The sequence below is a fragment of the Rhinoderma darwinii genome, chromosome 11, assembly GCF_050947455.1.
Source record: "Rhinoderma darwinii isolate aRhiDar2 chromosome 11, aRhiDar2.hap1, whole genome shotgun sequence".
Lineage (NCBI taxonomy): Eukaryota > Metazoa > Chordata > Amphibia > Anura > Rhinodermatidae > Rhinoderma > Rhinoderma darwinii.
The window spans coordinates 88506139-88578227 of NC_134697.1; the positions used below are offsets into that span (position 1 = coordinate 88506139).

General features: G+C 42.0%; 3 protein-coding genes and 1 long non-coding RNA gene across 4 annotated transcripts in view; all 4 read right to left on the reverse strand.

Moving 5' to 3' along the window:
• Nucleotides 1-3676: 3676 nt before the first annotated feature.
• LOC142663727 (uncharacterized) lies at nucleotides 3677-21211 on the reverse strand. The gene is made up of 7 exons (XM_075842533.1): nucleotides 21127-21211; nucleotides 19617-19771; nucleotides 11055-11216; nucleotides 10073-10196; nucleotides 9885-9982; nucleotides 9654-9765; nucleotides 3677-4700 (listed from the first exon to the last, which is right to left on the reverse strand). Exons 2-7 carry the CDS (start codon nucleotides 19722-19724, stop codon nucleotides 3949-3951), a joined length of 1356 nt encoding a protein of 451 aa, XP_075698648.1. The 5' UTR covers nucleotides 19725-19771; nucleotides 21127-21211; the 3' UTR covers nucleotides 3677-3948.
• A 2562-nt stretch (nucleotides 21212-23773) lies between these two features.
• LOC142663753 (uncharacterized) lies at nucleotides 23774-29457 on the reverse strand. The gene is made up of 3 exons (XM_075842578.1): nucleotides 29391-29457; nucleotides 27852-28265; nucleotides 23774-24352 (listed from the first exon to the last, which is right to left on the reverse strand). The coding sequence occupies exons 1-3, from the start codon at nucleotides 29425-29427 to the stop codon at nucleotides 24147-24149; spliced, it is 657 nt and encodes a 218-aa protein (XP_075698693.1). The 5' UTR covers nucleotides 29428-29457; the 3' UTR covers nucleotides 23774-24146.
• A 3968-nt stretch (nucleotides 29458-33425) lies between these two features.
• On the reverse strand, nucleotides 33426-41585 carry LOC142663814 (uncharacterized). Its single transcript, XR_012851145.1, has 3 exons — nucleotides 41433-41585; nucleotides 37209-37361; nucleotides 33426-34973 (listed from the first exon to the last, which is right to left on the reverse strand). It is a non-coding gene; the product is annotated as an uncharacterized LOC142663814 (long non-coding RNA).
• A 28069-nt stretch (nucleotides 41586-69654) lies between these two features.
• LOC142663740 (uncharacterized) overlaps nucleotides 69655-72089 on the reverse strand; it is a 13338-nt gene continuing 10903 nt past the window's right edge. Inside the window, exon 5 of the mRNA XM_075842562.1 lies at nucleotides 69655-70336. Coding sequence (XP_075698677.1) covers nucleotides 70131-70336 — 206 coding nt within the window. The 3' untranslated portion in view covers nucleotides 69655-70130. The remainder of the gene's footprint in view (nucleotides 70337-72089) is intronic.

Consider the following 72089-nt stretch of genomic DNA (forward strand, 5'->3'; position numbering starts at 1 on the left):
TTTTTATTAAACATCTGTGTTTTTAAAAGATACCAATACAGTACAATGATAACAAAAAGGTTTTGCCCTCAGATGAAAAAGTACAAAAACAGTATAGATCATTTTCTATTAAAGCAAGTTGACAAGTTCCACAAATACTGACAAACAAATAACCTGCTAGGAAAAGTAGAAGAGGTGGGAGGAAAATAAAAAGGAAATAAACTGTGTGGTTACCCGGCAGCAGGAGAACGTATAAAAATGGATCACATGGGGGGTCATGCCATAGTATAACTAATCGACGACCCGGTCAACCATAGAGCACATATATATTATCCTCATCATATCCTCCTCTAAAGAGTTTAAGGCTTCCACCCACATCAGCCGAGGCATAGGAGATTTCCGTAGTCTAGGAATTATCTGTTGCATAGCCAAAATGAAGTGGCAAAGAAGTCTGTTTTTAGGTTTAGAGATGCAACCTGGAAACATGGATTAGAGAGCAATCTCTGGAGAAATCTGGATAGACGTCTGACTTAAAGCATTATACAAGGCAGTCACAAGCACTGGATATGTAACATCGTGCCACAGAGAGGCTATTGAAGAGCATTACAACCGGATATTTAACATCGTGCCTATGGTTGACCAACATCTCCAACATAGGTAGGAGACCAGAGGATACATTTTGTGGAATTTGGTAGGGGTTCTAAGCCAGTTAGATAAAAATAAAATTATAGTCGACAGGAGACCGAGAGCTTATGATTCAAAGGATGGATATACTCCATTATTCCCCCGAGAAACTAGGTCCTAGTTCCCGTTCCTGGATTAAACCAGGAGATAAGTCCTCCTCCTTACCTGACAGTAACACACCGTAGATCAGAGAGATCGAATGTGTAGGTGCAAGAGAAGAAAAACAGCTTTTCAAAGTCTCTGAGCTGAGCAGTGAGTTTAGAAATAGGTTCCAGAGAGTTCATATAACTCCATAGTTGATGGTATTGTAGCCAATTCCCCGTAGACGTACCAGAGTTCACTAGAATGTCTGACAGAGGCCGCACCCCAGTAGCAGACACCAAATCCCTTATACTTGGTATATTGTTGCTCGGTAGACAAAGGTTAAGACTTTTTTTTCATTTTTTTTATCAGTACCCAGAGGAAGACCGAGCACCCTGACTTTGTGATGTTGGGGGAGAACGGGGTGTCATTACTGTAAGTGGTACACTCAGAAGGTGCTGGGCAGTCCATCTGATCTAATAGTATGGGCATAACCAATAAGCAGTAAGCCAGCATGTTGCACTGCACGTAACCATGTGACTGGCACCGTATAGAAGCCTTATCTGTGTGCATTTGTAATCGTAAGCAGCCACCCCCCTCATAAATGATAGGTATGGTAGTGGCTGTTCATCAGTATTTTACACCTGTGCAATCTCCCTCTATGTAGAATTGTACTTGTCTGCATCCTGCTGGGAACTGGTGTTTGAAACTGCCCCTGTATCAGTAAGTGTGGCCTTTGTCTGTAAATTTTAAGTCAATTTAATTCAATTTTCAGTGCATTATTTTTAGAATTGGAATTATATTTTTAATAAATTCTATTATCTACTATATCTGGATTTAATTAATTTGTGGCACCATTTGGGTACCGCAGAAGTTTGGTATATTCTTCTACGAAAATTCTTTCTACATGACTCCCAGCTTGGACTTTTTCAAGGAGCCGATTCCCAGCACTTGCAGCACTCGGGCCATAATATATACACGCTTCATAGCTGTTGAGAAGGTGAGAACTCTTGTACTTTTAATTTACTCTCACACAATTGTCCAAGGAAACGCCTGCTCTTTTTTGGTTACAGATTTGCTATGTGCATTTGATCGCCCTGAAACTGCCTTTAGGCCCCATGGTCTCTTTTTTTCCCCCGATTCGTTCAGTTATGCTAAGCCATCAATAATCGAGCTCGTAATACTTTCTAATTAGTGTCTTTATTTCCTAAGGCCCCTGTAGTTTTATATTGGCAAGATATGCATACCTCCTTAACACCATCCTGTCACTTAATCCTTTAAGAAAATGCCAACATCATAGTTTTTAATAAATTAATAATTTACTCGAAATAAAAAATGGCACAATTGTAACCTCATATTATTGAAGATCATTTTCTCCCATTCCCATTTTAATACATTCAAAATTATATTTGTGCTAAAAACGTCTTAAACGTACACAATTTCCACAGATCATGTGTTTTAACAGTTGTGTACACTGTTTTCCTCATAAAGACACACACTACTCTTGAATAAATGCCACCAAACTAAATTTACTAGTAAATAGAAAAAATAACTTGGCCACCGAGCTGGTCCCCGCCACTGCTGTATGCTTACCACCTCATTGCGTCTCCTGGTCGGCACCGCGTCCCTCTCTGCTTGCAGCCTCCATCACTGCCGCTCTCCTGCACTTCCTAGTGCGCGCACTGACCCTTTCAGTCTTAAAGGACCAGCGTGCGCTAAATCCGCTACCTAGCTTTCCCTGGGTATAAAGGGACCGCCCTATTCTGGAAACATTGCCTGTGCAATTTGGTTCATCTTAACTAGTCTAGTCATTTCCTATGTTATAGTATGTTAGATTTTTGTGATTAATCTACTTATAACTTTGACTAGCCTGCCGCCTTTCCTGACCACTTGCCTGTGACCCGTGACGATCCTCAGCTGCTTGTCCTGACCTTTTGCTCTACCAGCCTTATGTACCCATCTGCGACCTAGCCTGACTTTTGCTACACCTGACCTTGCACTCTGTCTGATTTTGTACTACGGCTGTTCATGTTGTCCATTGCCAAGGGAGACTACTCTGGGAGTAACGATCTGGGTTCCCCAGCAGCGAAGTCGAGATCCCGGTATAGGGGTTAAAGGGTGAATACGTGGGGACCCCTTAGATTCTGCTCCCTGGTTTAACCCCACGTAAAATCCCTTGGTGACACCGTGAGTTCACACCATCCTCTGCAAGCCCTGTGACTAACAATTTCCCACAGGCCTCGTGACCGAATTTTCTATTGCTTGCAGAGCCCTAGAAATTACAAAACAATATTTCATTGGTGCAAGGTTCCCACCATTATCCAAAAGATGGTCCTTCCACCTCTGATTCCTTGTAATGCTAAGGCACTTCCGGAGGAGCCTCCACTCTCCGTTCCATGCTCGGCTGTTCTGGGAAATGCTTATTTGAATATTTCAGCAGTCGACAAAAATTTCCATGCCACAGTATGTATATCTTTCAAAACTTGGATGTTACAAATTGCATTCTTCCTAAATCGGTGCTGGTGCTTCCTTTCGGGGCTGGTGAAAAATTGTCTTTAAAATTGAGGCTTCACCATGGAAAAGTTTTAGCTGCCTTCGGAGTACTTTATTCCTCACATGACTATTTTTCTCTTAGCTCTTATTACCCTGGACGGCAAGTATGATTTTGATCAATGATCTACTTTGAAATATAGGGACTATTTTCCAACATGAAAACAAGGCTTCTTCTGATAATCTCTAAAACCTATTTCCGGCAAAATGGGAGTATAGCTAGAATCCCAATGATCACCATACCAGGTACTCTAACTATATAACTTTTCTTCTGTATATATGTCAAGCAGCCCCATTATAAGCTCTTGTGACAACGGAGGCATACCTGTCAGTGCTTCAGGGAAGTTTCAAATTGAAAGAAAGGAACATGGAGAATTACAACTGGGATTAATAATTTAATATTAAATTTGGTCAGTAAAATGGCATTTGCACAGCACATCATTAAGAAAGGATGATTTCTATGTAAAATGTTTTCTGCAATCTTGACGTTAGAATGGTTTCTTCTCTGTGTGAATTATTTAATGTCCAAGACTTATGGGTGAAATATTTAACTCATTTGGATTTTGAAAAGAACCTTGGATGTTCAACCTGATGTGATTTCCTGGCAAAGTATTTTCCCCTTGTGAGTTCTTTGATGTTTAAGAAGAAGAGATTTCAGGGTAAAACATTTCCCACATTCTGGACATGAAATAGTTTCTCTCCTGTGTGAGTTTTCCGATGTTCCACAAGATGTGCTTTCTGGGCAAAATATTTCACACATTCGGAACAAGAAAATGGTTTCTCTCCTGTGTGAATTCTTTGATGTTTAATAAGATTTGATTTCTGGGCAAAATCTTTCCCACATTCCGAGCATAAAAATGGTTTCTCCCCTGTGTGAACTCTCTTGTGTTTAACAAGATCTGATTTGTGTCTAAAATATTTCCCACATTCTGAACATGAATATGGCTTCTCTCCTGTGTGAATTTTCTGATGTCTAACAAGATCCGATTTCTGGGTTAAATATTTTCCACATTCTGAACATGAATATGGTTTCTCCCCTGTGTGAATTCTCTGATGTCTAACAAGATCTGATTTCTGGGTTAAATATTTTCCACATTCTGAACATGAAAAATTTCCTTTATTCCTGTGAATTCTGTTGTGTGTAGAGAAATGCAGTATCGTTGTAAATTCTTTCTCACCCTCTGAACATATTTTACCTTCTCTACAATTTGCATTTTGTTTAGCATTCTGTAACTGATCAGATGAAGGATCCTTGGGATTATTAGGATCAGTAGACAGAAGTCTGCTGTGAAGGATTGAAGTTAACCTTGAGGTAATGGAGTCTTCTTGTTCTGAGATATTGTTATATTTTACTTCATAATCTGGAGATAAAAGGAGATGTTCTTCCAAATTTATGGTGCAGTCATCTGTTGGAAAAATAAACAGATTTCAGTGTTTCCTTGTGTTATGAAGCACATTAGATTAGATATTATATACCGTAATATTTTTGTAGCTTCCTATAAAAAAAAAAGTCAGCCAGTTAAGCATTGTTAAAAATGCATTTGCTCAAAAACCTTAAAAGGGTTATGTGGGGGCCAAAAACTATTGCCAGTGTATTCACCGGAGTATGTGAGTACAGTCGCTAATTAACTAGTAATTTCCATTCCCCCGTCACGCTAATTCTTAGATTTTCATTGATTTTTATAGCGCTACCGGGGGACCGGAAGTCTAGTTGCACAGTCTTCTTTGATGACGATACGACTCTTCATCACGTGACAGACCCCGCTGTATTTAATGTGCTCGCTGTACTACTGCTTGTATATAGAGTACAGCAGGGTCGGCCACATAACGAAGAGTCGTATCATCATCAAAGAAGGCTGTGCGACTTGACTTCCAGTCCCCGGAAGCGCTATAAAAATCTATGAAAATCTCAGAATCAGTGGGGCGGGGGACAGGAATGTATATCAGCAAGTGTACACCCATACTGCAGAAAATACACTCATCATCTTTGGTCCCTTTAATAAACATAACATTTTAGTTACTGCAAGAAGATCTGTCACTAGATTATACAATACAAACTGCATACATTATTAACCCTTTTAGGAAATTAATTTTCAGGTAGCTCTTACAACTGGGAATGTTAAAAGCAAGTCCGTTGTTCCGTGGCACTGAATTCCAAAGAATGGGTGCCGCACGGGGGAGAAGTCCTGTAGACAGGAATGACCGGATGTAATAAGGGAGAATGAGAGTAGGATTGTGTAGAAAGAAAACAAAAGGGGCTCAAAACTGAACCATGGGAAACCTAGACAGAGAGAGGAAATGCAGTGGAAGTAGAAACCGCAAAAGACACACAATGCAGTCATGGTAGCGGTGTGGTGGGAAGTCACAAAAATCAACTCTACAAACAGCGCTGTTCCCTTTTAAAAGGATGTGAAATTGGTTCCTTGGTACCGCATGGCAAGAAAGCAAACAATATAATAACTTGAAAGTTCTTTAATGATATGGATGGATACAGGCGATGCGTTTCGGACCCGGACCGGCTCCTTTCTCAGGCAGTATCACAGAGATCTCTGATTTTTGGGACTTCCCACCACACTGCTACCATTTCTGGAAACCGGACAAAGAACTTTGAATCCGGCACAACCCGTGGCCTGCAGTTCCCAGGATAATCCATATATCAAAGACCCAATCTACAGGGGTGTCGTGCTCCTAGCACCACACCACCAGGTGAGCATATCACTACAACACTTTCCATTCCACATTGCTTGTGGGTAATGCCCTGTGCTTGCGCCATTTTTTTCCTTTCAGCTCCACTGTAAATACAGTCAGAGAGATAGAAGGAAGAGCAGAGTAGTGAGGAGTGCAAAGGAGTATAGGTGATCGATAGTGTCAAATACAGCAGATAATCCTTCTCGATCTAAGGTCAGTATTGACTATTGGACTTGGCCAACAAAAGATCATTAGATACTTTGGTTAATGCAGTTTCAGTTGAATGAAAAGAACAGAAGCGAGATTGTGAGGGGTCCAATAAAGAGTTCGTAGAAAGGCAATTGACTAAACTCCGCAACACCAGAGGTTCTAGAGGTTTAGAAGCAAATGGAAGTTTAGAGACAAGGTGAAAGTTGGAAACTACCGATCAGATATTACAACAATCACAATTGCGTCATTGTTTTGATGAAGCCTTTTTTGCTAGAAAATGTATGGTGAAAAATGGATTCCAACTATGCGGATGAGCAGAGGGAAAATACTTACATTTAAGGGAAACTGTGGACCTCGGGTATACAAGTACTGCATATGGTAGAGGAAGAACTTGCTATGTTTAGGGGTTAATTTAGGGGGAAAGTGGTTGGAGAAGAATGTTTTTTTTCCTTGTGTAATTTGTCTTTGTATTATCAGTACAATTTTCTAATATACTGTATCATAACAATAATTGAAATTGTAAACTATTGGATATGGTAATATTTATCTTTTCAGAATTATTTTAATAAATATATGAAATGTTATAAACCAGGCGAAAATTTGCAGGGGATGAGGGGTCAAGAGTGAGCATCTTAAGAATTATGCCAGTTGCACACGACAGATGTGCCACTCGGGCCGTTTTTAACGGCATCCGAGTGGCGCCCGATAGTCTTCATGGAACCATTCACTTTAGCGGGTGAATAGGGTCCGTGAAAACTGACCCGATTCTCCAATCCATGGAAAGATAGAACATGTCCTATCTTTCCAAGGATCACTGATGAGACTCGGCCGGCAAACACTGTAGTGACATGAGGCATTAAGGTGACGAAAGTATGACTAAAAGGAAAAATTTCAGAAAGAGGTTGAACATTTTGGTCAAGTGAGGAATGACAGCTGGTGGCATAGCACAGACAAGATGTGAGGGGAGAGGATCAAGAGCTTAAAGTGGTTTTCCAGCTTCTGACAACTGATGACCTATCCACCGGATAGCTCATCAGTACATGATCTGTGGGGGTGCGACACCCAGGCCCCGCACAGATCAGCTGGTCCGGTGCCTTTGTGCACCGTACGTACAAGCCGGAAGCAAATGGCTCCGGCCACGGAATAGCGGCCGAGATGCAGTTCTGTTCAAGTGAATAGGAGCGGACCTGCAGTTGTGCAGCACGGCCGCTATGCTATGTACGGAGCCAACTGTTCCCGGGCTCCGTACATAGCATTATGTGCCACAACATCTGGTGCCCGCAGGCCACCGGAGTTGCTTATCGGTGCGGGGTACGGGTGTCGGACCTGCACCGATGACATACTATCCGTTGGATAGGTCATCAGTTGTCAGAAGGTGGACAACTCCTTTAAGGAAGTGAAATAGATTTAGCATAGAGGAGGGCAAGACTGTAGGATTGCAGCACAAATTTGTAGTGAAGGAAGTCGGCATATGGGCGAGACTTTTTTCACTGGAGCTCAGCAGACCTAGAGCATGTTTGCAAGTAGCAGGTTTGAGTTGTGTACCAAGTTTCCGTCTACAGTGCCTGGAGGTGTGGACAGTAGGGGGGTGCAACACGATTCAATGCACATTTTATTCTATGATCATAGTGGACTGTGGCCTGGTTTGGGCAGAAGAGGTCTTCCTCGTCCAGTTTCAAATTTTTAGAATTCCACCATAGACCAAGGGAGAATAGCCAGGGGTGCATTGAGGAGTGCACAGGAACCTCATCTACTAAAAAAATCAACACATCGCCTGTGTTACAGTTCTGTCTGGGAAGTGGATCCTTAAACCACAATTGGTTTGACACTGGCTAAACTGAGTCTAAGTAATCACCCCTTTTTTTTTTTTACCCCAGAAGGGGGATATGGGGGTCTCTTGGTCCGATTTTCAGGTTGTGGTCACCAATTGGCCATGAGTGAGATGTAGGAGCAATACACAGTTTGAGTCAAAAGAGGAGCCAGGGGTCGTCACCCGACAAAAAAAGTATGCTTGAGAGATTGCAAACCAAAAAGAGAAGGCCCAAAAAGTCTTACCAAAAAAATCTTGCCTTTTAAGATTATGTTCTGTGGAAATTTTTAGATTACATCTAGAATTTCACAATAAATTTTTTTACAGAAAAACTTCTTGATTGGAAAATAAGTCTTCTGTCCCAATTCTTTGACATTTCACATCCTAAAGGGTATGTGCACACGTAGTGACCAAAAACGTCTGAAAATCCAGAGCTGTTTTCAAGGGAAAACAGACCCTGCTTTTCAGACGTTTTTTGACCAACTCGCATTTTTCGCGGTGTTTTTCGCAGCGTTTTTTACGTCCGTTTTTTTAGCTGTTTTCATTGGAGTCTATGAGAAAACGGCTCCAAAAACGTCCAAAGAAGTGTCCTGCACTTCTTTTGACGAGGCTGTATTTTTACGCGTCGTCGTTTGACAGCTGTCAAACGACGATGCGTAAATAACAGGTCGTCTGCACAGTACGTCGGCAGACCCATTCAAATGAATGGGCAGATGTTTGCCGACGTATTGTAGCCCTGTTTTCAAACGTAAAACGAGGCATAATACGCCTCGTTTACGTCTGAAAATAGGTCGTGTGAACCCAGCCTTACTTTGCTAGTGTCTTTATTACTTGTCACCTTTCACCTTGTACTATATTTTTTCGCACGTCAGTTGATATCCTCGCGTATAACTGCTGCCTCTATCCTTGAACAATTTCTTGGGTACAATAAATACTTACTACAATATCTACTTTTGAATTAAGAAAAAACATCCAGAATCTGTAGATATGAAATTCTCCATATCCCGTTTTCTAAAGAAAATATTAGCAATTTTTCAAACATACAGACTTGTCGGCTCGTGCCGGCCTTCGAGCACAAGTGTATTAAGTCTAGAGGAACAACTGCTTGTGCTTTTATCAGTCAGAACTTTCTAATATCTGTTATTTCTATATTTTGTGCAGCTGACATCAAAGGGGTGGTACAGGCACGGACAACTGATGACTTATCCAAAGGATAGGTCATCCGTATATGATCGGTGGGGGTCCGACATCCAGACCCCACATCGATCAGCTGCTCCGGCTGCCTCTGGGCACAGGATGTTATGCAGAGTATGTAGTATTTGAAGTACTGCAGCTCGGTCGCTATTCTGTGACTGAAGCGATCTGCTTCCTTCGGCATGGATATCCGGTGCCGGAGGTAGCCAGAGTAGATGTGGAGATACTTTGCCACTATAAATTCTGCTCTCTTATAGAAAATTTTAAAGACGGATCTCCAAATCATTTATCCGAATCGGACAAATTTTAGCCCACTACAGACAATTTTGCTTTTACCATGATCCCAGCTGCTTCTTTCATTCTCTGTCAACAATTTTTCTTCACTCCTTTTATACCCCCTAGCTAGATCAGAGCATTCTGCCGTTTAGATTGAACTATTACAGTGGTTATTATTTACCTGGGTTGATATTTGTAGGAATTTCCTCTTCCTTAAATTGCCCTTTGACCACCACATCCATCTCTCTATCTCCGATTAAAGCTTCTTCTTTAATATAAGTCAGACGTTCAGCCTAAGAAATTTAGGAGAGGTTTTAAGTAACATTGTATAGCAACCGAAAACATTTGTAGCCATTGTGATAAAAGGATGAGACTAAAAACGATCATATATAGCATTTTGTGCTTCCTCTACCTGATGATCCTGAAGGACATTGGGATTTTTCTCTGGAGAATTTTGGGTGAGAAGAGGAGTGGAAAGTCCTTTTGTTATGTTCTTCATACTGGATCCTTCTGTAGAAGACATAAACAGGGTAGTCTTTTGGTGATGGATATTTCTCAGTGATCTAAACCACTCTCTCCTGTACAGTCAATGAAAGTTACCTAGTGATGTGAGGGGCCGGTGGTCCTCCATCACAATGTCCTTATATAGGTGCTTATGTCCTTCGAAATACTCCCATTCCTCCATGGAGAAATAGACCGTGACATCCTGATACCTTATAGGAACCTAGCCCAGACAAAAAAACAGAATCAGCGAAAAATACAGACTTTTTGGACTAAAACAAAAACTACCTATGCATTTCACTGAAAGTGCAAGATAATAAGGACCGGTTCACACCTGGATTGGAGACTCCATAGGGGCCGCTGTAGCATATTTGGCAGAGATTACCGGAAACAATAGTGCAGCATGCTGCGCTATTGGTTTTGGTAAAACCACGGATACCCCAACTGAAGCCATTAAAGTCACTGGGTTCCGTCGGTCGCCGGTGTAGTCCGTGGTGCAACAGAACCACCGCTTTTGGTTATTCCCTTGTTCTGCTCCTCTGAAGGGGCAGAACAACGGGATGACTAGCGCAGGTGTGAACATAGCCTAAACGACAAACCCATAATGACAGGAATTGCAAATATTTCTCTGCCCTTTTGATTATTAAATTAGAAAACATAAGATCTGCAGAAGAGGAAACCACCAATAGTAATGCTGACTACCATTAAGTGGACATGTGATCGATCAAGTAAATTATTCAGAATTCTTGAAATCGTCCTATTCAACACTGCTGTTCGGAGCCTCCCTCAACTGTTCCGTCACATTCACTGGCAAAAATAGCACAGAAAGCAGCACATTCTTGTCATCAAAACGACAGACACCATGGTGGATCCCTGGAGTCAGGTGCTGTTGCTATCCATTGTAAGACCGATCCGGCATAACCTTGTGGCTTCTGTTATAAACATAACATAACCTCCGAAAATACAATACATAATAATAATTCGTACAACCCCTGAAAGTATTCCACTAATATCACACAATGATACAATCATCTGTACACCGCCCATGGATGTCACTATATAATGTGTCGGTAGTCTTCACCTCTCCAGTTAGTAGATGAATGATCTTGTTGGTCAGGTCCAGGATCTTCTGCTCGTTGTTCCTCTCATTCATCCGCGAGTGAGGTGGAGACATCGTGATAGGAACCTGGTTCCTGCTCCATCCTTCACCCTCTTCAGTTCTCTTCTTCACTACTATGTAATCCTGTACATGGAGAGACATTGAGGTCACTTTATACATTCCCTTCACCTATAAGATCATATTCCCTTTTCCCAATCCCTCACATCTGCAGTCACATCCCTGTTGTCATGTGATATATTTCCCAGAAGAGTGATGTCACGTGAAATATATCCCAGAAGAGTGATGTCACGTGAAATATATCCCAGAAGAGTGATGTCACATGAAATATATCCCAGAAGAGTGATGTCACGTGATCTAATTTTGAAAATCACTTAAATTTCCATTAACTTCAATATTTTATTAAAGGGTAACTAAACTTCTGACATGTCATAGTGGCATGTCAGAATGTTGATCTGTAAGGGTCTGAGCACTGAGACATCCACCGATCTCCAAAACGAAGCGGCAAAACCGCCCAGGTGAGCGCTGAGCCGCTTAGTCTCTGATTGACTTTTCTCAGAAAGCCGATTTAAAAGTGTACGGTCCATAGACTTTCTATTGAGTCCATACACCGCTACATCGACTTTCCGAGAAAAGCCAAACAGAAGTTTTCTGAAAGTTTAGTTACCCAAAATTTTGGAATCACAACTTTTTATCATAGCACCCTCCCCCTGATAATCTACCAAACTCTAGACTCTGTAAATTTTACTCGCTTCCCTACAATCTAACATCTTGTCTGCTTCTGATCAGACGCCATCTTGATTGTTAGATTTCATCCTGCATTCTCGTTCTCTGTGCTAAGCCATCAATCCCATGATGCCAGTGCCCTCTCCCCCTCCTGACTCTACCTGAAGTGGACAGTGCAGGTAACCTTCCCTCAATAGTCTACTAAATAAGATAAGTTCATAAGTATTGAGCCAGGGAAGTTGAACTGCGATCTGTAATCCCATCTGTCTAATCATCAACAATGACTGTACCAGAAGCTTGTATTGACATAGTAACATAGCTTGTAAGGCTGAAAAAAGACAGAAGTCCATCCAGTTCAGTCTATTATTGTGCAATGTTGATCCAGTGGATAGCAAACACTCCCATAAGGCAAAAGCCAAGGAAAAAGGGAAAAAAATCCTTCCCGACTCCAATATGACAATCAGAATAAATCCTTGGATCAACGACCCATCTACAATAATCTAGAAACCATAACTTGTAATATTATTACACTCGAGAAAATCATTCAGACCCCTTTAGTGAATTCACCATAAAGACTTCCTGTTTTCGTCATGGCAATCTATGCAACTTTCGATGAACACCATGCTTTGCCAGCAGCTATCTGACACTTGTTGCTACAGTTTAGTTTAATGTCAACTAACATTCTAAGTCCTTTCCATGTCCGCTTTACAGTATGTTTTTCCATTTAGTATATAATGGTGACATGTATTTTTGACAACCTTACATTTATTAGATTTAAACCTCATATGCCAATTCTCTGCTCTAGCCTCCAACTTATCTAGATCCAGAATACTGTTCTCCTTTGTGTTAAATACTTGACACAGTTTCGTATCATCTGTAAAAACTGATCTTGTACTGTGCAATCCCTCTACAAGGTCATTAATAATATATTAAAGAGAATAGGGCCCAATACTGCCCCCTGGGGTACCACACTAGTAACGTTGACCCAATCTGAGTATGTACCATTAATATTCACCCTCTTTTTTTCTATCATTATGCTAGTTACTTACCTACTTGCACACATTGTTTTCTAGTTCAAGAATTCCCATTTTATGTACCAACCTTTTTTTTATGTGGCACAGTATCAAATGCTTAGATAAACATAAAGATATAGGACATCCACTGGCGTAGCTATAGGGGTCGCAGCGGTCGCAAATGCGACCGGGCCCCGAAGCCAGGGGGGCCCACGGCCCCCCGCACCACATCAATAAAAAGTTACTATAGTAACTCGGGCCGCGGGCCCCTGTTACTATAGTAACATACTTGACTTACCTTCCTGGTTCCGGATGGCAGCGGAGGTCCTGACGTCATGCGCTGTGCGCAGCGCATGACGTCACAGCGCTATGCGCCGCGCACAGCATCGAGACGACAGAACTCGCGCCGCGGCCGAAGAGGAAGGTAAGATAGCCCTGACTGGCGGGGTCCGACTCCCGGGATCCGCCAATCAGCTGTTTGGAAGGGGCCGCAGCACTCGTACGAGAGCTGCTCCCCTTCATTCCGGCACACTGTGAATCCATGTCGGCGATTCACAGTGTGAGCGAGTAGTGAAATGAAGGGGAAGCAGCTCTCGTACGAGTGCTGCGGCCCCTTCAAAACAGCTGATTTGCGGGTCCCGAGAGACACATCAGCTATTGATGGCCTATCCTGAGGATAGGCCATCAATGTTTAGGGCAGGGGTCTCAAGCACGCGGCCCGCGGGCCGCATGCGGCCCTTGGGGCTGTCATCTGCGGCCCGCGGGACACAGAGCCGCTAGTATCGGCTCTGCTCCGCGACTCTGGAATTCCCTGACATCGCTGTCCACATATGAACAGCGATGTCTGGGGCTTCCCCAGAGCCGGAGTCCCGAGCAGAGCGCTGGTGTCGGCTCTGCTCCGGGACTCTGTGGAGAATTCCCTGACATCGCTGTCCACATATGAACAGCGATGTCTGGGGCTTCCCCAGAGCCGGAGTCCCGGGCAGAGCGCTGGTGTCGGCTCTGCTCCGGGACTCTGTGGAACTCCCTGACATTGCTGCCCATATATGGACAGTGTGTCAGGGTCTTGCCCAGAGCGGAGCAGAGCGCTGGTGTCGGCTCTGCTCCGGGACTCCGTGGAATTCCCTGACATCGCTGTCCACATATGAACAGCGATGTCTGGGGCTTCCCCAGAGCCGGAGTCCCGGGCAGAGCGCTAGTACAGGCTCTGCTCCGGGACTCTGTGGAATTCCCTGACATCGCTGCCCATATATGGACAGTGTGTCAGGGTCTTCCCCAGAGCGGAGTCCCGGGCAGAGCGCTATTATCGGCTCTGCTCCGGGACTCTGGGGAAGCCTCTGACATCGCTGTCCATACATCGACAATGATGTCAGGGGCTTCCCCAGAGCAGGAGTCCCAGTGATGTCAGGAGCACAGCTGGAGTCCCAGGAAGAGCCTACTAGCGCTCTGCCTGGGACTCCAGCTCTGGGATTGCCCCTGACATCTCTGTCCATATATGGACAGTGATGTCAGGAGCAGAGCTGGAATCCCAGGCAGAGTGCTCCGGAAGTCCAGCTCTGGGCAAGCCCCTGACATCACTGGGGCAGCCTCTACAGAGGACACTGGGGCAGCCTCTACAGAGGGCACTGGGGCAGCCTCTACAGAGGGCACTGGGGCAGCCTCTACAGAGGGCACTGGGGCAGCCTCTACAGAGGGCACTTTGGCAGCCTCTACAGAGGGCACTGTGGCAGCCTCTACAGAGGGCACTGTGGCAGCCTCTACAGAGGGCACTGTGGCAGCCTCTACAGAGGGCACTGTGGCAGCCTCTACAGAGGGCACTGTGGCAGCCTCTACAGAGGGCACTGTGGCAGCCTCTACAGAGGGCACTGTGGCAGCCTCTACAGAGGGCACTGTGGCAGCCTCTACAGAGGGCACTGTGGCAGCCTCTACAGAGGGCACTTTGGCCTTATCTACAGAGGGCACTTTGGCCTTATCTACAGAGGGCACTGTGGCCTTATCTACAGAGGGCACTGTGGCCTTATCTACAGAGGGCACTGTGGCCTTATCTACAGAGGGCACTGTGGCCTTATCTACAGAGGGCACTGTGGCCTTATCTACAGAGCGCACTGTGGCCTTATCTACAGAGGGCACTGTGGCCTTATCTACAGAGGGCACTGTGGCCTTATCTACAGAGGGCACTATGGCCTTATCTACAGAGGGCACTGCGGCCTTATATACAGAGGGCACTATGGCCTTATCTAGGGGTGTGTTGCATTATCCACAGAGGGCACTGCGGCAGCATCCACAGAGGGCACTGCGGCACTATCTAAAAAGGGGCTGCCCAATCTTGACATGTGTGCTAACTGAGCCGCCGGACTGCATTTAGCGACACTTAAACTGGAAAGCTGGATTGTTGAAATAAGCACGTGGAGAAATATCTCAAATTTTAAACCTAGCGCTATTATTATAGTAATGTAGTATTAGTATTCTAGTAATATAGTGTTATAGTAGATCAAATAACTAATTGATTAACAATAACTTTGTATTGTATCAAATTTGAAAGTAATGCGGCCCGTCAACTTCCCATTTTTTCTATATGCGGCCCACTTACCCGGCCGAGTTTGAGACCCCTGGTTTAGGGACTGTACAACCCCTAAGCCTACGATGTAGCAGGCTTAGGGGGCCCGTGAGACAGGATCACAGATTGTGTGATCCTGTCTGCTGGGCCCTGTATCTAAGCCAATCACATGGTAGGCTTAGATACATGGCCCATGCGTGATCCTGTCTGCTGGGCCCTGTATCTAAGCCAATCACATGGTAGGCTTTGATACATGGCCCATGCGTGATCCTGTCTGCTGGGCCCTGTATCTAAGCCAATCCGATGGTAGGCTTAGATACATGGCCCATGTGTGATCCTGTCTGATGGGCCCTGTATATAAGCCAATCACATGGTAGGCTTAGATACATGGCCCATGCGTGATCCTGTCTGCTGGGCCCTGTATCTAAGCCTACCACACTGTAGGTTTAGATACAGGGCCCCAGCACACAGTTATCTTATACTGTATAACATTACTGTCTGCTGGACCCTGTATCTAAGCCTACGTTGTGGTAGGCTTAGATACAGGGTCCCGCAGACAGTATCACACATGGGCCCTGTATCTAAGCCTAACACATGTGTTACTAATCATTTTTTGTGTTTTTTCTTACAGGTTCGGTCGTTGGACTACGTTGGATTCCAGGACTACTTCGATGACAGCTTTTTTTTTTATTATCAATAAAATGGTTAATCAGGGTTGTGTGGGTTTTTTTTTTATTTCAATAAAATATTTTTTCTATGTCTTTGTGTTTTTTTTAAACTATATTACTACCGCCTTAGTAATGGCCGCCGGCTGATTGACAGCATTCATTGCTAAGGCGGGGCTTAGTGTTAGCCGGTGCAGAGGCTAACACTAACCCCCTTTATTACCCCGGTACCCACCGCCACCAGGGGTGCTGGGAAGAGCCGGGTACGATCCAGTACCTGACCATCTGTAGTGATGGTCGGCCACTGGGGTGGCCGCAGGCTGGTATTATCAGGAGGGGAAAGGCCAAAAACAGTGGCCCTTCCTACCCTGGTGATGCTAGGCTGCTGCTGCTTTATTGTATCTGGCTGGTTATGAAAAATGGGGGGGCCCCCACGTCATTTAAAAATAAAAAAATAATTGGAAAGAACGATGTGGGGTCCCCCCCAATTTTCATAACCAGCCAGATACAACACAGCAGCAGCAGGCAGCATTACAAGGGTGGGAAGGGCCACTGTTTTTGGCCTTCCCCAGCCTAATACTTCCAGCCTGCGGCCACCCCGGTGCCTGCCCGTCACTACAGATGGTCGGGTACTGGTTCGTACACGGCTCTTCCCAGTACTCCTGGTGGCGGTGGGTACCGGGGTAATAATGGGGGTTAGTGTTGGCCTCTGCACCTGCTAAAATTAAGCCTCGCCTTAGTAATGGAGGTTGTCAATCAGCCAGCGGCCATTACTAAGGCGGTGATAATAAAGTTTAAAAAAGTACAAGCACATAGAAAAAATATTTTATTGAAATAAAAAAACAACCCTCATTAACTATTTTATTGAGAATAAAAAAAACGCCGTCATTGAAGTCCTCGAATCCGAAGTCCAACAACCGAACCTGTAAAAAAAAACACAAACACACAAAAATAATCAGTAACACATAAAGAAGCAAAATTATTATTCTTACCTGTCCTGGGTCCAGCGCTGGAGCCGCAATGTCAGCGAGCTGGGCCCTGTATCTAATCCAATCATGTGTGATACTGTCTGCTGAGCTGTGTATCTAATCCAATCATGTGTGATACTGTCTGCTGGGCCCTGTATCTAATCGTATCTTGTGTGATACTGTCTGCTCAGCCACTGTATCTAATCCTATCATGTGTGATACTGTCTGCTGGGCCCTATATCTAATCCGATCATGTGTGATACTGTCTGCTGGGCCCTATATCTAATCCGATCATGTGTGATACTGTCTGCTGAGCCACTGTATCTAATCCTATCATGTGTGATACTGCCTTCTGAGCCACTGTATCTAATCCTATCATGTGTGGTACTGTCTGCTGAGCCACTGTATCTAATCCTATCATGTGTGGTACTGTCTGCTGAGCCACTGTATCTAATCCTATCATGTGTGATACTGTCTGCTGGGCCACTGTATCTAATCCGATCATGTGTGATACTGTCTGCTGAGCCACTGTATCTAATCCTATCCATAGTTGATAGGGTCGTAGTGCTATAGATATGCTATGCTGTCTCCTATACACACATTTTTTTGGGCGGACACATATGTATTGGGGCTATTTCCCCGACATTTTAGGGTATGTTCACACGAGGGCGTCCGTAACGGCTGAAATTACGGGGATGTTTCAGCCTGAAAACATCCCCGTAATTTCAGCCGTAACGGCATGTGCAGGCGTTTGAACGCCGCGTCAATTACGGCGTAATTAGCGCTGCTATTCATTGGAGTCAATGAATAACGGCTCCAATTACGGCCAAAGAAGTGACAGGTCACTTCTTTGACGCGGGCGTCCATTTACGCGCCGTCATTTGACAGCGGCGCGTAAATATACGCCTCGTGTGAACAGACAAACGTCAGCCCATTGCTTTCAATGGGCAGATGTTTGTCAGCGCTATTGAGGCGCTATTTTCAGACGTAATTCGGGGCAAAAACGCCCGAATTACGTCGGTAAATAGGCCGTGTGAACATACCCTTAAGCCCTGAGGGTATGTTCACACGGCAGCGTCTGTTACGGCTGAAATTACGGTGCTGTTTTCAGGAGAAAACAGGACCGTAATTTCAGCCGCAATGGCATGTGCAGGCGTCTTTCGCTGCGTCCATTACGGACGTAATTGGAGCTGTTTTTCTATGGAGTCCATGGAAAACGGCTCCATTTACGTCTGAAGAAGTGACAGGCACTTCTTTGACGCAGGCGTCTTTTTTACGCCGAGCCGCCTTTTGACAGCGGCGCGTAAAAAATGACCGTCGGCACAGAACATCGTAAAACCCATTCAAATGAATGGGCAGATGTTTGCCAACGCTTTTGAGCCGCATTTTCGGACGTAATTCAATGCTAAAACGCCCGAATTAAGTCCGTAAATAGGGTGTGTGAATCCAGCCTTAGTGACGCCCCGGCTGCTAGTGCTGCATTGTTGGGTCACTTAGGAGACCCAGCGATGCAGCTGAAAGCTGCGGACCGTCGGCCATGAGAAGTTTGCGGGGGGGGGGGGGGCCCAGTAAGAATTTTTGCATCGGGGCCCATGAGCCTTTAGCTACGCCCCTGAGGACATCCAATGACTCACCCCGGTGCAGTCTAGAACTTACCTCTTCATAGAAGCTGATCGGATTAGTTTGACAGGCTGGTGAAGCGGCTGCTGGCCGCCGCATCCAGGCAAAAGCCTACTGGCAAGGAGGCTGGGAATACGTAAACAGTCTACTTGGTGTAACGTCTATGGCCGGGGGTTGTCGTTTAGACTTACCCTTTGATGATCCCGGCCATTGACATCTCTCTTCACCGCGTCAGCTCCCTCCAGGGAGACGCCGGCACTGTCTTCCGGGTCCTCGGACTGATTCCCGCAGGGCGTGCACGCCCGCCCGCGCACGGCCTTAAAGGGCCAGTACATGTCCAGCTGTCACCCATCAATTATCAGCCCAAATGGCTGCTGGACTATAATAAGGGGCTCTGCCCACTGGTTCCTTGCCTGAGCGTTTTTGTATACCTAAGTTTGTCTTGCAAATTGTCTCCCAGTGTTTTCCTGTTCCCAGTGTTACCCGTTCCTGCTGCCTGTACCCTGTATCCCGTGCTATCGTATCTACAAGTGAAAGTCAAGACGTGCCTCCCGCTGCATCCGCGGTGCCACCTGCTGTGAAAGTCAAGTCGTGTCTTCCCGCTGCATCCGCGGTGTCACCTGTTGTGAAAGTCAAGTCGTGCTCCCTCTACTGTCTACATTGCCTCAGGTACGCGTTCTGATCTATAGACATTGTTTTGTACCTTGTTGGCCAGCTGCTTCTCCGCTACGCGGTACGGCCCAGTGGATCCACACCCCGCGCCATGACACTTGGTAAGCTACGCTGTTTTTGTAACTCCCATAGAAGTGATTCTCGATATAGGTGCGGTTCTTAGAGCTAGGACCCACATCTATCAGCCATTTATGGCATATCCTATAGGTATGCCATAAATGGCTGAGCTGGGAATACCCCTTTAATGGAGCACATTGGCATTGAGCGGAGTTTCACAAAATATCATAATTCCCAGAATCCCTCACCTCTCCAGTCAGCAGGTAGATGATCTCTAGGGTGGCATTTAATATCCTCTTAGCCATGTGTTTTCTGTCCTTGTCCATCCTTGGTGGGTCCGTCAGGAAGAGAGTCATTTCTAGTGAAGGAGAATTGATCTGGAAAGATCCTTCACTTCTGGAACCTGTGGGGGAAAAAATGGCGGAGGCATTCTTAAATAAAACTGAAAAGAACGTCATATATAAAGTACAGTATATATTACTCCGTGGACAAGCAAGGTTTCCTAGAAGAAGCAGACTATTATCCATACCAAAAAAAAAAAAAAGGATATGGGATGAGCATTTTTAGGGATTGTGTTTGTGGCATACGTTGGCCAACAAAATGTGGAAACCTCATCTAGATTTTGGTGCTTTCTTTTTGCCCTCTGATTTCCTACAGACGTATAGGGGAAAACCCACCAGAGACATTGATGGCAGATTACTAGGATATACCATCTAAATACCGATGCACTGAGACCCCCAACGATTGCTAAAACGAAGCGGCCGAAGCGCTCGGGTGAGCTCGGAACTGCTTTGTTTCTGTTTGGCTTTTCCCGGAAAGTCGAGGTAACGGTGTACGGACTCAATAGAAAGTCTATGAGCTCGTACACCGTTACATCGGCTTTCCGGAAAAAGCCGTTCAGAAACAATGCGGGTCAGTGATCACCTGAGCGCTTCTGCAGCTTCGTTTTAACGGTGAGGGTCTCAGTGCTCGGATCCCCGCCGAACAAAACTTCTGACATGTCACTATGATACGTCAGAGGTTTTCTGATACGTTAGTTACTCTTTAAACCCAGTTTTTGGGCCACTTCTTCAGAATGTCGTCATTCAGCAGCGGTCTTAGGCCCCATTCACGCAACCGTATATTTCATCCGTCATTACGGACCCATTAATTTCTATTTGCCACAGACACCTTTCCGTATTTTTACTGATGGGTGTCCGTGCTGAAAAAATTATAGAACCTGTCTTATTCTTCTCCGTAATTACGGCAAGGACTCTCCCATAGAAGTCTATGGGAGCTTCCGTATATACGGACAGCTACTGATGTGTATCCGTAAACCGTCCGTATTTACGGGAGCATTGCTAGGCAACATGTTGATGACATCATTTGCAACCTCCCTCTTTTTGTACGGATCCGTATATACAGATGCAATACGAACCGTATTTACGGATAGCTGAAAATACGGTCGTGTGCATGGGACCTTTTTTAACCGACAAACCCCTCCACCTTTTATTATCTTTTCTGTTCTTTCTAAATACGGTGTAGCCCTCCACATCCCCACTCTAGATATATCCTGCATATAATATACACACCTATATTACATATGTATAGATACATAGATATATATATATATATAATACTAACCTATATAATCCTGTACTATATACACACACACACACACACACACACACACACACACACACTATAGATATACACTGTATATAAGAATATATACCCAATAATCCAGGACATAGTACAATGTATACAGATCGCACATACCCTGATCACTACGTATCTGCAGACGTTACATCCTAGTGTGAACAGGACCTGTCATATGTCACGGTCACGTTATCAGTCGCATAGTTACTTCGTTGAGTGTAAAGGACCCGTGATGATGTCACAGTCATGTGATCGGTCATGGGAGGAGTCAGACAGAGTTTACTGCTGTGTGCTTTTTTTCTTAACCCCTTCACTCCACCGCCATTTTTTGGACTTTCATGTTTACTCCATACTCCCCCCACCTGACTTCTATCGTATATTTACGGAGTATGTCGGGAAGGGGTTAATTGTGTGATTAGAAACTTAATCACATCAGCAGCTAACACAAGTTTTTAACCGCCCATAGACTATAAACGTCCGGGGAGTCTGAAATTAAAGGGGTTTTACAGCCAGTAAGAATTGATCGCCTATCCTCAAGATAGGCCATCAATAGCTGATCGGTTGGGGTCCGACTCCCGGGACCCCTGTCGATCACTGTTTTGAAGGGGATGCACTGCTCGTACGAGCTTCTTCAACTTCATTTCTACTTGCTATGTTGCGTAATTTGATGCGGAAAATACGCATCAAAACTGCAGGTATACGCACTGAATACTGCAGCTAAAACCGCATCTAATGGTGCGGTTTTTGATGCGTTTTTAGGTGCGGTTTTGTTGCTGTTTTACATTTTGATGTTGAAATAGGTGTGTTTTTTGCTGCGCTTTTCTTTAAAACCAGACAGATACAATTCGCAGGCGGAAACGCAAGATAAATTGACATGCTGGGGATTTTAAATAACGCACCACAGGTCAATTTACGTGCAGAAAAAATCTGCAATGTGTAGATGATCTTTCTTGAAATCTCATTTACTTTGCTGGTACTGTATTTTGCTGCGGATTTGCCGCACGCAAATCTGCGTGGCAAAACTGCATGTAATACGCATTGTGTGCATTGATCCTGAATCTTCGAGACGCATTTAGCGGCGATTCACAGGTATTGCAGCCTTTCCGACCATTGAAGTGTGTCGAAGATTCACAGTGAGCAAGAAGAAATGAAGGGGAAGCAGCTCTCGTACGAGCAGTGCACCCTCTTCAAAATAGCTGATCAGCGGGGGTCCCGGGAGTCGGACCCCGACCCAACAGCTATTGATGGTCATTCCTGAGGATAGGCCATCAATTTTTACTGGCTGGAAAACCCTTTAACTCTGTAGAGAAGTTCCACAATGTCCTGCAGATAAACACTGTTTGTCGCTCTGCAGCGGCATTTTGTTCCGTTCCATTAGGGAACTTGAAGGTAGGAGGCCCTGATCGCAATTCTAATACACTGTATTAGAGCTGTCAGCTACTCGCTGACAGCAAGCATAGTGGGTCCTGATTTTGTCAGGCTATGAACGCCGCTTTAAGGGGTTAATCAGCGGGGACCACCGCGATCGGTCACTACTGAAGGAGTTGCGGCAACTGCTGTACGAGACAGTGGTTGTCACAGCTCCTGTATGTGCCGGGAGCTGGGCCGGAATGGCCATTCCTCCCGTCAATGTACTATTAGGTCATGGAGCGCAAAAGTTGCACTCATCATGACCTAATAGTACATCCAGGAGCAACATTGCTCTAATTGGTCCTTGAAAATTCACGGACCAATCAGAGCAATCGCCGAACCAGGACTGCTCTCCCTTGTCCCGCAGCGGCTAGCTGTGCTCCTCTACTGTCTCTGACAGAGCTGATTATAGCCCCCATTCTCCCACCGCATAATTTTAAATAGGTCATTGCTCTGGTTGGTCCGTGAAAATTCACTGACCAATCAGAGCGATCGCCGACCCGGGACTACTCTCATTGGTCCCGGGGCGTCTAGCGGTGATGGTCAGCTGTCTGTGACAGCTGTCATCATAGCTTTGTCACTATGCACTAAGACACGGTGACGTTTGATGCCATGATAAATATATTCTTCATGGAGCGTTAAGAAGTTAATCCAACTCTCCCTGCTCCCGGATTCCCTTTAAGTCGTTATAGTGGTCTTGGCCAGTTAGAAAAGGAAAGTGTACAACTCTAATCGGAGAAGACATCACCTGTGAGTCACTGTATTTAATTATTGTTTTGGATCTGTTTTCCATGTTTATTTTCCTTCTTCTGTTATTATTTTGGCTTACATATTTAACCACTTCATTACCGGAGGGTTTACCCCCTTTCATTACCGAGCCTTTTATGGCAGAATTTTTCATTGTTGCATCACCGCATTCAGAGAGACAATAAAGCCGTATGTGGTCTTGTTTTTTGCGGGATGAGCTATATTTTTAATAGAACCATTTTGGGGTAGATATACATTATTGATTAGATTTTATAATTTTTTTATACATTTTTGTCATTTTAAGAGCCTACCGCTGTGACGGTTGACCCTGCGTGGTTAAGGGAGTAGCGAGGAGAGTGACTGAGCAAAACTCATCATGCCAGAGCTGCTTTTTGATCCGCTCCCTAGATTTCTATGCTGAATTATCCTCATATTCGATTTTATGACTTTCAGCAGCATTTTTCTATACCTAATAGTCCAGAGTGTGGTATATCAATAAGTTTCAGGTTACAGTTACTATAGTAATGTGCTACTTATAAAATAACACGCTTTGTTTAGGTCTCAATCTTTTTATTGAAATATCATGACTACAATTTTTTTTCCATAAAGCTGGTATACAATTAGGAATATTCTGAGACATGGTGTAACCAGAAGCAGTCATGTACATGCCAGTCTTGAAAATTCTCCTTTCATCTTGAGATGGTTTGTAACTGCAGTCTCTTCTGTTGGTATAATGGGAATGAAGGGTATTAAATTTTTCAATCGTTGTTCTGTTGGTATTTGCCAAAAATCGGTGGCACTCTTGTCCAGGTTGGCACTGTGACTCAGCCCAGCCACAGGCCGAGACATTTATCTTTTCTTGCAAGGTATAGCGCTGTGACTCAGCCGAGCCACAGGCAGAGAAATTGTCCATGTTGTGAGATGTTTTGAGCCGTGACTCAGCCGAGTTACAGCCAGAGAAATTGTCTCTTTTTTTTCAAGGTTTAACTCTGTGACTCAGCCGAGGCATTCCTTTTTTGGAAATATGCCAGAAGATGTTCATGTAATTGCTGCCTTGGTGAGGAATAACTGGCTGTGTCTGTAGGTGTGTAGTTCTTAGAGACATTAAATCCAGCTTCTTCCTTATTCTGGCCAAGATGTTCATCAGCATTTGGAAGATGGTGAAGACGTTCTTTGTCCTCTTGGTTTTCTGTAAAACAGATGCAGTCTATAAGATTACCTGTTAATATAATGGACATATTTGACAGTGGAGTAGAAACTATTAGGAAATGGCGTAAGCAACAATTCCCTAATATATTGTCACCAACATCAGAGCGTCGACAGTTTTTTTTATCCACACAATATAAACTAGAACAACTGATGTTACTTTTTATGGTGGCAATCAGAAGATTCACACTTATTCATTTTCACCAGTAATAAGTTCTGTTTTTTTCTGGACAGTCTCATAAAACGGACATCATAAGGGGTGGGACTTATAAAAATCTGATCCGAAATTGGGCAGTTTTGTGTCTGTTTCTCGGAATGGAGGCATGGCTTAATAATGTCCCACCAATAAGGATAAAATGTTGGCGGATATGAGTAATGAGATGTGATTGGTCAGGACTATAAAGAAGATAATACACTGAAATAAATGACTGTAAGGGTATGTTCACACGGCCTATTTACGGACGTAATTCGGGCGTTTTTGCCCCGAATTACGTCTGAAAATAGCACCTCAATAGCGCTGACAAACATCTGCCCATTGAAAGCAATGGGCAGACGTTTGTCTGTTCACACGAGGCGTATATTTACGCGCCGCTGTCAAATGACGGCGCGTAAATTGACGCCCGCGTAGAAGAAGTGACCTGTCACTTCTTTGGCCGTAATTGGAGCCGCTATTCATTGACTCCAATGAATAGCAGCGCTAATTACGGCCGTAATTGACGCGGCGTTCAAGCGCCTGCACATGCCGGTACGGCTGAAATTACGGGGATGTTTTCAGGCTGAAACATCCCCGTAATTTCAGCCGTTACGGACCCCCGCCGTGTGAACATACCCTAAAACATTTCCAGAACTACTGAGAAAATAAAGGCTCGTGGTGATTATATTATACGGAGCGCTGCTGTCATCGTCACCTCTTACAGGTTTTTTTACCTGCTCAAGGCTTTTCATGAAAATGAATATGAGGTTGTCACAGCCACTCCCCTGTCCATTAACTTCCACTGAATAGAATTATACAGATGTTTCCACCTTGACAGCTGTTTTGATTCTGTTTATGACTCCAATTTCTCAGGATTTGTAACATGGGATCCTATGTCATATCTCGCCACTCGTCTCGCAATATGTCGAAAGCCAAGAGAAGAGTTAAGGGAGGATACAGATGTAGTCTGACCTGCAGTCCTGACCGCTATCTCTACCTAACGCTATGTTCATATCTGCACTGGAGGCTCCACTCTTTTTTTCAGTGAAAGCATCAGACACCTTGTCGGACAGACCCCATTGTAAGTCAAGAGGCGCTGCGTCGTGGCTTCCGGTATAAATGGAAGTCATGATGCAGATGTAAACAGACCCTAAAGGATGAACGTAAGAGCACAAAGAAGAAAGATGCTAACAAGGTCCTAGGCAGCAGCCACTGTCTTGGGGTTATGTTAGACTCAGATCTTCCCTTTACTCCTTATATTCAAACACTTGCATGGTCATGTCTTCTGCATCTAAAAAACATCTTTAGCATCTGCCCTTTTCTTACTGTGGAAACGGCTAAAACTCTTAAGCTACATTCAGATGAACGTAGCCAACCTCGGACGTGAAAGACTGCAGTTTTTTCAGGTCCGAGGTCCACCCATGCGGCATGCGTTATCACAGATCCCCAATAGACTAGAGTCTATGTAGGAATGCATGACACGCAGTAAAATAGGACACGTCCTATTTTTTCACGGACATTTCACACGCTCCAATAAAACAACGGTCGTGTAAACGGCCCCATTAAAATAGATGAGTCTGTGTGACGGCCGTTGTTTTAACAGCTGTCACACGGACGAGATACACACTCGTCTGAATGAGCCCTTATTGTTCCTCCGATTCCTTCTCGCCTTGACTCCTGTATCTCATTACTTGTCAGTTTTCCCCTCACTAAACTCTCCCCTCTACAGTCAATGCTAAATGCAGCCCCCAGGCTCATCTTCCTGACCAACCACTACACCAATGCCTCTACCCTGTGCCAGTCACTGCTCTGGACCGCTACACCAATGCCTCTACTCTGTCCCAGTCACTGCCCTGGAGACCAATGCTTCTAACCTGTGCTAGTCACTATAATGGAGCGCTACACCAATGCCTCTACTCTGTCCCAGTCACTGCCCTGGAGACCAATGCCTCTACCCTGTGCCAGTAACTATAATGGACCACTACACCAATGCCTCTACCCTGTGCCAGTCACTATAATGGACCACTACACCAATGCCTCTACTCTGTGCCAGTCACTGCCCTGGGCCACTACACCAATGCTTCTACCCTGTGCCAGTCACTGCTCTGGACTGCTACACCAATGCCTCTGCTCTGTGCCAGTCACTGCTCTGGACTGCTACACCAATGCCTCTACCCTGTGCCAGTCACTATAATGGACCACTACATCAATGCCTCTACTCTGTGCCAGTCACTGCTCTGGACCACTACACCAATGCTTCTACCCTGTGCCAGTCACTGCTCTGGACCGCTACACCAATGCCTCTGTTCTGTGCCAGTCACTGCTCTGGACTGCTACACCAATGCCTCTACCCTGTGCAAGTCATTATAATGGACCACTACACCAATGCCTCTAACCTGTGCTGGTCACTATAATGGACCACTGCACTAATGCCTCTACCCTGTGCCAGTCACTATAATGGACCACTACACCAATGCCCCTACCCTGTGCCAGTCACTACATTAGTTGCCCATTTACTTAAGAATTCAATATAATCTTATTACTCTCATTTACAAAGCGCTCCCCAGGGCTGCACCTCCATACATCTCCCTCATCTCTTTCTACCACCCTGTGTACTACCACCTCCCTCATATCTGTCTACCACCCTGTGTACTACCTCCTCCCTCATCTCTGTCTACCACCCTGTGTACTACCTCCTCCTTCATCTCTGTCTACCACCCTGTGTACTACCTCCTCCCTCATCTCTGTCTACCACCCTGTGTACTACCTCCTCCCCCATCTCTGTCTGCCACCCTGTGTACTACCTCCTCCCTCATCTCTGTCTGCCACCCTGTGTACTACCGCCTCCCTCATCTCTGTCTACCACCCTGTGTACTACCTCCTCCCTCATCTCTGTCTACCACCCTGTGTACTACCTCCTCCCCCATCTCTGTCTGCCACCCTGTGTACCACCTCCTCCCTCATCTCTGTCTGCCACCCTGTGTTCTACCCTGTTTAGTATAAAAGTCGTCTGGACTACTGTACAAAATAAGCACTTTTAACATTTTGTGTCACCCGTATTTCCTCAGATTGTGTACAAGCTCTTGCGAGCAGATTCACCCCTATAGTTTGATTTGTTAATTAGTTTGTCTCTATGTTATGTCTGATTTTGACTGTACATGAACTTATTTTGTCTGTACATGAACCATCTGATTTATAAAATGCTGCATAATATGTTGGCGCTATAGAAATACAAATTATTATTAATATTATTGGGCTAAATTTAAGAATAAAAGCTGTAAGAACTTACTGTCAGAGGAGGTGTCCACATGATCTGGGCTGATATTCATGGTCACGTGATTGGATCCAGGCATGGAGATCTGAGTGTCCTCAGTGGTGTCGCTTTTTTCAGCCAATCCTTGAGGAACATTATCGGTCATGATATCAGAGGTCTCCACGTCCTCTGGGCTGGTATTCATGGTCACATCATTGGTTTCAGACATAGAGATCTTATTGTCTTCAATGACATCACTTTTTTCAGCCAGCCCGGGAGGAGCATCATTGGTTATAATATCAGAGGTGTCCACATCTTCTGGGCTGATATTGTTGGTCACATGATCGGATCCCGGCATGGAGATCTGAGAGTCTTCAATGACATCACTTTTTTCAGCCAGCCTATGAGGGGCATCCTCGTCTATAATATTTATTTTGTCCTCGTGTTTTGCTGTAACACAGAACATTGAAATCAGTAATTATAAAATAAAATCTTCTATAAGTTTATTGTAGTTTATTAATTGAAATCCCCTAAAGACAAAGTAAATGCCAAGAATAAAAGATCACAACCCCCACAGCTGCCTCTACATCTCGGGTTCCTCACTAAATCCTTCCAAGACCCTCTGTGGACATGACTGACCCCTCCAGTCTCCTGCATAACCAAGCTCCTGAATCATCACCCGACACAATATACATTTATATAATGAACATGGCCGTGATATAGAGAAGACGATGAAATCTACAATCCTGGAGCGGTGGTTATATTGAGTGTAGTAGTGAATATTCTATAAAGTGGAGGATTTTACTGTAAGGTGGAGTTACACTTTATTACCTTTGGTGAATGTGGGAATAACTGTATTTCATGTCGTGTTATGCCACAAGAAGGCCAATAGTTACAGAGAATGGCTCCGGATGATGGGAGTAGCGGGAATACTCCATCCTCTTCAATAAGGGTATGTTCACACGATAGCAGGCATTTACGGCTGAAATGACAGACTGTTTTCAAAAGAAAACAGCTGCCTCGTTTCACCTGTAAATGCTCCTCCTCGTAATATACGAGGCGTCTGTGACGCTCGTATATCTTGAGCTGCTCTTCATTGAGTTCAATGAAGAACAGCTGAAATTACGTTGCAAAGAAGTGCCCTGCACTTCTTTGCCGAGGCAGTCAATTTACGCGTCGTCGTTTGACAGCTGTGAAACGACGACTCGTAAATTACAGGTCGTCTGCACAATACGTCGGCAAACCCATTCAAATGAATGGGCAGATGTTTGCCGACGTATTGTAGCCCTATTTTCAGACGTAAATCGAGGCATAATACGCCTCATTTACGTCTGAAAATAGGTCGTGTGAACCCAGCCTAAGAGGCAGTCATTGGGAAATACATCGAGATATAGTGCACAGTTGTGATGACTTTAGTAAAATGTGCTCATAGATTAGATTGTTTTTCTATAAATACATTTCATATAATGAAAGAGACAAAGCAGAATATTCCCAGTGTCCACGTGATATAAACCTCCTATAAATTGTTTTATGTAGATAGATATTAATATGTCACATCTGATAAACTCTATTTACCGTTTTTTTTGCCGTTTCTCTCTCTATTTTCGTCCATTGAACATTGGGTCTCAACATCTCTTGTGGATTTAGTTTTCGATTGTCTTGTAATAAGGGAAGAAATATTGTGGATTAGAGATATGACGACATTATGACTATAGACAAGTCTTTATATTCTGTACATAGAGGTGTAATGTGTCCCCATTATATTCTGTACATAGAGGTGTAATGTGTCCCCATTATATTCTGTACATAGAGGTGTATTGTGCCCCCATTATATTCTGTACATAGAGGTGTAACGTGTCCCCATTATATTCTGTACATAGAGGTGTAACGTGTCCCCATTATATTCTGTACATAGAGGTGTAATGTGTCCCCATTATATTCTGTACATAGAGGTGTAACGTGTCCCCATTATATTCTGTACATAGAGGTGTAACGTGTCCCCATTATATTCTGTACATGGAGGTGTAATGTCTCCCCATTATATTCTGTACATAGAGGTGTAACGTGTCCCCATTATATTCTGTACATAGAGGTATAATGTGTCCCATTATATTCTGTACATAGAGGTGTAACGTGCCCCCATTATATTCTGTACATAGAGGTGTAACGTGTCCCCATATTATTCTGTACATAGAGGTGTAATGTGTCCCCATTATATTATACATAGAGGTGTAATGTGCCCCCATTATATTCTGTACATAGAGATATAATGTGTCCCATTATATTCTGTACATAGAGGTGTAATGTATCCCCATTATATTCTGTACATAGTGGTGTAATGTGCCCCCATTATATTCTGTACATAGCGGTGTAATGTGTCCCCATTATATTCTGTACATAGAGGTGTAACGTGTCCCCATTATATTCTGTACATAGAGGTGTAATGTGTCCCCATTATATTATACATAGAGGTGTAATGTTTCCCCATTATATTCTGTACATAGAGATATAATGTGTCCCCATTATATTCTGTACATAGAGGTGTAATGTGTCCCCATTATATTCTGTACATAGAGGTGTAACGTGCCCCCATTATATTCTGTACATAGAGGTGTAATGTCTCCCCATTATATTCTGTACATAGAGGTGTAATGTGTCCCCATTATATTCTGTACATAGAGGTGTAATGTGTCCCCATTATATTCTGTACATAGAGGTGTAATGTGTCCCCATTATATTCTGTACATAGAGGTGTAATGTATCCCCATTATATTCTGTACATAGTGGTGTAATGTGCCCCCATTATATTCTGTACATAGAGGTGTAATGTGTCCCCATTATATTCTGTACATAGTGGTGTAATGTGCCCCCATTATATTCTGTACATAGAGGTGTAATGTGTCCCCATTATATTCTGTACATAGAGGTGTAATGTCTCCCCATTATATTCTGTACATAGTGGTGTAATGTGCCCCCATTATATTCTGTACATAGAGGTGTAATGTGTCCCCATTATATTCTGTACATAGAGGTGTAACGTGCCCTCATTATATTCTGTACATTGAGGTGTAATGTCTCCCCATTATATTCTGTACATAGAGGTGTAATGTGTCCCCATTATATTCTGTACATAGAGGTGTAACGTGCCCCCATTATATTCTGTACATAGAGGTGTAATGTGTCCCATTATATTCTGTACATAGAGGTGTAATGTGCCCCCATTATATTCTGTACATAGAGGTGTAATGTCTCCCTATTATATTCTGTACATAGAGGTGTAATGTGTCCCATTATATTCTGTACATAGAGGTGTAATGTGTCCCCATTATATTCTGTACATAGAGGTGTAACGTGCCCCCATTATATTCTGTACATAGAGGTGTAATGTCTCCCCATTATATTCTGTACATAGAGGTGTAATGTGTCCCCATTATATTCTGTACATAGAGGTGTAATGAGTCCCCATTATATTCTGTACATAGAGGTGTAATGTGCCCCCATTATATTCTGTACATAGAGGTGTAACGTGTCCCCATTATATTCTGTACATAGAGGTGTAATGTGCCCCCATTATATTCTGTACATAGAGGTGTAATGTGTCCCCATTATATTCTGTACATAGAGGTGTAACGTGTCCCCATTATATTCTGTACATAGAGGTGTAATGTGTCCCCATTATATTCTGTACATAGAGGTGTAATGTGCCCCCCATTATATTCTGTGCATAGAGGTGTAATGTGCCCCCATTATATTCTGTACATAGAGGTGTAACGTGCTCCCATTATATTCTGTACATAGAGATGTAATGTGTCCCCATTATATTCTGTACATAGAGGTGTAACGTGTCCCCATTATATTCTGTACATAGAGGTGTAATGTGCCCCCATTATATTATACATAGAGGTGTAACGTGTCCCCATTATATTCTGTACATAGAGGTGTAACGTGTCCCCATTATATTCTGTACATGGAGGTGTAATGTCTCCCCATTATATTCTGTACATAGAGGTGTAACGTGTCCCCATTATATTCTGTACATAGAGGTATAATGTGTCCCATTATATTCTGTACATAGAGGTGTAACGTGCCCCCATTATATTCTGTACATAGAGGTGTAACGTGTCCCCATATTATTCTGTACATAGAGGTGTAATGTGTCCCCATTATATTATACATAGAGGTGTAATGTGCCCCCATTATATTTTGTACATAGAGATATAATGTGTCCCATTATATTCTGTACATAGAGGTGTAATGTATCCCCATTATATTCTGTACATAGTGGTGTAATGTGCCCCCATTATATTCTGTACATAGAGGTGTAATGTGTCCCCATTATATTCTGTACATAGAGGTGTAACGTGTCCCCATTATATTCTGTACATAGAGGTGTAATGTGTCCCCATTATATTATACATAGAGGTGTAATGTTTCCCCATTATATTCTGTACATAGAGATATAATGTGTCCCCATTATATTCTGTACATAGAGGTGTAATGTACCCCCATTATATTCTGTACATAGAGGTGTAATGTGCCCCCATTATATTCTGTACATAGAGGTGTAATGTGTCCCCATTATATTCTGTACATAGAGGTGTAACGTGCTCCCATTATATTCTGTACATAGAGGTGTAATGTGTCCCCATTATATTCTGTACATAGAGGTGTAATGTACCCCCATTATATTCTGTACATAGAGGTGTAATGTGTCCCCATTATATTCTGTACATAGAGGTGTAACGTGCCCCCATTATATTCTGTACATAGAGGTGTAATATCTCCCCATTATATTCTGTACATAGAGGTGTAATGTGTCCCCATTATATTCTGTACATAGAGGTGTAATGTGCCCCCATTATATTCTGTACATAGAGGTGTAATGTGCCCCCATTATATTCTGTACATAGAGGTGTAATGTGCCCCCATTATATTCTGTACATAGAGGTGTAATGTGCCCCCATTATATTCTGTACATAGAGGTGTAACGTGCTCCCATTATATTCTGTACATAGAGGTGTAATGTGTCCCCATTATATTCTGTACATAGAGGTGTAATGTACCCCCATTATATTCTGTACATAGAGGTGTAATGTGCCCCCATTATATTCTGTACATAGAGGTGTAATGTGTCCCCATTATATTCTGTACATAGAGGTGTAATGTGCCCCCATTATATTCTGTACATAGAGGTGTAATGTGCCCCCATTATATTCTGTACATAGAGGTGTAATGTGCCCCCATTATATTCTGTACATAGAGGTGTAACGTGCTCCCATTATATTCTGTACATAGAGGTGTAATGTGTCCCCATTATATTCTGTACATAGAGGTGTAATGTGCCCCCATTATATTCTGTACATAGAGGTGTAATGTGCCCCCATTATATTCTGTACATAGAGGTGTAATGTCTCCCCATTATATTCTTTCAAAAACAATGAGAAACACGAGTCACAAGGCTACATGTAATAAAAAAGACAATTTTTATTGCATATAAATACATAAACATATCAAATATAACATATATAATGATAAAAACACAACGAGGTATCTAAAAGACGACATGTAATAGCTGGATCACGTCGCAAGATGACCAAATCGCAGGGAAAAAATGCATATAAGCACCTAGTCAAAAACATGACAAGATATATATTCCACCCATCCACAGGAATATGTATGTAGTGGACACTAAAAATGAATGGAAGATCAGGTGATCAGTGCGTATATTGCACAGATGTACGTTACACACAGTCTACTGACTAGCTCGTTACAGCAAAAGCACTGGACATGTTCCCATATATCATGAAAATCCCCCTTAGTAACTTTTAGAAAGGTTTTCCCAACAAAAAGAAGGGGGACCCCCCATATCAAGTATCACATGGGGAATATACCGTGTATGTATCCAATGGTGAACAAAAAGGGCCCGTCCGGCAAGTACCAGAGAGAGCCCCTAAGTCAGAAACTTACCCATATCAGCAATGTTGCGCCTGCGATCCACGTGATCCCCGTAACAAAAAAGGATAAATAACACCCCAACGCGCGTTTCGCTATTCTAGCTTCCTCAGGGGGTATAATCTCAACTATATCCTGTGCACCTTATATATTGTCCCTCATTATGCTGACTCGAACGTTCCGTGTATACTCACTCCTCCTTGGTCAACGGCGCATGCGCAGGGTAAAGTCAAAGATCATGTTACCTCAGTCGCCTGTCGTCACACCGCTAACGCGCACGCGTGTCCCCGGAGACTAGTCTCCATGGGGACAACAACAGCGCGCAGACGGCGTAGAGACGAGAGGAGAGAGAGGGACAGATCCGACAACCCTACAGCACGCGCTCCCCCAGAGTATCGTGAGTATCCAATAGGTGTATATATCTCTCTATCTGCTACTGTCTACTGCTGTATCACTGTAAGAATATAAACGGTATATGCCCCATAAACTGTATGTGAGAATAAGTGCTAAGAAGAAGTGCCCAAATAAGGTAACATTTATTGGCACTAATGCCAACGATTATAGATATATAGTGATGAAAATAGTGCAAAAATATGAGGAAATAATAACATGTACATGAAACTATTCCATTAATAGTGAAAAAGTGATAAATAATGAATAGTGATATAATTTATACCATACAAAAAAGTCAGAAAAGATCTATTACAATAAAGCTGTTACGTACTCCTGTTAGTTGTATTAGTAGTCAATCGTACCAAAATTTTCACTGGGACGTGAGAGAATAGATAAGTGACGAAATCAATAAGAATATTGAATAATTTACAAAATAAAGTGAAATATGACCAGTTTGGTCATGAACCACAATAAGTGAAGGACATAAAAGGTGATACTAAACATTGTACCATCTACAGTACAGCAAACAAAGGTGTACAACATGCGCAAAAAGAACGCACATACATTATCCATCATTAAAAATGAAAAAAGGGAAAAGTTATTACAATAATATTCCGACACAAGCAGCATACAGTAGATAGCCTATCATCGGTTATACATTTAAATTGTATATCAATATATCAATAGAGGGACAGAGTGTTCATAATTCTCATCTCTATGTCCGCCCATTATTGATCCAATCTTGTTTTTCAGATGTTTCCAGTAGCACAACCATCCAGAAGGACAACTCACAGTGGGAGAGTTCAACAAAGTCTAGACCAGGATACAAGAACACACAATCAATAACAGAAAAAGGTAGGACAAATGCACAAAAAATATATATATTAAAATCACCTCAAAATATTGAATAAGCAATGGACAGATCTAACGTTATTTATATGGGTATTAGGTTGTTTTCTATGATCTATAAAAAGGCAGAGAAGCTCAGTTTCTCATTCAGACCCAAGGGGGTCATGGTTCCAAGGGTGGTGATCCACCTGCACTCCTTTTGTGCTAGAATCTTATTAGCATTACCCCCTCTCACACCACAATGTACCAAGTCTATGCCCCGTGCCAGAAAGGTTTTGGGGTCACATCCATGGTATAATTTGAAATGTCTCGGGATCGTCTTCAATAGTGTAACGTCACTAATATCCTTCGCAGCCAGGATATCCCTCACATGCTCACGGACCCGGACCCTGAGTTGTCTAGATGTTAGCCCAATGTATACCTTGGGACATCCGCATGTTGCATAGTAAATAACATGGGTCGTATTGCATGAGATGTAATGCAAAATTTTAAACAGGCGTTTATCTTTCACGGAATTAAAGGAAGTTGTCCGTACTATATTTGCGCATGCTACGCAGTCCCCACAGGGATAACATCCCTGAATTGGGCCTCGTGTAGAAAATGGGTTGGATTGCAGTGGCACATAGTGGCTCTTCACCAGTATGTCTCTCAGATTTTTGTTTCTCCTCGCCGTCATTTGGGGGTAAGTTGGTAGAGCCTTAGAGAATACAGGTTCAGTGTGTAAAATCGGCCAATGTTTCTCCAGAACTGATCGCATTGTTTGCCACTGGTTGTTAAAAGTGGAGATAAATCTAATTTTGTTATCCCTCTGATCCTTCTTTTTTGCACCTGTAAGATGTAACAGGTTCTTGCGTTCTGTGTTTTTGGCACGACTATATCCCTGTTTAATACATCTTTGGCTATAGCCCCGAGCTAGAAATCTCTCTTTGAGGTCCTGTGATTGCTCCTCAAATTTTTGCTCAGAGGAGCAGATCCGCTTCATTCTAAGAAATTGACCAACTGGGACAGCTCTGGTGGTGGAGTGTGGATGTGCTGAGGTGGCATGCAGCAGGGAGTTAACCGACGTCTCTTTTCTAAAGACATCAGTCTGTAATGCTCCCTCTGCATCCGCCTCAATAGTCACATCCAAAAAATCCACTCTACGTGTATCAGAAGTGAATGTCAATTTGATGTTGAATGTATTCGTATTCAATGCCTCCATAAATTCATTCAGCAATGGCTCGCTACCCTGCCAGATGATAAATACATCATCTATGTAGCGCAGCCAGCACTGCACATGGTCAGCGGCATGGGCGCCGCCATCCTGCAAAACCTGTCTCTCCCAAAAACCGAGAAACAGGTTTGCATATGCCGGAGCGCATGCCGCACCCATCGCAGTGCCCTGCTTTTGTACATAGAAGGTGTCCTTAAACACGAACAGATTATGGGTAAGTATATATTCCAAAAGTTCAATAATCAGATCTCTCATCAGGCTGTCCCAGTTGCTCATCTCCAAGAAGAAGCGGACCGCAGTCACCCCATCGCGATGTCGAATGCTTGTATATAAAGACTCGACATCCGCCGTCACCAGCAGCATATCTGATTCCAGTACAATCCCATCCATTCTTGTAAGCAAATCCGTTGTGTCTTTTAAATAAGAGGGCAATGTTTCAACTAGCGGTTTAAGATAAAAGTCAATAAACCTACATATCGGGTCGCATAGCCCATCTATCCCCGACACTATAGGTCTCCCCGGTGGTTCCAGTGGATTTTTGTGAACTTTGGGTAACAGATAAAAAGTGGGGATTTTAGGGTATTGGACCATAAGGCCGTCAAACACTTTTTTGGGGATTATCCCTTTCTCCAGTGCCATATCAAGTATTTTACCCAGTTCTGAGGAAAAAGTACCTATGGGACTGTATGAGAGCTTCTCGTATGTTTGTTTATCCCTCAACTGACGGAAAGCCTCCCTCTCATATAGGTTGGTTGGCCAGATCACAATGTTTCCCCCCTTGTCCGCTGGTTTATACACCACATCTTTATAAGATTGTAGTTGTTTAAGTGCTATTCTTTGATTTGCCGTCAGGTTATCATAGTGTTTATTAATTGAGATCTGTTGGAAATCCTCCATCACTAGTTTGGTGAAAATTTCCACCTGTGGGCAAAGGGACATGGGGGGAAACCTTGTTGATCTGGGAAGTACCGAGGATGGAAACCCACCTTGTTGCGGGGAAATTTGTTCATGTAAAAGCTCCTCTAGAGCTGCCAGGGTTTCTCTTTCCATTTCACTATTCAAGCCCATATCGAGGTCACCCCTACTGTGCAGTTTCCTTAGGATCAGCTTCCGTGAAAACAGATGAAGATCCTTTAAAGCTGTGAAGTAATCAAATGAATTACTTGGAGAAAACGTTAGTCCCTTGTTCAAAATATAACATTGTGTGTCGGAGAGGGTATGCTTAGATAGATTAATTACCTCAAGGTTTTTTGACTTTTTACTCCTTTGATAGGGAGAAGGGGTCTTACGCTTAGCGACTTGCCTCTCTCTATTTCTCCTCGGAAAAATAGGATCTTGTTTGTTTGACGCCATTTCTCCATTCCATCTGTTCCCTGTGTGTTCATCTGAGGTTTGGGAGGATATGGACCCTGATCTAGAGCGAGAATTAGTACGTGCCCCCATTATATTCTGTACATAGAGGTGTAATGTCTCCCCATTATATTCTTTACATAGAGGTGTAATGTCTCCCCATTATATTCTGTACATAGAGGTGTAATGTGTCCCCATTATATTCTGTACATAGAGGTGTAATGTGTCCCCATTATATTCTGTACATAGAGGTGTAATGTGCCCCCATTATATTCTGTACATAGAGGTGTAATGTGCCCCCATTATATTCTGTACATAGAGGTGTAATGTGTCCCCATTATATTCTGTACATAGAGGTGTAATGTGCCCTCATTATATTCTGTACATAGAGGTGTAATGTGTCCCCATTATATTCTGTACATAGAGGTGTAATGTGTCCCCATTATATTCTGTACATAGAGGTGTAACGTGCCCTCATTATATTCTGTACATAGAGGTGTAATGTGCCCCCATTATATTATACATAGAGGTGTAACGTGTCCCCATTATATTCTGTACATAGAGGTGTAATGTACCCCCATTATATTCTGTACATAGAGGTGTAATGTGTCCCCATTATATTCTGTACATAGAGGTGTAACGTGTCCCATTATATTCTGTACAGAGAGGTGTAATGTGCACTCATTATATTCTGTACATAGAGGTGTAATGTGCCCCCATTATATTCTGTATGTACATAGAGGTGTAATGTGCCCCCATTATATTCTGTGCATAGAGGTGTAATGTGTCCCCATTATATTCTGTACATAGAGGTGTAATGTGCCCCCATTATATTCTGTACATAGAGGTGTAATGTCTCCCCATTATATTCTGTACATAGAGGTGTAATGTGTCTCCATTATATTCTGTACCTAGAGGTGTAACGTTTCCCCATTATATTCTGTACATAGAGGTGTAATGTGCCCCCATTATATTCTGTACATAGAGGTGTAATGTGTCCCCATTATATTCTGTACATAGAGGTGTAATGTGTCCCCATTATATTCTGTACATAGAGGTGTAACGTGCCCTCATTATATTCTGTACATAGAGGTGTAATGTCTCCCCATTATATTCTGTACATAGAGGTGTAATGTGTCCCCATTATATTCTATACATAGAGGTGTAATGTGTCCCCATTATATTCTGTACATAGAGGTGTAATGTGTCCCCATTATATTCTATACATAGAGGTGTAATGTGTCCCCATTATATTCTGTACATAGAGGTGTAACGTGCCCCCATTATAGTCTGTACATAGAGGTGTAATGTCTCCCCATTATATTCTGTACATAGAGGTGTAATGTGTCCCCATTATATTCTGTACATAGAGGTGTAATGTGCCCCCATTATATTCTGTACATAGAGGTGTAATGTGTCCCATTATATTCTGTACATAGAGGTGTAATGTGTCCCCATTATATTCTGTACATAGAGGTGTAACGTGCCCCCATTATATTCTGTACATAGAGGTGTAATGTCTCCCCATTATATTCTGTACATAGAGGTGTAATGTGTCCCCATTATATTCTGTACATAGAGGTGTAATGTCTCCCCATTATATTCTGTACATAGAGGTGTAACGTGCCCTCATTATATTCTGTACATAGAGGTGTAATGTGCCCCCATTATATTCTGTACATAGAGGTGTAATGTGTCCCCATTATATTCTGTGCATAGAGGTGTAATGTGCCCCCATTATATTCTGTACATAGAGGTGTAATGTCTCCCCATTATATTCTGCACATGGAGGTGTAATGTGTCCCCATTATATTCTGTACATAGAGGTGTAATGTGCTCCCATTATATTCTGTACATAGAGGTGTAATGTGTCCCCATTATATTCTGTACATAGTGGTGTAATGTGCCCCCATTATATTCTGTACATAGAGGTGTAATGTGTCCCCATTATATTCTGTACATAGAGGTGTAATGTGTCCCCATTATATTCTATACATAGAGGTGTAATGTGCCCCCATTATATTCTGTACATAGAGGTGTAATGTGCTCCCATTATATTCTGTACATAGAGGTGTAACGTGCCCCCATTATATTCTGTACATAGTGGTGTAATGTCTCCCCATTATATTCTGTACATAGAGGTGTAATGTGCCCCCATTCTATTCTGTACATAGAGGTGTAATGTGTCCCCATTATATTCTGTACATAGAGGTGTAATGTGTCCCCATTATATTCTGTACATAGAGGTGTAATGTGCCCCCCATTATATTCTGTACATAGAGGTGTAATGTGCCCCTTTTACTGGATCATGTTATACCCGGAGGGGGGGGGGGCGGGGTGCAGTATTTCCTATATAGACTCCTGTGTAGTCCATAAATACGGCACTGAGGAGTCATGTGCTGGGGGAACCCTGGAAAGGGAACACAGTTACACCCCCGCCAATATTCATAACTACAAATACATCTCAGCATCACAGGAACGTCTTGGAGCAATAAAGTGCAACCTTTCGGAAGAATCAATGATATTTTCTGAGCTGCTGGAAAGTCACTTTATTCTGCCGAAATGTTGAACCCAGTGGCGTAACTACCGCTGTAGCAGCCGGCATGGGCCCCCCTTCCCATGGCCGGAGGCTCCGCTAGCAGCTGCTATGGCTGCTACAGCACGACGCCACTGAAGGGGTTGTTCTTACAAAAGACATTCATCCCCTATCCACAGGATAGGGGATACATGTGTGATCGCTGGGACGCCCAGCGATAAGGAGAACGGGGGACCGAAAGTCCCCCGAAGATCTCCATGACAGACCTCGGACTTCCGGAGTCTGTCGGCACCTCCGTAGAAATGAATTGTGCACCGGTCGTGCTTGTGCGCATGCGTGACCAGCGATTCTTTCATTTTTATAGAACTGCGCAGACCCCGGAAGTCCGAGGTTTGTCATGGAAGAAATTTGGGGGACTTTCGGTCCCCCGGTCTACTTATCGCTGCCAGCGATCACACATGTATCCCCTATCTTGTGAATAGGGGATGCATGTCTTTTGTAGGACAAACTATAGGCCGTTTTTTTTTTGTGTGGGGTTGGGGGCTGCATGGCTTTACCTACAGGGGGGATTTAGGGCTGTATGGCGTTAACTCAAGGAGGGTGTTTGGGGCTATATGACGTTATCTACATGGGGAGGGCTGTATGGCGTTATCTACAGGGGAGGGCTGTATGGCGTTATTTACAGGGGAGGGGCTGTATGGCATTATCTACAGGGGAGGGCTGTATGATGTTATCTACAGGGGAGGGCTGTATGGCGTTATTTACAGGGGAGGGGCTGTATGGCATTATCTACAGGGGAGGGCTGTATGATGTCATCTACAGGGGGGCTGTATGACGTTATCTACAAGGGGGCTGTATGGCGTTATCTACAAGGGGGGGCTGTATGGCATTATCTACAGGGGGGCTGTATGACGTTATCTACAGGGAGAGGGCTGTATGGTGTTATCTACAGGGGGGCTGTATGGTGTTATCTAGAGGGGGAGGGCTGTATGGCTTTATCTACAGAGGAGGGCTGTATGGCGTTATCTACAGGGGGAGGGCTGTATGGTGTTATCTACAGGGGGAGGGCTGTATGGCGTTATCTACAGGGGAGGGCTGTATGATGTTATCTACAGGGGAGGGCTGTAGGGAGGCACTATGTACAAGGGGGGGTTGTGTGATACCCAGGGGAGGGAGGCCCAGTTAAAAGTTTGCTATGGGGCCCAGTCTTTCCTAGTTACGCCCCTGGTTGCACCGTCCTATGGACGGAACTGAATAATCAGCGGCTGTGCGTGAAAGTCGGAGGTAAAAGGCCGGACATGAAATCATTATCTACAATACTCACTTATATCTGATGTAACAGGCGACGCCATAAAAAGTTACAAGGAGGAAGTTGATGGCAGAAAACGCAGCAACCACAATGAACTTATTCCAAAAGTATTGTGGAGTCTCAGTACGAGTAGTAATAGGAGTAGTAGTAGTAATAGGAGTAGTAGTATGTACTGAAAAAGAAGGAGAAACCATATAAGTGTTCAGATAAACTCCATTATTATTATTATTATTATTATTATTATTATTATTATTATTATTATTATTATTCATGTAATACAAGTTTGGAATAAAGATGAATGTCCCCAAGATTGTCAGGAGTGACTGGTTATATGGGATCTAAACTGGATATCTATCCATCCATCCATCCATCCATCCATCCATCCATCCATCCAATCCATCCATCCATCCATCCATCCATCCAATCCATCCATCCAATCCATCCATCCATCCAAATCCATCCATCCAATCCATCCATCCAATCCATCCATCCATCCATCCATCCATCCATCCATCCATCCATCCATCCAATCCATCCATCCATCCAATCCATCCAATCCATCCATCCATCCATCCAAATCCATCCATCCATCCATCCATCCATCCATCCATCCAATCCATCCAATCCATCCATCCATCCAATCCATCCAATCCATCCATCCAATCCATCCATACATCCAATCCATCCAATCCATCCATCCAATCCATTTCCAGCATTTTTAAAAGTAAGTTTAAATGTGTTTTTGTTTGAGTTTTTTTGTGACCATTTAAAAAATAAAAATTCTGGCGTTTTTTAAGTGTTGATAATCGGCAGAAACAAACGCATTACCTTGAGCATGCTGTGATTTGAAAAAAATGCCACTCACCCTATAAGCGGAAAAAAAACAGCGAATAGCAAAATTCTATGTACGTTCTTATATTTTATTATAGACTTTAACGTAACATTTGTCAAAAATTGTGGGCACAAAAAAGTGCCGTATAAAACACAAGTAACTGCTGTGTATGAGTCCAGCCTTAGGCGTCCAGGTCTGATCTATATGTTACTGGACTGACCACGTGGATGAGCCCTATCAGATTAGTGACTTGTCCGCACAGCATTAACCCCTTATTCACTGTATATCTGGTGACGCACTTACCTCTACTTATCCGATTCTTCGCAAATGATCCATATTTGCGGAAATTGATAGGAGCGCCTTCCACAGACGCTAAAAGCACATTCACAATGAGAAGTAATCGCAACAGCATGATGGCCTGGAGATATAGCTCTTCTCCTCTATATATCCAGACTAATCCCCTCCACTGTAACATCGCTCAATACTCCTACAGATTCCGTGATGTCACAATAGGACACACATCACAGGGAACAGTATACAGCAGTGATGTCACAATAGTACACACATCATCGGAAGCAGTATATAATATAGCTTTATATAATGTCCTGTCACCCAGCTTTCCTATATATAATGTCCTGTCACCCAGCTTTCCAATATAATGCCATGTCACCCAGCTTTCCAATATATGTCCTGTCACCCAGCTTTCCTATATATAATGTCCTGTCACCCAGCTTTCCTATATGTAATGTCCTGTCACCCAGCTTTCCTATATGTACTGTCCTGTCACCCAGCTTTCCTATATATAATGTCCGGTCACCCAGTTTTCTTATATATAATATCCTGTCACCCAGCTTTCCTATAAATAATGCCATGTCACCCAGCCTTCCTATATATAATGTCCTGTCACCCAGCTTTCCTATATATAATGTCTGGTCACCCAGTTTTCTTATATATAATATCCTGTCACCCAGCTTTCCTATATATAATGTCCTGTCCCCCAGCTTTCCTATATATAATGTGCTGTCACCCAGCTTTCCTATATGTAATGTCTTGTCACCCAGCTTTCCTATATATAATGTCCTGTCACCCAGCTTTCCTATATATAATGTCCTGTCACCCAGCTTTCCTATATATAATGTCCTGTCACCCAGCTTTCCTATATATAATGTCCTGTCACCCAGCTTTCCAATATATAATGCCATGTCACCCAGGACATTATATATACGAAAGCTGGGTGACAAGACATTATATATTGGAAAGCTGGGTGACATGGCATTATATATTGGAAAGCTGGGTGACAGGACATTATATATAGGAAAGCTGGGTGACAGGACATTATGTATTGGAAAGCTGGGTGACAGGATATTACATATAGGAAAGCTGGGTGACAGGACATTACATATAGGAAAGCTGGGTGACAGGACATTATATATAGGAAAGCTACTTGACAGGACATTGTATATAGGAAAGCTGGGTTAAATTACATTGTATATAGGAAAGCTGGTTGACAAGACATTATATATTGGAAAGCTGGGTAACATTACATTATATATAGGAAAGCTGGGTGACAGCACATTATATACAGGAAAGCTGGGTGACAGGACATTATATATAAGAAAGCTAGGTGACAAGACATTATATATAGGAAAGCTGGGTGACAGAACATTATATAAAGAAAAGCTGGGGGACAGGACATTATTATATATAGCGAAGCTGGGTGATATGACATTACATATAGAAAAGCTGGGTGACAGGACATTATATATAGGAAAGCTGGGTGACAGGACATTATATATAGGAAAGCTGGGTGACAGGACATTATATACAGCTTTCCTATATATAATGTCCTGTCACCCAGCTTTCCTATATATAATGTCCTATCACCCAGCTTTCCTATATATATATATAATGTCATGTCACCCAGCTTTCCTATATATAATTTCCTCTCACCCAGCTTTCCTTTTTTAATGTCCTGTCATCCAGCTTTCTTATATATAATGTCATGTTACCCAGCTTTCCTTTTTTCATGTCCGGTCACACAGCTTTCCTATATATAATGTCATGTCACCCAGCTTTCCTATATATAATGTCCTGTCAACCAGCTTTCCTATATATAATGTCATGTTGCCCAGCTTTCCTTTATATAATGTACTGTCACCCAGCTTTCCCATATGTAATGTAATGTCACCCAGATTTCCTATATATAATGTCCTGTCACCCAGCATTCCTCTATATAATGTCCTTTTACACAGCTTTCCTATATGTAATGTAATGTCATGTCACCCACCTTTCCCTTATATGTCAGTCAACCAGCTTTCCTATATATATTGTCCTGTCACACACCTTTCCTATATATAATGTCATGTCACTCAGGTTTCCTTTATATAACGCCATGTTACCAAGCTTTCCTTTATATAATGTACTGTCACCCAGCATTCCTCTATATAATGTCCTTTTACACAGCTTTCCTATATATAATGTAATATCACCCAGCTTACCTATATGTAATGTCCCGTCACCCAACTTTCCGATATGTAATGTTCTGTCACCCAGCTTTCCTTTTTAATGTCCTGTCACCCTGGTTTACTATATATAATGTACTGTCACCCAACTTTCCTATATATAATGTCCTGTCACCCAGCTTTCCTGTATATAATGTCCTGTCACACAGCTTTCCTATATGTAATGTCCTGTCACCCAGCTTTCCTATATGTTATGTCCTGTCACCCAGCCTTCCTGTATATAATGCCCTGTCACCCAGCTTTCCTATATATATAATGCCATGTCACCCAGCTTTCCTATATGTAATGTCCTGTCACCCAGCTTTCCTATATGTAATGTCCTGTCCCCCAGCTTTTCTTTATATAATGTCCTGTCACCCAGCTTTCCTATATATAATATGCTGTCACCCAGCTTTCCTATATATAATGTAATGTCACCCAGCTTTCCTATATATAATGTCCTGTCATCCAGTTTTCCTATATACAATGTAATTTAACCCAGCTTTCCTATATACAATGTCCTGTCACCTAGCTTTCCTATATATAATGTCCTGTCACCCAGCTTTCCTATATGTAATGTCCTGTGACCCAGCTTTCCTATATGTAATATCCTGTCAGCCAGCTTTCCTATATGTAATGTCCTGTCACCCAGCTTTCCTAAATACAATGTAATGTCACCCATCTTTCCTATATATAATGTCCTGTCACCCAGCTTTCCTATATATAATGTCCTGTCACCCAGCTTTCCTATATATAATGTCCTGTCATCCAGCTTTCCTATATATAATGTCCTGTCACCCAGCATTCCTATATATGATGTCCTGTCACCCAGATTTCCTGTATATAATGTCCTGTCACCCAGCTTTCCTATATGTAATGTCCGGTCACCCAGTTTTCTTATATATAATATCCTGTCACCCAGCTTTTCTATATGTAATGTCCTGTCACCCAGCTTTCCTATATATAATGTCATGTCATCTAGCTTTCTTATATATAATGTCCTGTCAACCAGCTTTCCTTTATATAATGTCCTGTCACCCAGCTTTCCTATATATAATGTCATGTTACCAGCTTTCCTTTATATAATGTACTGTCACCCAGCATTCCTATATGTAATGTATTGTCATCCACCTTTCCCTTATATGTCAGTCAACCAGCTTTCCTATATATATTGTCCTGTCACACAGCTTTCCTATATATAATGTCATGTCACTCAGGTTTCCTTTATATAACGCTATGTCACCCAGCTTTCCTTTATATAATGTACTGTCATACAGAATTCCTCTATATAATGTCCTTTTACACAGCTTTCCTATATGTAATGTGCTGTCACCTAGCTTTTCTATACGTAATGCCATGTCACCCAGCGTTTCCATAAGTTATGCCATGTCACCCAGCTTTCCCATATGTAAGTCATGTCACCCAGCTTTCATATATATATAATTTCCTGTCACCCAGCTTTCATATATATAATGTAATATCACCCAGCTTACCTATATGTAATCTCCCATCACCCAGCTTTCGATATGTAATGTCCTGTCACCCAGCTTTCCTTTTTAATGTCCGGTCACCCTGGTTTACTATATATAATGTCCTGTCACCCAGCTTTCCTATATGTAATGTCCTGTCACCCAGCTTTCCTATATGTAATGTCCTGTCACCCAGCCTTCCTGTATATAATGTCCTGTCACCCAGCCTTCCTGTATATAATGCCCTGTCACCCAACTTTCCTATATATATAATGCCATGTCACCCAGCTTTCCTATATGTAATGTCCTGTCACCCAGCTTTCCTATATATATTGTCCTGTCATCCAGCTTTCCTATATATAATGTGATATCACCCAGCTTTCCTATATATAATGTCCCGTCACCCAGCTTTCCTTTATATAATGTACTGTCACCCAGAATTCCTCTATCTAATGTCCTGTCACCCAGATTTCCTATATATAATGTCCTGTCACCCAGCTTTCCTATATGTAATTTCCTGTCACCCAGCTTTCCTATATGTAATGTCCTGTCACCCAGCTTTCCTATATGTAATGTACTGTCACCCAGCTTTTACATACGTAATGCCATGTCACCCAGATTTCCTATATATAATGTCCTGTCAGCCAGCTTTCCTATATATAATGTCCTGTCATCCAGATTTCCTATATATAATGTCCTGTCACCCAGCTTTCCTATATGTAATTTCCTGTCATCCAGCTTTCCTATATGTAATGTCCTGTAACCCAGCTTTCCGTTATATAATATCCTGTCACCCAGCTTTCCTATACGTAATGTGTTGTCACCCAGCTTTCCTATATATAATGTCTTGTCACCTAGCTTTCCTACATGTAATGTCCTGTCACCAAGCTTTCCTATATATAATGTCCTGTCATCCAGCTTTCCTATATATAATGTCCTGTCACCCAGCTTGCCTATATATAATTTCCTCTCACCCAGCTTTTCTATATATAATGTAATATCACCCAGCTTACCTATATGTAATGTCCTGTCACCCAGCTTTCCTGTATATGTCCTGTCACCCAGCTTTCCTATATGTAATGTCCTGTCACCCAGCTTTCCTATATGTAATGTCCTGTCACCCAGCCTTCCTGTATATAATGCCCTGTCACCCAGCTTTCCTATATATATAATGCCATGTCACCCAGCTTTCCTATATGCAATGTCCTGTCACCCAGCTTTCCTATATGTAATGTCCTGTCACCCAGCTTTCCCATATATATTGTCCTGTCACCCAGCTTTCCTATATACAATGTAATGTCACCCAGCTTTCCTATATATAATGTCCTGTCACCCAGCTTTCCTATATGTAATGTGCTGTCACCCAGCTTTTATATATATATATATATATATATATATATATATATATATATATATATATATATATATATAAAATGCCATGTCACCCAGCTTTCCTATATGTAATGTCATGTTACCCATCTTTCCTATATATAATGTCCTGTCACCCAGCTTTCCTATATGTAATGTCCTGTCATCCAGCTTTCCCATACATATTGTCCTGTCATCCAGCTTTCCTATATATAATGTGATATCACTCAACTTTCCTATATATAATGTCCCGTCACCCAGCTTTCCTTTATATAATGTACTGTCACCCAGAATTCCCCTATCTAATGTCTTGTCACACAGCTTTCCTATATGTAATGTACTGTCACCCAGCTTTTCCATACGTAATGCCATGTAACCCAGCTTTCCCTATGTCAGTCACCCAGCTTCCTATATATAGTTTCCTCTCACGTAGCTTTCCTATATATAATGTAATATCACCTAGCTTACCTATATGTAATGTACTGTCACCCAGCTTTCCTTTTTAATGTCCTGTCAGCCAACTTTCCTATATATAATGTCCTGTCACTCAGCTATCCTATATGTAAAGTCCTGTCACCCAGCTTTCCTATATGTAATGTGCTGTCACCCAGCTTTTCCATACGTAATGCCATGTCACCCAGATTTCCTATATATAATGTCCTGTCACCCAGCTTTGCTATATATAATGCCATGTCACCCAGCTTTCCTATATGTAATGTCCTGTCACCCAGCTTTCCTATATATATATTGTCCTGTCATCCAGCTTTCCTATATATAATGTGATATCACCCAGCTTTCCTATATATAATGTCCCGTCACCCAGCTTTCCTTTATATAATGTACTGTCACCCAGCTTTCCTATATATAATGTCCTGTCACCCAGCTTTCCTATATGTAATGTCTTGTCATACAGCTTTCCTAAATGTAATGTACTGTCACCCAGCTTTTCCATACGTAATGCCATGTCACCCAGATTTCCTATATATAATGTCCTGTCACCCAGCTTTCCTATATATAATGTCCTGTCACCCAGCTTTCCTATATGTAATGTCCTGTCACCCAGCTTTCCTATATGTAATGTACTGTCACCCAGCTTTTCCATACGTAATACCATGTCACCAAGATTTCCTATATATTATGTCCTGTCATCCAGCTTTCCTATATATAATGTCCTGTCACCCAGCTTTCCTATATATAATTTCCTCTCACCCTTATTTTCTATATATAATGTAATATCACCCAGCTTACCTATATGTAATGTCCCGTCACCCAGCTTTCCGATGTGTAATGTCCCGTCACCCAGCTTTCCTTTTTAATGTCCTGTCACCCTGGTTTACTATATATAATGTCCTGTCACCCATCTTTCCTGTATATGTCCTGTCACCCAGCTTTTCTATATGTAATGTCCTGTCACCCAGCTTTCCTATATGTAATGTCCTGTCACCCAGCCTTCCTGTATATAATGCCCTGGCACCCAGCTTTCCTATATATATAACGCCATGTCACCCAGCTTTCCTATATGTAATGTCCTGTCACCCAGCTTTCCTATATGTAATGTACTGTCACCCAGCTTTTCCATACGTAATGCCATGTCACCCAGATTTCCTATATATTATGTCCTGTCATCCAGCTTTCCTATATATAATGTCCTGTCACCCAGCTTTCCTATATATAATTTCCTCTCACCCTTCTTTTCTATATATAATGTAATATCACCCAGCTTACCTATATGTAATGTCCCGTCACCCAGCTTTCCGATGTGTAATGTCCTGTCACCCAGCTTTCCTTTTTAATGTCCTGTCACCCTGGTTTACTATATATAATGTCCTGTCACCCAGCTTTCCTGTATATGTCCTGTCACCCAGCTTTCCTATATGTAATGTCCTTTCACCCAGCTTTCCTATATGTAATGTCCTGTCACCCAGCCTTCCTGTATATAATGCCCTGGCACCCAGCTTTCCTATATATATAACGCCATGTCACCCAGCTTTCCTATATATAATGTCCTGTCACCCAGCTTTCCTATATGTAATGTCCTGTCACCCATCTTTCCCATATATATTGTCCTGTCACCCAGCTTTCCTGTATACAATGTAATGTCACCCAGCTTTCCTATATATAATGTCCTGTCACCCAGCTTTCCTATATGTAATGTGCTGTCACCCAGCTTTCCTATATGTAATGTCATGTTACCCAGCTTTCCTATATATAATGTCCTGTCACCCAGCTTTCCTATATGTAATGTCCTGTCACCCAGCTTTCCTATATGTAATGTCCTGTCAACCAGCTTTCCCATATATATTGTCCTGTCATCCAGCTTTCCTATATATAATGTGATATCACTCAACTTTCCTATATATAATGTCCCGTCACCCAGCTTTCCTTTATATAATGTACTGTCACCCAGAATTCCTCTATCTAATGTCTTTTCACCCAGCTTTTCCATACGTAATGCCATGTCACCCAGATTTCCTATATATAATGTCCTGTCACCCAGCTTTCCTATATATAATGTCCTGTCACCTAGCTTTCCTATATGTAATGTCCTGTCACCCAGCATTCCTATATATAATGTCCTGTCACCCAGCTTTCCTATATATAATGTCCTGTCACCCAGATTTCCTATATATAATGTCCTGTCACCCAGCTTTCCTATATATATAATGCTATGTCACCCAGCTTTTCCATACGTAATGCCATGTCACCCAGATTTCCAATATATAATGTCCTGTCACCCAGCTTTCCTATATATAATGTCCTGTCACCCAGCTTTCCTATATGTAATTTCCTGTCACCCAGCTTTCCTATATGTAATGTCCTGTCACCCAGCTTTCCTATATGTAATGTACTGTCACCTAGCTTTTCCATACGTAATGCCATGTCACCCAGATTTCCTATATATAATTTCCTGTCAGCCAGCTTTCCTATATATAATGTCCTGTCAACCAGCTTTCCTATATGTAATTTCCTGTCACCCAGCTTTCCTATATGTAATGTACTGTCACCCAGCTTTTCCATACGTAATGCCATGTCACCCAGATTTCCTATATATAATGTCCTGTCATCCAGATTTCCTATATATAATGTCCTGTCACCCAGCTTTCCTATATTTAATTTCCTGTTATTCAGCTTTCCTATATGTAATGTCCTGTCACCCAGCTTTCCTATATATAATGTCCTGTCACCCAGCTTTCCTATATGTAATGTGTTGTCACCCAGCTTTCCTATATATAATGTCCTGTCACCCAGCTTTCCTATATATAATGTCCTGTCATCTAGCTTTTCTATATGTAATGTCCTGTCACCCAGCTTTCCTATATATAATGTCCTGTCACCCAGCTTTCCTATATATATTGCCCTGTCATCCAGCTTTCCTATATATAATGTGATATCACTCAACTTTCCTATATATAATGTCTTGTCACCCAGCTTTTCCATACGTAATGCCATGTCACCCAGTTTTCCTATATATAATGTCCTGTCATCCAGCTTTCCTATATATAATGTCCTGTCACCCAGATTTCCTATATATAATGTCCTGTCACCCAGCTTTCCTATATGTAATTTCCTGTCACCCAGCTTTCCTATATGTAATGTCCTGTCACCCAGCTTTCCTATATGTAATGTACTGTCACCCAGCTTTCCTATATATAATGTCCTGTCATCCAGATTTCCTATATATAATGTCCTGTCACCCAGCTTTCCTATATTTAATTTCCTGTTATTCAGATTTCCTATATGTAATGTCCTGTCACCCAGCTTTCCTATATATAATGTCCTGTCACCCAGCTTTCCTATATGTAATGTGTTGTCACCCAGCTTTACTATATGTAATGTGTTGTCACCCAGCTTTCCTATATGTAATGTGTTGTCACCCAGCTTTCCTATATGTAATGTCCTGTCACCCAGCTTTCCTATATATAATGTCCTGTCACCCAGCTTTCCTATATACAATGTCCTGTCACCCAGATTTCCTATATATAATGTCCTGACACCCAGCTTTCCTATATGTAATGTGCTGTCATCCAGCTTTTCCATATGTAATGCCATGTCACCCAGCTTTTCCATATATATTGTCCTGTCTTCCAGCTTTCCTATATATTATGTGATATCACTCAACTTTCCTATATATAATGTCCCGTCACCCAGCTTTCCTATATGTAATGTCCTGTCACCCAGCTTTCCTATATGTAATGTCCTGTCACCCAGCCTTCCTGTATATAATGCCCTGTCACCCAGCTTTCCTATATATATAATGCCATGTCACCCAGCTTTCCTATATGTAATGTCCTGTCACCCAGCTTTCCTATATATATTGTCCTGTCATCCAGCTTTCCTATATATAATGTGATATCACTCAACTTTCCTATATATAATGTCTTGTCACCCAGCTTTTCCATACGTAATGCCATGTCACCCAGCTTTCCTATATATAATGTACTGTCACCCAGCTTTCCTATATATAATGTCCTGTCACCCAGATTTCCTATATATAATGTCCTGTCACCCAGCTTTCCTATATGTAATTTCATGTCACCCAGCTTGCCTATATGTAATGTCCTGTCACCCAGCTTTCCTATATGTAATGTCCTGTCCCCCAGCTTTTCTTTATATAATGTCCTGTCACCCAGCTTTCCTGTATATAATATGCTGTCACCCAGCTTTCCTATATATAATGTAATGTTACCCAGCTTTCCTATATATAATGTCCTGTCAACCAGCTTTCCTTTATATACTATCCTGTCACCCAGTTTTTCCTATTTGTAATGTTCTGTCACCCAGCTTTCCTATTTGTAATGTTCTGCCACCCAGCTTTCCTATATGTAATGTTCTGTCACCCAGCTTTCCTATATATAATGTCCTGTCATCCAGTTTTCCTATATACAATGTAATTTAACCCAGCTTTCCTATATACAATGTCCTGTCACCTAGCTTTCCTATATATAATGTCCTGTCACCCAGCTTTCCTATATGTAATGTCCTGTGACCCAGCTTTCCTATATGTAATATCCTGTCAGCCAGCTTTCCTATATGTAATGTCCTGTCACCCAGCTTTCCTAAATACAATGTAATGTCACCCATCTTTCCTATATATAATGTCCTGTCACCCTACTTTCCTATATATAATGTCCTGTCACCCAGCTTTCCTATATATAATGTCCTGTCATCCAGCTTTCCTATATATAATGTCCTGTCACCCAGCATTCCTATATATGATGTCCTGTCACCCAGATTTCCTGTATATAATGTCCTGTCACCCAGCTTTCCTATATGTAATGTCCGGTCACCCAGTTTTCTTATATATAATATCCTGTCACCCAGCTTTTCCATACGTAATGCCATGTCACCCAGCTTTCCTATATATAATGTACTGTCACCCAGCTTTCCTATATATAATGTCCTGTCACCCAGATTTCCTATATATAATGTCCTGTCACCCAGCTTTCCTATATGTAATTTCATGTCACCCAGCTTGCCTATATGTAATGTCCTGTCACCCAGCTTTCCTATATGTAATGTCCTGTCCCCCAGCTTTTCTTTATATAATGTCCTGTCACCCAGCTTTCCTGTATATAATATGCTGTCACCCAGCTTTCCTATATATAATGTAATGTTACCCAGCTTTCCTATATATAATGTCCTGTCAACCAGCTTTCCTTTATATACTATCCTGTCACCCAGTTTTTCCTATTTGTAATGTTCTGTCACCCAGCTTTCCTATTTGTAATGTTCTGCCACCCAGCTTTCCTATTTGTAATGTTCTGTCACCCAGCTTTCCTATATATAATGTCCTGTCATCCAGTTTTCCTATATACAATGTAATTTAACCCAGCTTTCCTATATACAATGTCCTGTCACCTAGCTTTCCTATATATAATGTCCTGTCACCCAGCTTTCCTATATGTAATGTCCTGTGACCCAGCTTTCCTATATGTAATATCCTGTCAGCCAGCTTTCCTATATGTAATGTCCTGTCACCCAGCTTTCCTAAATACAATGTAATGTCACCCATCTTTCCTATATATAATGTCCTGTCACCCAGCTTTCCTATATATAATGTCCTGTCACCCAGCTTTCCTATATATAATGTCCTGTCATCCAGCTTTCCTATATATAATGTCCTGTCACCCAGCATTCCTATATATGATGTCCTGTCACCCAGATTTCCTGTATATAATGTCCTGTCACCCAGCTTTCCTATATGTAATGTCCGGTCACCCAGTTTTCTTATATATAATATCCTGTCACCCAGCTTTTCTATATGTAATGTCCTGTCACCCAGCTTTCCTATATATAATGTCCTGTCACCTAGCTTTCTTATATATAATGTCCTGTCACCCATCTTTCCTATATATGATGTCTTGTCAGCCAGATTTCCTATATACAATGTAATGTCCCCCAGCTTTCTTATAAATAATGTCCTGTTACCTAGCTTTCCTATAAATAATGTCCTGTCAACCAGCTTTCCTATATATAATGTCCTGTCACCCAGCTTTCCTAAATATAATGTCATGTCATCTAGCTTTCTTATATATAATGTCCTGTCAACCAGCTTTCCTTTATATAATGTCCTGTCACCCAGCTTTCCTATATATAATGTAATGTTACCAGCTTTCCTTTATATAATGTACTGTCAACCAGCATTCCTCTATATAATGTCCTTTCACACAGCTTTCCTATATGTAATGTGCTGTCACCCAGCTTTCCTATATGTAATGTATTGTCATCCACCTTTCCCTTATATGTCAGTCAACCAGCTTTCCTATATATATTGTCCTGTCACACAGCTTTCCTATATATAATGTCCTGTCACCCAGCTTTCCTATATGTAATTTCATGTCACCCAGCTTGCCTATATGTAATGTCCTGTCACCCAGCATTCCTATATATGATGTCCTGTCACCCAGATTTCCTGTATATAATGTCCTGTCACCCAGCTTTCCTATATGTAATGTCCGGTCACCCAGTTTTCTTATATATAATATCCTGTCACCCAGCTTTTCTATATGTAATGTCCTGTCAACCAGCTTTCCTTTATATACTATCCTGTCACCCAGTTTTTCCTATTTGTAATGTTCTGTCACCCAGCTTTCCTATTTGTAATGTTCTGCCACCCAGCTTTCCTATTTGTAATGTTCTGTCACCCAGCTTTCCTATATATAATGTCCTGTCATCCAGTTTTCCTATATACAATGTAATTTAACCCAGCTTTCCTATATACAATGTCCTGTCACCTAGCTTTCCTATATATAATGTCCTGTCACCCAGCTTTCCTATATGTAATGTCCTGTGACCCAGCTTTCCTATATGTAATATCCTGTCAGCCAGCTTTCCTATATGTAATGTCCTGTCACCCAGCTTTCCTAAATACAATGTAATGTCACCCATCTTTCCTATATATAATGTCCTGTCACCCAGCTTTCCTATATATAATGTCCTGTCACCCAGCTTTCCTATATATAATGTCCTGTCATCCAGCTTTCCTATATATAATGTCCTGTCACCCAGCATTCCTATATATGATGTCCTGTCACCCAGATTTCCTGTATATAATGTCCTGTCACCCAGCTTTCCTATATGTAATGTCCGGTCACCCAGTTTTCTTATATATAATATCCTGTCACCCAGCTTTTCTATATGTAATGTCCTGTCACCCAGCTTTCCTATATGTAATGTCCTGTCACCCAGCTTTCCTATATATAATGTCCTGTCACCCAGCTTTCCTATATATGATGTCCTGGCACCCAGATTTCCTGTATATAATGTCCTGTCACCCTGCTTTCCTATATATAATGTCCTGTCACCCAGCTTTCCTATATATAATGTCCTGTCACCCAGCTTTCCTATATAATGTCCTGTCACCCATCTTTCCTATATATGATGTCTTGTCAGCCAGATTTCCTATATACAATGTAATGTCCCCCAGCTTTCTTATAAATAATGTCCTGTTACCTAGCTTTCCTATAAATAATGTCCTGTCAACCAGCTTTCCTATATATAATGTCCTGTCACCCAGCTTTCCTATATATAATGTCATGTCATCTAGCTTTCTTATATATAATGTCCTGTCAACCAGCTTTCCTTTATATAATGTCCTGTCACCCAGCTTTCCTATATATAATGTCATGTTACCAGCTTTCCTTTATATAATGTACTGTCACCCAGCATTCCTCTATATAATGTCCTTTCACACAGCTTTCCTATATGTAATGTGCTGTCACCCAGCTTTCCTATATGTAATGTATTGTCATCCACCTTTCCCTTATATGTCAGTCAACCAGCTTTCCTATATATATTGTCCTGTCACACAGCTTTCCTATATATAATGTCATGTCACTCAGGTTTCCTTTATATAACGCTATGTCACCCAGCTTTCCTTTATATAATGTACTGTCATACAGAATTCCTCTATATAATGTCCTTTTACACAGCTTTCCTATATGTAATGTGCTGTCACCTAGCTTTTCTATACGTAATGCCATGTCACCCAGCGTTTCCATAAGTTATGCCATGTCACCCAGCTTTCATATATATATAATTTCCTGTCACCCAGCTTTTATATATATAATGTAATATCACCCAGCTTACCTATATGTAATCTCCCATCACCCAGCTTTCGATATGTAATGTCCTGTCACCCAGCTTTCCTTTTTAATGTCCTGTCACCCTGGTTTACTATATATAATGTCCTGTCACCCAGCTTTCCTATATGTAATTTCCTGTCACCCAGCTTTCCTATATGTAATGTCCTGTCACCCAGCTTTCCTATATGTAATGTACTGTCACCCAGCTTTTCCATACGTAATGCCATGTCACCCAGATTTCCTTTATATAATGTCCTGTCAGCCAGCTTTCCTATATATAATGTCCTGTCATCCAGATTTCCTATATATAATGTCCTGTCACCCAGCTTTCCTATATGTAATTTCCTGTCATCCAGCTTTCCTATATGTAATGTCCTGTAACCCAGCTTTCCGTTATATAATATCCTGTCACCCAGCTTTCCTATACGTAATGTGTTGTCACCCAGCTTTCCTATATATAATGTCTTGTCACCTAGCTTTCCTACATGTAATGTCCTGTCACCAAGCTTTCCTATATATAATATCCTGTCATCCAGCTTTCCTATATATAATGTCCTGTCACCCAGCTTTCCTATATATAATTTCCTCTCACCCAGCTTTTCTATATATAATGTAATATCACCCAGCTTACCTATATGTAATGTCCTGTCACCCAGCTTTCCTGTATATGTCCTGTCACCCAGCTTTCCTATATGTAATGTCCTGTCACCCAGCTTTCCTATATGTAATGTCCTGTCACCCAGCCTTCCTGTATATAATGCCCTGTCACCCAGCTTTCCTATATATATATATATATATATAATGCCATGTCACCCAGCTTTCCTATATGCAATATCCTGTCACCCAGCTTTCCTATATGTAATGTCCTGTCACCCAGCTTTCCCATATATATTGTCCTGTCACCCAGCTTTCCTATATACAATGTAATGTCACCCAGCTTTCCTATATATAATGTCCTGTCACCCAGCTTTCCTATATGTAATGTGCTGTCACCCAGCTTTTAGATATATATATATATATATATATATATATATATATATATATATATATATATATATATATATATATATATATATAAAATGCCATGTCACCCAGCTTTCCTATATGTAATGTCATGTTACCCATCTTTCCTATATATAATGTCCTGTCACCCAGCTTTCCTATATGTAATGTCCTGTCATCCAGCTTTCCCATACATATTGTCCTGTCATCCAGCTTTCCTATATATAATGTGATATCACTCAACTTTCCTATATATAATGTCCCGTCACCCAGCTTTCCTTTATATAATGTACTGTCACCCAGAATTCCCCTATCTAATGTCTTGTCACACAGCTTTCCTATATGTAATGTACTGTCACCCAGCTTTTCCATACGTAATGCCATGTAACCCAGCTTTCCCTATGTCAGTCACCCAGCTTCCTATATATAATTTCCTCTCACGTAGCTTTCCTATATATAATGTAATATCACCTAGCTTACCTATATGTAATGTACTGTCACCCAGCTTTCCTTTTTAATGTCCTGTCAGCCAACTTTCCTATATATAATGTCCTGTCACCCAGCTATCCTATATGTAAAGTCCTGTCACCCAGCTTTCCTATATGTAATGTGCTGTCACCCAGCTTTTCCATACGTAATGCCATGTCACCCAGATTTCCTATATATAATGTCCTGTCACCCAGCTTTGCTATATATAATGCCATGTCACCCAGCTTTCCTATATGTAATGTCCTGTCACCCAGCTTTCCTATATATATATATATTGTCCTGTCATCCAGCTTTCCTATATATAATGTGATATCACCCAGCTTTCCTATATATAATGTCCCGTCACCCAGCTTTCCTTTATATAATGTACTGTCACCCAGCTTTCCTATATATAATGTCCTGTCACCCAGCTTTCCTATATGTAATGTCTTGTCATACAGCTTTCCTATATGTAATGTACTGTCACCCAGCTTTTCCATACGTAATGCCATGTCACCCAGATTTCCTATATATTATGTCCTGTCATCCAGCTTTCCTATATGTAATGTCCCGTCACCCAGCTTTCCGATGTGTAATATCCCGTCACCCAGCTTTTCTTTTTAATGTCCTGACACCCTGGTTTACTATATATAATGTCCTGTCACCCATCTTTCCTATATATGTCCTGTCACCCAGCTTTTCTATATGTAATGTCCTGTCACCCAGCTTTCCTATATGTAATGTCCTGTCACCCAGCCTTCCTGTATATAATGCCCTGGCACCCAGCTTTCCTATATATATAACGCCATGTCACCCAGCTTTCCTATATGTAATGTCCTGTCACCCAGCTTTCCTATATGTAATGTACTGTCACCCAGCTTTTCCATACGTAATGCCATGTCACCCAGATTTCCTATATATTATGTCCTGTCATCCAGCTTTCCTATATATAATTTCCTCTCACCCTTCTTTTCTATATATAATGTAATATCACCCAGCTTACCTATATGTAATGTCCCGTCACCCAGCTTTCCGATGTGTAATGTCCTGTCACCCAGCTTTCCTTTTTAATGTCCTGTCACCCTGGTTTACTATATATAATGTCCTGTCACCCAGCTTTCCTGTATATGTCCTGTCACCCAGCTTTCCTATATGTAATGTCCTGTCACCCAGCTTTCCTATATGTAATGTCCTGTCACCCAGCCTTCCTGTATATAATGCCCTGGCACCCAGCTTTCCTATATATATAACGCCATGTCACCCAGCTTTCCTATATGAAATGTCCTGTCACCCAGCTTTCCTATATATAATGTCCTGTCACCCAGCTTTCCTATATGTAATGTCCTGTCACCCATCTTTCCCATATATATTGTCCTGTCACCCAGCTTTCCTATATACAATGTAATGTCACCCAGCTTTCCTATATATAATGTCCTGTCACCCAGCTTTCCTATATGTAATGTCATGTTACCCAGCTTTCCTATATATAATGTCCTGTCACCCAGCTTTCCTATATGTAATGTCCTGTCACCCAGCTTTTCTATATGTAATGTCCTGTCAACCAGCTTTCCCATATATATTGTCCTGTCATCCAGCTTTCCTATATATAATGTGATATCACTCAACTTTCCTATATATAATGTCCCGTCACCCAGCTTTCCTTTATATAATGTACTGTCACCCAGAATTCCTCTATCTAATGTCTTTTCACCCAGCTTTTCCATACGTAATGCCATGTCACCCAGATTTCCTAAATATAATGTCCTGTCACCCAGCTTTCCTATATATAATGTCCTGTCACCTAGCTTTCCTATATGTAATGTCCTGTCACCCAGCATTCCTATATATAATGTCCTGTCACCCAGCTTTCCTATATATAATGTCCTGTCACCCAGATTTCCTATATATAATGTCCTGTCAGCCAGCTTTCCTATATATAATGTCCTGTCATCCAGATTTCCTATATATAATGTCCTGTCACCCAGCTTTCCTATATTTAATTTCCTGTTATTCAGCTTTCCTTTATTTAATGTCCTGTCACCCAGCTTTCCTATATATAATGTCCTGTCACCCAGCTTTCCTATATGTAATGTGTTGTCACCCAGCTTTCCTATATATAATGTCCTGTCACCTAGCTTTCCTATATGTAATGTCCTGTCACCCAGCTTTCCTATATATAATGTCCTGTCACCCAGCTTTCCTATATACAATGTCCTGTCACCCAGATTTCCTATATATAATGTCCTGACACCCAGCTTTCCTATATGTAATGTGCTGTCATCCAGCTTTTCCATACATAATGCCATGTCACCCAGCTTTTCCATATATATTGTCCTGTCTTCCAGCTTTCCTATATATTATGTGATATCACTCAACTTTCCTATATATAATGTCCCGTCACCTAGCTTTCCTATATGTAATGTCCTGTCACCCAGCTTTCCTATATGTAATGTCCTGTCACCCAGCCTTCCTGTATATAATGCCCTGTCACCCAGCTTTCCTATATATATAATGCCATGTCACCCAGCTTTCCTATATGTAATGTCCTGTCACCCAGCTTTCCTATATATATTGTCCTGTCATCCAGATTTCCTATATATAATGTGATATCACTCAACTTTCCTATATATAATGTCTTGTCACCCAGCTTTTCCATACGTGATGCCATGTCACCCAGCTTTCCTATATATAATGTCCTGTCACCCAGCTTTCCTATATATAATGTCCTGTCACCCAGATTTCCTATATATAATGTCCTGTCACCCAGCTTTCCTATATGTAATTTCCTGTCACCCAGCTTGCCTATATGTAATGTACTGTCACCCAGCTTTTCCATACGTAATGCCATGTCACCCAGATTTCCTATATATTATGTCCTGTCATCCAGCTTTCCTATATATAATTTCCTCTCACCCTTCTTTTCTATATATAATGTAATATCACCCAGCTTACCTATATGTAATGTCCCGTCACCCAGCTTTCCGATGTGTAATGTCCTGTCACCCAGCTTTCCTTTTTAATGTCCTGTCACCCTGGTTTACTATATATAATGTCCTGTCACCCAGCTTTCCTGTATATGTCCTGTCACCCAGCTTTCCTATATGTAATGTCCTGTCACCCAGCTTTCCTATATGTAATGTCCTGTCACCCAGCCTTCCTGTATATAATGCCCTGGCACCCAGCTTTCCTATATATATAACGCCATGTCACCCAGCTTTCCTATATGAAATGTCCTGTCACCCAGCTTTCCTATATATAATGTCCTGTCACCCAGCTTTCCTATATGTAATGTCCTGTCACCCATCTTTCCCATATATATTGTCCTGTCACCCAGCTTTCCTATATACAATGTAATGTCACCCAGCTTTCCTATATATAATGTCCTGTCACCCAGCTTTCCTATATGTAATGTCATGTTACCCAGCTTTCCTATATATAATGTCCTGTCACCCAGCTTTCCTATATGTAATGTCCTGTCACCCAGCTTTCCTATATGTAATGTCCTGTCAACCAGCTTTCCCATATATATTGTCCTGTCATCCAGCTTTCCTATATATAATGTGATATCACTCAACTTTCCTATATATAATGTCCCGTCACCCAGCTTTCCTTTATATAATGTACTGTCACCCAGAATTCCTCTATCTAATGTCTTTTCACCCAGCTTTTCCATACGTAATGCCATGTCACCCAGATTTCCTAAATATAATGTCCTGTCACCCAGCTTTCCTATATATAATGTCCTGTCACCTAGCTTTCCTATATGTAATGTCCTGTCACCCAGCATTCCTATATATAATGTCCTGTCACCCAGCTTTCCTATATATAATGTCCTGTCACCCAGATTTCCTATATATAATGTCCTGTCAGCCAGCTTTCCTATATATAATGTCCTGTCATCCAGATTTCCTATATATAATGTCCTGTCACCCAGCTTTCCTATATTTAATTTCCTGTTATTCAGCTTTCCTTTATGTAATGTCCTGTCACCCAGCTTTCCTATATATAATGTCCTGTCACCCAGCTTTCCTATATGTAATGTGTTGTCACCCAGCTTTCCTATATATAATGTCCTGTCACCTAGCTTTCCTATATGTAATGTCCTGTCACCCAGCTTTCCTATATATAATGTCCTGTCACCCAGCTTTCCTATATACAATGTCCTGTCACCCAGATTTCCTATATATAATGTCCTGACACCCAGCTTTCCTATATGTAATGTGCTGTCATCCAGCTTTTCCATACATAATGCCATGTCACCCAGCTTTTCCATATATATTGTCCTGTCTTCCAGCTTTCCTATATATTATGTGATATCACTCAACTTTCCTATATATAATGTCCCGTCACCTAGCTTTCCTATATGTAATGTCCTGTCACCCAGCTTTCCTATATGTAATGTCCTGTCACCCAGCCTTCCTGTATATAATGCCCTGTCACCCAGCTTTCCTATATATATAATGCCATGTCACCCAGCTTTCCTATATGTAATGTCCTGTCACCCAGCTTTCCTATATATATTGTCCTGTCATCCAGATTTCCTATATATAATGTGATATCACTCAACTTTCCTATATATAATGTCTTGTCACCCAGCTTTTCCATACGTGATGCCATGTCACCCAGCTTTCCTATATATAATGTCCTGTCACCCAGCTTTCCTATATATAATGTCCTGTCACCCAGATTTCCTATATATAATGTTCTGTCACCCAGCTTTCCTATATGTAATTTCCTGTCACCCAGCTTGCCTATATGTAATGTCCTGTCACCCAGCTTTCCTATATGTAATGTACTGTCACCCAGCTTTTCCATACGTAATGCCATGTCACCCAGATTTCCTATATATAATGCCCTGTCAGCCAGCTTTCCTATATATAATGTCCTGTCATCCAGATTTCCTATATATAATGTCCTGTCACCCAGCTTTCCTATATTTAATTTCCTGTTATTCAGCTTTCCTATATGTAATGTCCTGTCACCCAGCTTTCCTATATATAATGTCCTGTCACCTAGCTTTCCTATATGTAATGTCCTGTCACCCAGCATTCCTATATATAATGTCCTGTCACCCAGCTTTCCTATATATAATGTCCTGTCACCCAGATTTCCTATATATAATGTCCTGTCACCCAGCTTTCCTATATGTAATGTGCTGTCATCCAGCTTTTCCATACGTAATGCCATGTCACCCAGCTTTTCCATATATATTGTCCTGTCTTCCAGCTTTCCTATATATAATGTGATATCACTCAACTTTCCTATATATAATGTCCCGTCACCCAGCTTTCCTATATGTAATGTCCTGTCACCCAGCTTTCCTATATGTAATGTCCTGTCACGCAGCCTTCCTGTATATAATGCCATGTCACCCAGCTTTCCTATATATATAATGCCATGTCACCCAGCTTTCCTATATGTAATGTCCTGTCACCCAGCTTTCCTATATATATTGTCCTGTCATCCAGCTTTCCTATATATAATGTGATATCACTCAACTTTCCTACATATAATGTCTTGTCACCCAGCTTTTCCATACGTAATGCCATGTCACCCAGATTTCCAATATATAATGTCCTGTCACCCAGCTTTCCTATATATAATGTCCTGTCACCCAGCTTTCCTATATGTAATTTCCTGTCACCCAGCTTTCCTATATGTAATGTCCTGTCACCCAGCTTTCCTATATGTAATGTACTGTCACCTAGCTTTTCCATACGTAATGCCATGTCACCCAGATTTCCTATATATAATTTCCTGTCAGCCAGCTTTCCTATATATAATGTCCTGTCAACCAGCTTTCCTATATGTAATTTCCTGTCACCCAGCTTTCCTATATGTAATGTACTGTCACCCAGCTTTTCCATACGTAATGCCATGTCACCCAGATTTCCTATATATAATTTCCTGTCATCCAGATTTCCTATATATAATGTCCTGTCACCCAGCTTTCCTATATTTAATTTCCTGTTGTTCAGCTTTCCTATATGTAATGTCCTGTCACCCAGCTTTCCTATATATAATGTCCTGTCACCCAGCTTTCCTATATGTAATGTGTTGTCACCCAGCTTTCCTATATATAATGTCCTGTCACCCAGCTTTCCTATATGTAATGTGCTGTCACCCACCTTTTCCATACGTAATGCCATGTCACCCAGCTTTTCCATATATATTGTCCTGTCTTCCAACTTTCCTATATATAATGTGATATCACCCAGCTTTCCTATATGTAATGTCCTGTCACCCAGCCTTCCTGTATGTAATGCCCTGTCACCCAGCCTTCCTGTATATAATGCCCTGTCACCCAGCTTTCCTATATATATAATGCCATGTCACCCAGCTTTCCTATATGTAATGTCCTGTCACCCAGCTTTCCTATATATATTGCCCTGTCATCCAGCTTTCCTATATATAATGTGATATCACTCAACTTTCCTATATATAATGTCTTGTCACCCAGCTTTTCCATACGTAATGCCATGTCACCCAGTTTTCCTATATATAATGTCCTGTCATCCAGCTTTCCTATATATAATGTCCTGTCACCCAGATTTCCTATATATAATGTCCTGTCACCCAGCTTTCCTATATGTAATGTCCTGTCACCCAGCTTTCCTATATGTAATGTACTGTCACCCAGCTTTTCCATACGTAATGCCATGTCACCCAGATTTCCTATATATAATGTCCTGTCAGCCAGCTTTCCTATATATAATGTCCTGTCAGCCAGCTTTCCTATATATAATGTCCTGTCATCCAGATTTCCTATATATAATGTCCTGTCACCCAGCTTTCCTATATTTAATTTCCTGTTATTCAGCTTTCCTATATGTAATGTCCTGTCATCCAGCTTTCTTATATATAATGTCCTGTCACCCAGATTTCCTATATATAATGTCCTGTCACCCAGCTTTCCTATATGTAATTTCCTGTCACCCAGATTTCCTATATGTAATGTCCTGTCACCCAGCTTTCCTATATGTAATGTACTGTCACCCAGCTTTTCCATACGTAATGCCATGTCACCCAGATTTCCTATATATAATGTCCTGTCAGCCAGCTTTCCTATATATAATGTCCTGTCATGCAGATTTCCTATATATAATGTCCTGTCACCCAGCTTTCCTATATTTAATTTCCTGTTATTCAGCTTTCCTTTATGTAATGTCCTGTCACCCAGCTTTCCTATATATAATGTCCTGTCACCCAGCTTTCCTATATGTAATGTGTTGTCACCCAGCTTTCCTATATGTAAAGTGTTGTCACCCAGCTTTCCTATATATAATGTCCTGTCACCTAGCTTTCCTATATGTAATGTCCTGTCACCGAGCTTTCCTATATATAATGTCCTGTCACCCAGCTTTCCTATATACAATGTCCTGTCACCCAGATTTCCTATATATAATGTCCTGACACCCAGCTTTCCTATATGTAATGTGCTGTCATCCAGCTTTTCCATACGTAATGCCATGTCACCCAGCTTTTCCATATATATTGTCCTGTCTTCCAGCTTTCCTATATATAATGTGATATCACTCAACTTTCCTATATATAATGTCCCGTCACCCAGCTTTCCTATATGTAATGTCCTGTCACCCAGCTTTCCTATATGTAATGTCCTGTCACCCAGCCTTCCTGTATATAATGCCCTGTCACCCAGCTTTCCTATATATATAATGCCATGTCACCCAGCTTTCCTATATGTAATGTCCTGTCACCCAGCTTTCCTATATATATTGTCCTGTCATCCAGCTTTCCTATATATAATGTGATATCACTCAACTTTCCTATATATAATGTCTTGTCACCCAGCTTTTCCATACGTGATGCCATGTCACCCAGCTTTCCTATATATAATGTCCTGTCACCCAGCTTTCCTATATATAATGTCCTGTCACCCAGATTTCCTATATATAATGTCCTGTCACCCAGATTTCCTATATGTAATTTCCTGTCACCCAGCTTGCCTATATGTAATGTCCTGTCACCCAGCTTTCCTATATGTAATGTACTGTCACCCAGCTTTTCAATACGTAATGCCATGTTACCCAGATTTCCTATATATAATGCCCTGTCAGCCAGCTTTCCTATATATAATGTCCTGTCATCCAGATTTCCTATATATAATGTCCTGTCACCCAGCTTTCCTATATTTAATTTCCTGTCATTCAGCTTTCCTATATGTAATGTCCTGTCACCCAGCTTTCCTATATATAATGTCCTGTCACCCAGCTTTCCTATATGTAATGTGTTGTCACCCAGCTTTCCTATATATAATGTTCTGTCACCCAGCTTTCCTATATATAATGTCCTGTCACCTAGCTTTCCTATATGTAATGTCCTGTCACCCAGCTTTCCTATATATAATGTCCTGTCATCCAGCTTTCCTATATATAATGTCCTGTCATCCAGCTTTCCTATATATAATGTCCTGTCACCCTGCTTTCCTACATACATTGTCATTGACTTCAGGGGTTTCCTATTACTGGAGTTCCCGAGGCACAACCACGATTAAGGTCAGTTTAGGCCCGAGTGATATGCCCTCAGCTTTGATGTAAATTGGAATTATCCCCTCTTGGTGTACGGATGAATTAGTGGACATCACGGCTCCCTTGTCTCAACTTCTCAGATCCCCTATAAAAGTTATTTGTTCCCAAGTTCTTCCAGACATCTCGTCTTTGTTACCTGGAAGTGACAATATGGAACTAACGTTTTTGCATGGATTATCTTTTAGACAAATTTTTAGGAGGTTCCCGCGTCTTTTACCTTCTCCGCGTAGAAATTTGAATTGGTTGGAGAAACTCCTTGATTATACTTCACCTCCAGCCAAATCAATGTCCGATACTTACCCACTATTACTATTACAGAACTCTGGCCCAAAGCCGGGCGATATAAGGGAATGGGAGAATGAGCTCCATAAGCAATTCACTGAGATTGAACCTAAAACCATCCTGACTGGGGCATAGCGGCGTGAGGCAGCAACTTCCCGCAGCTCCGGACACCTCCTGCTGAACTACTCTCGTAACTCACCCTTGCCTGCATGGCCAGACATGCCAAGGGGAAAAGCAAAGACCGGAATCCCTGCTGCCCCTCGTGATCCCTCTCTGGATCGGTTCCTGCAACCAGTGATGCCCCAGCATACCCTGCTTACTATGCCAAACAATAGCACACCATACTCTCCCAGCATCAAAGACCCGGCTGTGTCCAAAAGAAGCAAATATAAGTAAGAATGAAAAATACCTGGGGTATTAGTAATAATTTTGGCCAAAAGGACGCAAGCTCGCAATCCACGACAAGGATCCCCGGTCTTGCGAGTCCCTAACTCCCTAAATAGAACTAAAAGTTCCTGATACACAAACAAAACAGATAAAAACAAGGGGACATATACCACAAAAACACAGAAAAAAAGGCCATACTAACAAATGGACACAGCCAGGTCAGAAACGCTGATGAAGGAGAGTGAGCAGGTGCTTTAAATAATAATAGCCACTCCCACTAGTCTTGAGGGGAGTGGCAAGTGGTGCATGGGATGTGTAGTAAAAAATAATAAATAAATGGTGTATGTGCAAGTGATTATAATAGGGGTGAAATATAAGGGGCAGTAATGAGTAAAGTGCATAAATAAAAATAAATGAATAATGGGGTGCCAGTGTGTGAAACATGGAGGGATAGTGTGTAGGTCATGAGGCACAACGTGTATAGCCAGGCAGAAGCCTATTTGTGACGCCTTGATAATTCATAGAGCGGGCTACCCTGCTGACTATGGTAAACAACAGCACACCATACTCTCCCAGCATGAAAGACCCGGCTGTGTCCAAAAGAAGCAAATATAAGTAAGAATGAAAAATACCTGGAGTATTAGTAATAATTTTGGCCAAAAGGACGCAAGCTCGCAATCCACGACCAGGATCCCCGGTCTTGCAAGTCCCTAACTCCCTAAATGGAACTAAAAGTTCCTGACACACAAACAAAACAGATAAAAACAAGGAGACATATACCACAAAAACACCGAAAAAAAGGCCGTACTTACAAATGGACACAGCCAGGTCAGAAACGCTGATGAAGGAGAGTGAGTAGGTGCTTTAAATAATAATAGCCACGCCCACCATTCTTGAGGGGAGTGGCGTGTGGTGCATGGGTTTCTGACCTGGCTGTGTCCATTTGTAACCGTGAGTGCACAAGCAGTGCGTAAGAAAGAATTTTCTTTCCATCTTAACGATGTCAAGAACAGGGGACGGCGTAACAATCTTGAGTTGCATGGTATCCCAGAATCTGTAGCAACGGAGGAATTACACGATACAGTGACCTCCATCTTTAATAAAATGTTGGACCATCTTGCGGAGGCCTCCTTTGACGGGGTCCATCGCTCAGCGGGTCCTAGCACCAGAGACCCGAACCGCCCCAGGGATGTGCTCTGCAGAGTTCATAGAGTCCCACTGACATTTTGATACTGCCTGATGTGTCTAGGCTAATGTTGTACATGAGACATGTCGTTAAACCTCTCTTGGACACTTGCTACAGTGGACATCTGCGAAACGCGCGTCGGGGCGCACACAGTGACCATCGGGATACAGCTAAGGACACTCTATGGGTAAGATTATCCTGGCTATCCCTGTATTTTCAGGGTATGGTTTAGATTCATTTTTTTAGTACATGATGCTCTTTTTCTGGACCATTTATGTCCCTTAGTAGCATCAACACACTCACTGAGTTCAAACTACCATATTTCATACCAGTGATATTCCTACTGCAAACCTATACAACAAGGGCTTAATATTTATGACTCTGGCTCTCCTGATGTATCTCTATGTCATTTTTTATTGAGTTTCTCCTGTTATACATATCTTTTTAAATGTTTGTTATCTTGCATATTTAAATAAAGCTTTGTTTTGATATTTTCTGATAATATATTGGCTACAGACTCTGTTTCTCCTATATCTATATACTCATCATGACCTAATAGTACATCCAGGAGCAACATTGCTCTAATTGGTCCTTGAAAATTCACGGACCAATCAGAGCAATCGCCGAACCAGAACTGCTCTTACTTGTCCCGCAGCGGCTAGCTGTGCTCCTCTACTGTCTCTGACAGCGGGGATTATAGCCCCCGTTCTCCCACCGCGTAATTTAAATAGGACATTGCTCTGGTTGGTCCTTCCTTGAAAATTTACTGACCAATCAGAGCGATCGCCGACCCGGGACTACTCTCATTGGTCCCGGGGCGTCTAGCGGTGATGGTCAGCTGTCTGTGACAGCTGTCATCATAGCTTTGTCACTATGCACTAAGACACGGTGACGGTTTGATGCCATGATAAATATATTCGTCATGGAGCGTTAAGAAGTTAATCCAACTCTCCCTGCTCCCGGATTCCCTTTAAGTCGTTATAGTGGTCTTGGCCAGTTAGAAAAGGAAAGTGTACGACTCTAAACGGAGAAGACATCACCTGTGAGTCACTGTATTTAATTATTGTTTTGGATCTGTTTTGCATGTTTATTTTCCTTCTTCTGTTATTATTTTGGCTTACATATTTAACCACTTCTTTACCGGAGGGTTTACCCCCTTTCATTACCGAGCCTCTTATGGCAGAGTTTTTAATTGTTGCATCACCGCATTCAGAGAGACAATAAAGCCGTATGTGGTCTTGTTTTTTGCGGGATGAGCTATATTTTTAATAGAATCATTTTGGGGTAGATATAAATTATTGATTAGATTTTATAATTTTTTTATACATTTTTGTCATTTTAAGAGCCTACCGCTGTGACGGTTGACGCTGCGTGGTTAAGGGAGTAGCGAGGAGAGTGACTGAGCAAAACTCATCATGCCAGAGCTGCTTTTTGATCCGCTCCCTAGATTTCTATGCTGAATTATCCTCATATTCGATTTTATGACTTTCAGCAGAATTTTTCTATACCTAATAGTCCAGAGTGTGGTATATCAATAAGTTTCAGGTTACAGTCACTATAGTAATGTGCTACTTAGAAAATAACACGCTTTGTTTAGGTCTCAATGTTTTTATTGAAATATCATGACTACAATTTTTTTTCCATAAAGCTGGTATACAATTAGGAATATTCTGAGACATGTAAGGTGTAACCAGAAGCAGTCATGTACATGCCAGTCTTGAAAATCCTCCTTTCATCTTGAGACGGTTTGTAACTGCAGTCTCTTCTGTTGGTATAATGGGAATGAAGGGTATTCAATTTTTCAATCGTTGTTCTGTTGGTATTTGCCAAAAATCGGTGGCACTCTTGTCCAGGTTGGCACTGTGACTCAGCCGAGCCACAGGCAGAGACATTTATCTTTTCTTGCAAGGTATAGCGCTGTGACTCAGCCGAGCCACAGGCAGAGACATTGTCTATTTTTTGCGAAGTTTTGAGCTGTGGCTCAGCCGAGCCACAGCCAGAGAAATTGTCCATGTTGTGAGATGTTTTGAGCCGTGACTCAGCCGAGTTACAGCCAGAGAAATTGTCTCTTTTTTTTTCAAGGTTTAGCTCTGTGACTCAGCCGAGGCATTCCTTTTTTGGAAATATGCCAGAAGATGTTCATGTAATTGCTGCCTTGGTGAGGAATAACTGGCTGTGTCTGTAGGTGTGTAGGTCTTAGAGACATTAAATCCAGCTTCTTCCTTATTCTGGCCAAGATGTTCATCAGTACTTGGAAGATGGTGAAGACGTTCTTTGTCCTCTTGGTTTTCTGTAAAAAAGATGCAGTCTATAAGATTACCTGTTAATATAATGGACATAGTGTCTACTCCACTGTCAAATATTAGGAAATGGCGTAAGCAACAATTCCCTAATATATTGTCACCAACATCAGAGCGTCGACAGTTTTTTTTATCCACACAATATAAACTAGAACAACTGATGTTACTTTTTATGGTGGCAATCAGAAGATTCACACTTATTCATTTTCACCAGTAATAAGTTCTGTTTTTTTCTGGACAGTCCCATAAAACGGACATCATAAGGGGTGGGACTTATAAAAATCTGATCCGAAATTGGTATAAATGGAAGTCATGACGCAGATGTAAACAGACCCTAAAGGATGAACGTAAGAGCACAAAGAAGAAAGATTCTAACAAGGTCCTAGGCAGCAGCCACTGTCTTGCGGTTATGTTGGACTCAGATCTTCCCTTTACTCCTTATATTCAAACACTTGCATGGTCATGTCTCCTGCATCTAAAAAACATCTTCAGCATCTGCCCTTTTCTTACTGTGGAAACGGCTAAAACTCTTAAGCTACATTTAGATGAACGTAGCCAACCTCGGATGTGAAAGACTGCAGTTTTTTCAGGTCCGAGGTCCACCCATGCGGCATGCGTTGTCACAGATCCCCAATAGACTAGAGTCTATGTAGGGATGCATGACACGCAGTAAAATAGGACATTTCACGGACCTTTCACACGCTCCGTTAAAACAACGGTCGTGTAAACGGCCCTATTGAAATAGATGAGTCTGTGTGACGGCCATGTTTTAACAGCTGTCACACGGACGAGATACACACTCGTCTGAATGAGCCCTTATTGTTCCTCCGATTCCTTCTCGCCTTGACTCCTGTAACTTACTTGTCAGTTTTCCCCTCACTAAACTCTCCCCTCTACAGTCAATGCTAAATGCAGCCGCCAGGCTCATCTTCCTGACCAACCACTACACCAATGCCTCTACCCTGTGCCAGTCACTGCTCTGGACCGCTACACCAATGCCTCTACTCTGTCCCAGTCACTGCCCTGGAGACCAATGCTTCTAACCTGTGCTAGTCACTATAATGGACCGCTACACCAATGCCTCTACTCTGTCCCAGTCACTGCCCTGGAGACCAATGCCTCTACCCTGTGCCAGTAACTATAATGGACCACTACACCAATGCCTCTACCTTGTGCCAGTCACTATAATGGACCACTACACCAATGCCTCTACTCTGTGCCAGTCACTGCTCTGGACCACTACACCAATGCTTCTACACTGTGCAAGTCACTGCTCTGGACCGCTACACCAATGCCTCTGCTCTGTGCCAGTCACTGCTCTGGACTGCTACACCAATGCCTCTACCCTGTGCCGGTCACTATAATGGACCACTGCACCAATGCCTCTACCCTGTGCCAGTCACTATAATGGACCACTACACCAATGCCCCTACCCTGTGCCAGTCACTACATTAGTTGCCCATTTACTTTAGAATTCAATATAATGTTATTACTCTCATTTACAAAGCGCTCCCTAGGGCTGCACCTCCATACATCTCCCTCATCTCTTTCTACCACCCTGTGTACTACCACCTCCCTCATTTCTGTCTACCACCCTGTGTACTTCCTCCTCCCTCATCTCTGTCTACCACCCTGTGTACTACCTCCTCCCTCATCTCTGTCTACCACCCTGTGTACTACCTCCTCCCTCATCTCTGTCTACAACCCTGTGTACTACCTCCTCCCTCATCTCTGTCTACCACC

Coding starts and splice junctions, on each gene's coding strand:
- LOC142663727 (XM_075842533.1), bottom strand. CDS start 19,724: ATGACTCTCTTCCTGACGGACCCACCAAGGATGGACAAGGACAGAAAA. Junction 11,217..19,616: donor TCTACCTGCTGACTGGAGAG/GTGAGGGATTCT, acceptor CTCCATGTACAG/GATTACATAGTAGTGAAGAA. Junction 9,983..10,072: donor CCGGCCCCTCACATCACTAG/GTAACTTTCATT, acceptor TGTCTTCTACAG/AAGGATCCAGTATGAAGAAC.
- LOC142663753 (XM_075842578.1), bottom strand. CDS start 29,427: ATGGACGAAAATAGAGAGAGAAACGGCAAAAAAAACG. Junction 28,266..29,390: donor GAGAAACGGCAAAAAAAACG/GTAAATAGAGTT, acceptor TCTGTGTTACAG/CAAAACACGAGGACAAAATA. Junction 24,353..27,851: donor TGTGGACACCTCCTCTGACA/GTAAGTTCTTAC, acceptor TCTGTTTTACAG/AAAACCAAGAGGACAAAGAA.